Source organism: Mesoplodon densirostris, chromosome 7 (assembly GCF_025265405.1).
Source record: "Mesoplodon densirostris isolate mMesDen1 chromosome 7, mMesDen1 primary haplotype, whole genome shotgun sequence".
Classification (NCBI taxonomy): domain Eukaryota; kingdom Metazoa; phylum Chordata; class Mammalia; order Artiodactyla; family Ziphiidae; genus Mesoplodon; species Mesoplodon densirostris.
Genome location: NC_082667.1, coordinates 45,689,865 through 45,761,953, shown reverse-complemented (window position 1 = coordinate 45,761,953; position 72,089 = coordinate 45,689,865). Strand labels below are relative to the sequence as shown.

The 72,089-nt window shown below is 39.2% G+C and overlaps 1 protein-coding gene across 1 annotated transcript; it reads right to left on the bottom strand.

The window, feature by feature from the left end:
* Nucleotides 1-20,113: 20,113 nt before the first annotated feature.
* Nucleotides 20,114-67,441, bottom strand: CTSC (cathepsin C). The gene is made up of 7 exons (XM_060104587.1): nt 67,270-67,441; nt 64,888-65,033; nt 46,917-47,083; nt 43,479-43,634; nt 40,885-41,000; nt 34,183-34,314; nt 20,114-20,616 (listed from the first exon to the last, which is right to left on the bottom strand). Exons 1-7 carry the CDS (start codon nt 67,439-67,441, stop codon nt 20,114-20,116), a joined length of 1,392 nt encoding a protein of 463 aa, XP_059960570.1.
* Nucleotides 67,442-72,089: the final 4,648 nt, after the last annotated feature.

The window sequence follows — 72,089 nt, the reverse complement described above, 5'->3', positions numbered from 1 at the left end:
ATCCAGAAATGGGCAGAAGACCTGAATAGACATTTCTCCAAAGAAGATATGCAGATTGCCAGCAAACACATGAAAAGCTGCTCAACATCACTAATTATTAGGGAAATGCAAATAAAACTACAATGAGGTATCACCTCACACCATTTAGAATGGGCATGATCAGAAAATCTATAAACAATAAATGCTGAAGAGGGTGTGGAGAAAAGGGAACCCTTTTGCATTGATGATGGGAATGTAAATTGATACAGCCACTATGGAGAACAGTATGGAGGTTCCTTAAAATCTAAGACTAGAACTGTTATACGACCCAGCAATCCCACTACTGGGCATATACCCTGGGAAAACCATAATTCAAAAAGAATCATGTACCACAATGTTCATTGCAGCTCTATTTACAATAGCCAGGACATGGAGGCAACTGAAGTGTCCATCGACAGATGAATGGATAAAGAAGATGTGGCACATATACACAATGGAATATTACTCAGCCATAAAAAGATACAAAATTGAGTTCTTTGTGGTGAGGTGGATGGACTTGGAGTCTGTCATTCAGAGTGAATTAAGTCAGAAAGAGAAAAGCAAATACCGTATGCTAACACATATATCTGGAATCTAAAAAAAAAAATAAGTTATGAAGTACCTAGGGGCAGGACAGGAATAAAGACGCAGATGTAGAGAATGGACCTGAGGACATGGGGAGGGGGAAGGGTAAGCTGGGACAAAGTGAGAGAGTGGAATGGACAAATATACACTACCAAACGTAAAATAGATAGCTAGTGGGAAGTAGCCACATAGCACAGAGAGATCAGCTAGGTGTTTTGTGACCATTAGAGGGGTGGAATAGGGAGGGTGGGAGGGAGGCATCGGAGGGAGGAGCTGTATGTATACGTATAGCTGATTCACTTTGTTATAGAGCAGAAACTAACACACCATTTTAAAGCAGTTATACTCTGATAAAGATTTTAAAAAAGTAATAAATAAATAAAATGACCCAACTATATATTGTTTACAAGTAACACATAAAAACACAAGTTAAATGAAAAATATATAAAATAATATATTCTTCAAACATAATGAAGTTGAATTGACTTGTGATGCAAAATGTTTGCCCACCTGATAACACGTTGCTATAAGAATCAATCAACCTTTCCCTTTTGACATATCTGTATCCCTGAATAAAACATCTTAAACCTCCCTTTCTCTGCTCATGCCATGCTTTATTTGCCACACTTTCTATTTTTCACTGAACAGTACCCATGTATTTTTCTGATTGTTTGTTATAAACGTAATGTTATGAAACATCTAAATTCATCAAATACCTCACAGTTCACAAGCTCATAATACAGAAACAGATAATAAGTGTTAGATGATTTGGTAAGGTACAGATATTTGGAAAAAGAAGTCTGACAAAGATGAAGGTGAGGCAGATCATTATTTGAAGATATCCATGGCCCTCTAATTGGTCTCCTTGTTTCTAGTTTCTCGTTCCTCTCAAACTTTCCTTAACAACAGGTAAAAATATTATCAAAGTAAAGATCTAATTCTATTCTTTCCCTGCTCAAAATCTTTTCCCCCACTGACCCTGTCCTCACCAGCAGGTGGGTCTATTTAGTAGTGTTAAGATCCAGCGTATGTGGAACGAAACCCAGGCCTAATGCTGCAGGCTTTCTTCCTCTCCAGAACCTTGAACACTCTCGTAGATTGTACTCCAGCCCTCCCCTCCACCCACACCTCCCTCCTGGAGCTCTGGCTCCTTTTCCTGTGTCCAGATATCCTGCTTGTCTATTATGTCATTGGGTCCTGACACTATGCCTATCTACTGCATCCAGGCACTAACTGGGAATCTTTTGCCAAAATTTAAACCATGTTACGGCTCCCATTTGTGCCCAGGAGGCTCCTGCCACCATGTTCCATCAACTGTTTAGGATGTCCCCTTAAATATCAATGCTGCCTAGATCACATCACCATGTTTCATTGGAATTTATATATTGGACTCTTGCTTCCCTTTATTTCACACCAACCCACCTCTGAGGTCCTAGATTGCTTTACAAGCATAGGTTTATCACACTGTTCCCTTTGACTCTTCCCACATCAACTTCTAATCTTCCTTCTCCGAGAAAAAGAACAGAGGGTGGTAAGCAATAGGCACAAGATAGAAATAAGCCAGAATTTCAATTATCAAATTGGAAGACAGTGAATTAATGCTATTGGCTTTTTTTTTTTCTTTTCCCAAACTCACTAACTATCCCTTCCTTCCACCCTTCCACATCTGGTAACCATAAGCTCATTCTCTAAGTCTGTGAGTCTGTTTCTGTTTTGTAAATATGCTCATTTGTATCATTTCTTTTTAGATTCCGCATATAAGCGGTATCATGTGATGTATCTCTTTCTCTTCTATTGGCGTTTTTTTTTCTTTTTTTAAATTTTATTTATTTATTTTTGGCTGTGTAGGGCCTTCACTGCTGTGCACAGGCTCTTCTCGTCATTGCAATATGTGGGCTTCTCATTGTGGTGTCTTCTCTCTTTTTTTTTTTTTTTTTTTGCGGTACACGGGCCTCTCACCGCCGTGGCACCTCCCGCTGCGGAGCACAGGCTCAGTGGCCATGGCTCACAGGCCCAGCCACTCCGCGGCATGCACCCCAATGCTCATTGCAGCATTATATTTTTTTTTTAAATAAATTTATCTATTTATTTATTTTTGGCTGTGTTGGGTCTTCGTTTCTTTTTTTAAAAATTTTTTTTACATCTTTATTGGAGTATAATTGCTTAACAATGGTGTGTTAGTTTCTGCTTTATAATGAAATGAATCAGTTATACATATACATATGTTCCTATATCCCCTCCCTCTTGCATCTCCCTCCCAACCTCCCTATCCCACCCCTCCAGGCTGTCACAAAGCACCTAGCTGATCTCCCTGTGCTATGCAGCTGCTTCCCACTAGCTATCTACCTTACGTTTGGTAGTGTATATATGTCCATGCCTCTCATTCGCTTTGTCACAGCTTACCCATCCCCCCCCCATATCCTCAAGTCCATTCTCTAGTAGGTCTGTGTCTTTAATCCTGTCTTACCCCTACGTTCTTCATGACATTTTTTTCCTTAAATTCCATATATATGTGTCAGCATACAGTATTTGTCTATCTCTTTCTGACTTACTTCACTCTGACAGACTCTAGGTCCATCCACCTCATTACAAATAGCTCAATTTCATTTCTTTTTATGGCTGAGTAACATTCCACTGTTTATATGTGCAATATCTTCTTTATCCGTTCATCCGATGAGGACACTTAGGTTGTTTCCATCTCCGGGCTATTGTAAATAGGGCTGCTATGAACATTTTGGTACATGACTCTTTTTGAATTATGGTTTTCTCAGGGTATATGCCCAGTAGTGGGATTGCTGGGTCATATGGTAGTTCTATTTTTAGTTTTTTAAGGAACCTCCATACTGTTCTCCATAGTGGCTGTACCAATTCACATTCCCACCAGCAGTGCAAGAGTGTTCCCTTTTTTCCACACCCTCTCCAGCATTTATTGTTTCTAGATTTTTTGATGATGGCCATTCTGACTGGTGTGAGATGATATCTCATTGTAGTTTTGATTTGCATTTCTCTAATGAGTAAAGATGTTGAGCATCCTTTCATGTGTTTGTTGGCAGTCTGTATATCTTCTGTGGAGAAATGTCTATTTAGGTCTTCTGCCCATTTTTGGATTGGGTTGTTTGTTTTTTTGCTATTGAGCTGCATGAGCTGCTTATAAATTTTGGAGATTAATCCTGTGTCAGTTGCTTCATTTGCAAATATTTTCTCCCTTTCTAAGGGTTGTCTTTTGGTCTTGTTTATGGTTTCCTTTGCTGTGCAAAAGCTTTTAAATTTCATTAGGTCCCATGTGTTTATTTTTGTCTTTATTTCCATTTCTCTAGGAGGTGGGTCAAAAAGGATCTTGCTGTGATTTATGTCATAGAGTTTTCTGCCTATGTTTTCCTCTAAGAGTTTGATAGTGTCTGGCCTTACATTTAGGTCTTTAATCCATTTTGAGCTTATTTTTGTGTATCGTGTTAGGGAGGGATCTAATCTCATAGTTTTACATGTCCCTGTCCAGTTTTCCCAGCACCACTTATTGAAGAGACTGTCCTTTCTCCACTGTATATTCCTGCCTCCTTTATCAAAGATAAGGTGACCATATGTGCGTGGGTTTATCTCTGGGCTTTCTATCCTGTTCCATTGATCTATCTTTCTGTTTTTGTGCCAGTACCATACTGTCTTGATTACTGTAGCTTTGTAGTATAGTCTGAAGTCAGGGAGCCTGATTCCTCCAGCTCCATTTTTCGTTCTCAAGATTGCTTTGGCTATTCGGGGTCTTCTGTGTTTCCATACAAATTTTAAAGGTTTTTGTTCTAATTCTGTGAAAAATGCCAGTGGTAGTTTCATAGGGATTGCATTGAAACTGTAGATTGCTTTGGGTAGTAGAGTCATTTTCACAATGTTGATTTTCTAATCCAAGAACATGGTATATCTCTCCATCTGTTGGTATCATCTTTAATTTCTTTCATCAGTGTCTTACACTTTTGTGCATAGAGGTCTTTTGATCCTTATGTAGGTTTATTCCTAGGTATTTTATTCTTTTTGTTGCAATGGTAAATGGGAATATTTTCTTGATTTCACTTTCAGATTTTTCATCATTAGTATATAGGAATGCCAGAGATTTCTGTGCATTAATTTTGTATCCTGCTACTTTACCAAATTCATTAATTAGCTCTAGTAGTTTTCTGGTAGCATGTTTAGGATTCTCTTTGTATAGTATCATGTCATCTGCAAACAGTGACAGCTTTACTTCTTCTTTTCCAATTTGGATTCCTTTTATTTCCTTTTCTTCTCTGATTGCTGTGGCTAAAACTAGCAAAACTATGTTGAATAGGAGTGGTGAGAGTGGGCAACCTTGTCTTGTTCCTGATCTTAGTGGAAATTGTTTTAGTTTTTCACCATTGAGGATGATGTTGGCTGTGGGTTTGTCATATATGGCCTTTATTATGTTGAGGAAAGTTCCCTCTATGCCTACTTTCTGCAGGGTTTTTATCATAAATGGGTGTTGAATTTTGTCAAAAGCTTTCTCTGCATCTATTGAGATGATCATATTGTTTTTATCCTTGAATTTTTTAATATGGTGTATCACGTTGATTGATTTGTGTATATTGAAGAATCCTTGCATTCCTGGAATAAACCCCACTTGTCATGGTGTATGATCCTTTTAATGTGCTGTTGGATTCTGTTTGCTAGTATTTTGTTGAGGATTTTTGCATCTATGTTCATCAGTGATATTGGCCTGTAGTTTTCTTTCTTTGTGACATCCTTGCCTGGTTTTGGTATCAAGGTGATGGTGGCCTCATAGAATGAATTTGGGAGTGTTCCTCCCTCCGCTATATTTTGGAAGAGTTTCAGAAGGATAGGTGTTAGCTCTTCTCTAAATGCTTGATAGAATGGGCCTGTGAAGCCATCTGGTCCTGAGCTTTTGTTTGTTGGAAGATTTTTTATCACAGTTTCAATTTCAGTGCGTGTGATTGGTCTACTCATATTTTCTATTTCTTCCTGATTCAGTCTTGGCAGGTTGTGCATTTCTAAGAATTTGTCCATTTCTTCCAGGTTGTGCATTTTATTGGCCTAGAGTTGCTTGTAGTAATCTTTCATGATCTTTTGTATTTCTGCAGTGTCAATTGTTACTTCTCCTTTTTCATTTCTAATTCTATTGATTTGAGTCTTCTCCCTTTTTTTCTTGATGAGTCTGGCTAGTGGTTTATCAATTTTGTTTATCTTCTCAAAGAACCAGCTTTTAGTTTTATTGATCTTTGCTATCGTTTCCTTCATTTCTTTTTCATTTATTTCTGATCTGATTTTTATGATTTCTTTCCTTCTGCTAACTTTCGGGTGTTTTTGTTCTTCTTTCTCTAATTGCTTTAGGTGCAAGGTTAGGTTGTTTATTCAAGATGTTTCCTATTTCTTAAGGTGGGATTGTATTGCTATAAACTTCCCTCTTAGAACTGCTTTTGCTGCATCCCATAGGTTTTGGGTCGTCGTGTCTCCATTGTCATTTGTTTCTAGGTATTTTTTAATTTCCTCTTTGATTTCTTCAGTGATCACTTCGTTATTAAGTAGTGTATTGTTTAGCCTCCATGTGTTTGCATTTTTTACAGATCTTTTCCTGTAATTGATATCTAGTCTCAAAGCATTGTGGTCGGAAAAGATATTTGATACAATTTCAATTTTCTTAAGTTTACCAAGGCTTGATTTGTGACCCAAGATATGATCTATCCTGGAGAATGTTCCATGAGCACTTGAGAAAAATGTGTATTCTGTTGTTTTTGGATGGAATGTCCTATAAATATCAACTAAGTCCATCTTGTTTTATGTATCATTTAAAGCTTGTGTTTCCTTATTTATTTTCATTTTGGATGATCTGTCCATTGGTGAAAGTGGGGTGTTAAAGTCCCCTACTATGATTGTGTTACTGTCAATTTCCCCTTTTATGGCTGTTAGTATTTGCCTTATGTATTGAGGTGCTCCTATGTTGGGTGCATAAATATTTACAATTGTTATATCTTCTTCTTGGATCGATCCCGTGATCATTATGTAGTGTCCTTCTTTGTCTCTTCTAGTAGTCTTTATTTTAGAGTCTATTTTGTCTGATATGAGAATTGCTACTCCAGCTTTCTTTTGGTTTCCATTTGCATGGAATATCTTTTTCCATCCCCTTACCTTCAGTCTGTATGTGTCCCTAGGTCTGAAGTGGGTCTCTTGTAGACAGCATATATATGGGTCTTGTTTTTGTATCCATTCAGCCAGTCTGTGTCTTTTGGTGGGAGCATTTAGTCCATTTACATTTAAGGTAATTATCGATATGTATGTTCCTATTCCCATTTTCTTAATTGTTTTGGGTTCGTTATTGTAGGTCTTTTCCTTCTGTTGTGTTTCTTGCCTAGAGAAGTTCCTTTAGCATTTGTTGTAAAGCTGGTTTGGTGGTGCTGAACTCTCTCAGCTTTTGCTTGTCTGTAAACGTTTTAATTTCTCCATCAAATCTGAATGAGATCCTTGCTGGGTAGAGTAATCTTGGTTGCAGGTTTTTCTCCTTCATCACTTTAGATATGTCCTGCCAGTCCCTTCTGGCTTGCAGAGTTTCTGCTGAAAGATCAGCTGTTAACCTTATGGGGATTCTCTTGTGTGTTATTTGTTGTTTTTCCCTTGCTGCTTTTAATATGTTTTCTTTGTATTTAATTTTTGACAGTTTGATTAATATGTGTCTTGGCGTATTTCTCCTTGGATTTATCCTGTATGGGACTCTCTGTGCCTCCTGGACTTGACTGACTATTTCCTTTCCCATATTAGGGAAGTTTTCAACTATAATCTCTTCAAATATTTTCTCAGTCCCTTTCTTTTTCTCTTCTTCTGGAACTCCTATAATTCGAATGTTGGTGCGTTTTATGTTGTCCCAGAGGTCTCTGAGACTGTCCTCAGTTCTTTTCATTCTTTTTTTTTCTTCTGCTCCGCAGTAGTTATTTCCACTATTTTATCTTCCATGTCACTTATCCATTCTTCTGCCTCAGTTATTCTGCTATTGATCCCATCTAGAGAATTTTTCATTTCATTTATTGTGTTTTTAATTGTTGCTTGATGCATCTTTAGTTCTTCTAGGTCCTTGTTAACTGTTTCTTGCATTTTGTCTATTCTATTTCCAAGATTTTGGATCATCTTTACTATCATTATTCTGAATTCTTTTTCAGGTAGACTGCCTATTTCCTCTTCATTTGTTAGGTCTGGTGGGTTTTTATCTTGCTCCTTCTCCTGCTGTGTGTTTTTCTGTCTTCTCATTTTGCTTATGTTACTGTGTTTGGGGTCTCCTTTTTGCAGACTGCAGGTTCTTAGTTCCTGTTGTTTTTGGTGTCTGTCCTCAGTGCCTAAGGTTGGTTCAGTGAGTGGTGTAGGCTTCCTGGTGGAGGGGACTAGTGCCTGTGTTCTGGTGGATGAGGCTGGATCTTGTGTTTCTGGTGGGCAGGTCCACGTCTGGTGGTGTGTTTTGGGATGTCTGTGGACTCTTTATGATTTTAGGCAGCCTCTCTGCTAATGGGTGGCATTGCGTTCCTGTCTTGCTAGTTGTTTGGCATAGGGTGTCCAGCACTGTCACTTGCTTGTCGTTGAATGAAGCTGGGTGCTGGTGTTGTGATGGAGATATCTGGAAGATTTTCGCCGTTTGATATTATGTGGAGCTGGGAGGTCTCTTGTGGACCAGTGTCCTGAAGTTGGCTCTCCCACCTCAGAGGCACAGCACTGACTCCTGGCTCCTCAATTTGGGATGATTCGTTGTCTATTCATGTATTCCACAGATGCAGGGTACATCAAGTTGATTGTGGAGCTTTAATCCGCTGTTTCTGAGGCTGCTGGGAGAGATTTCCCTTTCTGTTCTTTGTTCTCACAGCTCCCGGGCCTCAGCTTTGGATTTGGCCCCGCCTCTGTGTGTAGGTCGCCGGAGGGCATCTTTTCTTCGCTCAGACAGGACAGGGTTAAAGGAGCAGCCGCTTCGGGGACTCTGGCTCAATCAGGCTGGGGGGAGGGAGGGGCACGGTGTGCGGGGCGAGCCTGCAGTGGCAGAGGCCGGTGTGACGTTGCACCAGCCCGAGGCACGCCGTGCATTCTCCTAGGGAAGCCGTCCCTGGATCCCGGGACCCCGGCAGTGACGGGCTGCAGAGCCTCCCCGGAAGGGGGGCATGGACAGTGACCTGCACTCGCACACAGGCCTCGTGGCGGTGGCAGCAGCCCCAGCATCTCACGTTCGTCTCTGGGGTCCGCACTTTTAGCTGCGTCTCACGCCCGTCTCTGGAGCTCCTTTAAGCTGCACTCTTAATCCCCTCTCCTCATGCACCAGGAAACAAAGATGGAAGAAAAAGTCTCTTGCCTCTTCGGAAGGTCCAGACTTTTTCCCGGACTCCCTCCCGGCTAGCTGTGGCGCATTAGCCCCTTCAGGCTGTGTTCACGCCGCCAGCCCCAGTCCTCTCCCTGCGCTCTGACTGAAGCCCGAGCCTCAGCTCTCAGCGCCGCCCGCCCCGGCGGGTGAGCAGACAAGCCTCAGGCTGGTGAGTGCCAGTTGGCACCGATCCTCTGTGCGGGAATTTCTCCGCTTTGCCCTACCCAGGTACGTGGGGAGTTTCTTGCCTTTTGGGAGGTCTGAGGTCTTCTGCCAGCGTTCAGTAGGTGTTCTGTCATAGTTGTTCCACGTGTAGCTGTATTTCTGATGTATCTGTGGGGAGGAAGGTGATCTCTGCGTCTTACTCTTCTGCCATCTTCCCCGGAAGTCTCCTCTTCTATTGGCTTTTAATGTAGGGGAGACAGGCTATGTCCTTGTCTCATAACAAACACCCCATTTGGAGGTCCCAAAGCATTAAATGATATGAGATATGGGTTAGAGGATGGTTAATTTACAGAGGCAGGGAATCCTGGTTAAAATAAATTTTCTAGGAAAAAAGAACATGGGTGATCCTAATTTTGGCAACAGGACATATTTATTTATGGGCACGTTTGTAGACAACCAAGCCCACACTTGCTTTATAATAATACATCAGTCACAGGTAAGATAATTACCTTCAAAAATAGCGTAAAAGTACTAATGCTAAGGAAAGCATAAATAATTCTCTGAGTCATTACTGACTAAGGCTGGTGTATAATTTTCTGTCAGGTACAGTTAAAGGAAGAATTACTAACTTAATGCCCGATACGTTGCATTGCAGAAAATAAACATTGAAAAGAATGTGGCAAGATAGAGAGTAGGCTTAAGTCTAAAGCTATGGGCTCAAGTACTGGTTCTTACAAATACTGTGAGCCAGGCTTTTGGTCTCACAGAACTTCAGTTTTATATCTGTAAAATGGACTGTTAAAACTTTTCCTATCTATCTCAGAGATTATTTGAAGAATAATATAAACAGTATACTTCCATTCAAAAGGTAATTATTGTGTCTATTATTATGGCCACTTGGACAGGCACAGTGACTCATAATTAGGTCAACATAATGTTTCAGTTTTGACATGTAAATGGTCATTAAGTGTTTTAAATCCTTTTTAACACAGGAGAGTTGAAGATCAGCTTTTGAGACCAGAGTTTTGAGCAGAGACCAAGATAATTCAGCTGCCAGCTACAAAGTACTACAGCAAGTGCCAGAAACACTACTCATTTTTGCATGGGAAAATATTTCTGCCAAACCAAGTCTTCGGGGTTTGTATAGTTCTTTCCTATATTTCTCTATGAAAATGTTATTTTTCTTATCTCATTTTTGAATGGGGCTGTCAGGAATACAAGTATCAACTGTTTCCCAGGCCTGGGAAATCGATGCAGTTTAACTGAATTTAAGGTTGAGGAGTATTTTAGGGAATCCTGTGAGTTATGTCTCGAGGATAGGGACAGCACAGATTAAAATAAGCACAGGTGTTTGGCCTCCAGTTTATAGCTGGCACATCAGGTCTGCTTCTGCATAGACAACTCCAAGATAAACATTCCAGAACTGGCATCAGTGTCTCCTGGGGACAACAATTAGGAAAATATTTAACAACCAGTCATGTTATAACTGATCAGGAAATGCCATTTTCACTCTTAGTCATCCCAGCCGCATGGCCAGAGTAGAAAAATAGGGAGGTTTACTAAAAGCAGACAGTAATATTGCTGAATTCCAAGCAACTGTAATCGAATATGGTCTGGGGAGGAATTAGACTTCTGATCTTGTATGTGCAGGTCCTTGCCTTTGCCAAGACTGTACAGGAAAATTTTCCTGTTCTTATATTGTCATCCTGTGAGCTAGCAAAGACTCTGAGAGATTAAAATGTTGGAATAAATAGGTCTGAGTTTCTGAGAACTGTTATGAAACTTTTAATAAATGAAAATACCTGGAAAGTTATATGGTTGAACTTTGTTATTTGATAGAAAATATCTTCAAGGAATTCTGGCTTCCAAAAAGATAATATTTTAAAGAAAAATTCATGGCAGTTACTACAGACAGATACAACTGTTTTGACCTTACATCTCCCATATTTGATATACCACACTAAACCACTTGCATCCTACTTAGGAGTTTCAAATAGAAAATTATTTTCCTCATAATATTTGTCACTCAACTTCTGTGTATCCCTACCAGCTAGAAGATTTTGCTGAGTTTAAATTTCTGTAGTCTGCATTATGAAAACCACAGGTTTATTGAATGTCCATTTTTATGTTACTAGCCTGTCCACCTTGAAATATTCCTGAGCTATGGGAAGCCATTAAAGATTTTAAACAGAGATGTGACTTTGTCAACTTTGCTGTGGTGAGGATTGGAGAAAGCAAGGCTGGAAGTAGAAAGGTATGTTAGGAGGATATACCAGTGACACAATTTACAGATCATGATAGTTTAAGGCAGAATAATTTAAGGAAGATGTGTGGAGAGACAGATTTAACAGGTATTTAGAAATTAGAATTGGTAGGAGGTCACGACTAATTGAACATCGTGGGTGAGGAAGAGGAATAAATCAATGAAATACCTAGGTTTCTGATTTCAGAAACTGGGTGAATGAGGGTGCCAATAACTAAAAGAATGGAAATGAGCTTGCTTCAGGGATGGGACAAAGATGATGTACTCAGATTTGTGCATTTTGCACTGGCTAATGGGACTTGTAAGTCTAGGTACAAGTAGGAAGGGAGATATCTGGTTTAAAGTTATGGTAGGCATCATTATCATGGCCCCAATGATCTCCATCTCTTGGTCTTCAGGCTTTCTGTAATACTCTGTTCTTGAGTAATTTGCTTCTGACCAATAGAATGTGGGAACATTGAGGATATCTCATGGAATGTCTCTTCCATGATTAGGTTACAAAGATTTTGAATCTTGTTAGTACACTCTCTCTATTGCCATCATAGCTTTCACGCTTAGATGAACAAGCTATCATATTGGAGAGGCCCATATGGCAAGGCACTGAGGGTAGCCTCTGGTCAGCAGCCAGCAAGAAACTGAGGGCTTTAATCCAAGAATCTGCAAGGAACTGAATACTGCCTACAATTTCTGGGTGAGCCTTCCCCAGGTGAACCTTCAGATGAGACTGAAGACCATAGGCTGACACCTTGATTGCAGCCTTGTGAGAGGCCCATGAAGCACAGAATCCAGTGAAACTGCACCTGAATTCCAGAGCCACAGCAATTATAACAAATGTGTGTTAGTTTAAACCACTGGGTCTTTGGGTATTGTGTTATGCCACAATTAGATAACTAATACATGAGCTCTGGAGATGGAGGCTAGATTTGGGATTCACCAGTGCATAGATAATATATACTGACTGTGAAAAAGCTCAACTTGAGATAATATATAGTGATGGGAAAAGAGGATTGTATAGAAGCTGGAGGAAGAGTAAAATTAGGGAATAGGTGGAGGACCAGGAGTCTGAAAAGGGAACTGCAAAGAAATAGAGATCTGAAAGCTGAGAGGTGCAAGGTTAAGGAAGGCATGACCAAATATCAAATGCTGAGAACAAGACTGAAAACTGCTGTTAGTAACAAGGTGTTTTTTTGCTTACCTTGATGTGAACAACTTCAGTGAAGTGACCTGGTGGAAGGCAGATTTCATGACATTAAGGAGAAAACACAAAGAGAGAAGGTAAAAAAAAGCTTCCTTAAAGAAGCTTAGCTGTTGAAAGAAGGAAAAGATAATGTGATATTTGCTGTAGGATGAAAAGTTGGTGGCTTTTTATGAGGGGAGAGAGACTTGAGCATATTTATGTGATGAGGGCTTCTTGGCCATGCAAATTTTGATTACATCTTCTGTTATTTATAACATAGCTGTTATAACAAAACCAATAAAGGAAATAACTTTATCCATTCATAATCCTCCTGCCCTTTGAAGGTGCTTACATGTCCATTTGCTTTTTATGTAACAGAACACGGTATCATTTTTCTATGTATTATAACATAAACATTTCTTAATGTTGTTGTATTGGAGGCACAGTTCTTTTTAATACTGTATAATATATTGTCAAGCTTGTGTACTATAAATGACATATTTCCTATTTCTTGGACCACTAGGTTGTTTCCAACTTCTTATAACTGTAAATAATGCTGTCATTAATTGTGCAAAGTTGCTACAAAACAAAAACAGAGAGGCTCCTCCTAAGAGGTGTTTTCTGGATGATTGCCAAAGCCAGCACTCTTCATGCTGAAGGACTCTGAGCTGAATTCAGTAAAAAATTATGCAAAAATTGCAGGAGCCATTTCTTTTTTAATTTCTTTTTTATTATCCCAAACTTTAAAATCCCAACAGGCAGACAGTTCAAATACATAGAAAGAAATCCTTGAGTGCCCAGATTTAACTTGAAACTTTCTGTGAACCCAGATGTGTTCTGTGAACCCATCCTGCATTGATACCTTTTCTACCAACATACCGAGGTACACATGGAATACAGCAGAGAAGACCTCAGTCATCTTTCTTCGTTAATTAATTAATTAATTAATTTTATATTGGAAAGAAGTTACTGTCCTTAATACCTTCCTTGCCATATCACTCCAAGTAAAAGAATCCACTCTCCCTTGGAGGGCTGGATGCACTGCCAGAAAATATCTTCCATTTGAGCTTAGAGTTATTGTTGCAAATCTGCTAAATATTAGGTTTGCCAAATCCTTCCTGAGAATAGCTATCACATTTCTGTTGAGATACTTGTTGAAAGAAAAGCTTTCCCTGCTTTTGCAGTGGTCAGCTGAAATGCAATATGTTTAAGATAGAGTTATGTCATTCCTTTCTCACTGTTCCTCTCCTGACTTAACCTCTATCTCCGAGACCACCCTTCATTTATTCATCATGGTTTAAGATGAAGGCATCTCTCAGGGCTTGAGCAAGTATAATATTTACCTACAAAATGACAAAGAAGAATAAAACGGACCAGGACCTGAAAAATGAACACACCACAAGGAGAAACACAGGAAGGACATCTTGAGGGAGGAAGTATAGAGTAGTTAAGAGCTGTGGTTCTACAACGTAGAGACCTGGGTTCAAATCCCAAGTAAATGCTCTTTGTAAGCAAAAATACTACAACCTCTCTTCTTTTTATCCTATCTTGATCAAATGTTTGGTGGGTTGAGATGGTGTGTTCATCTTCTATGGCAGAATTTTCTCACACATGTGGGCCTCCAATTATGATCCTACCTTCCCATTTGCTGCCCTCCTCCTTTTTTAAAATAAGAATTCATCCAATTTCTGATCCATCAATGAGCCCCATTCTTATTGTAAGTTAAGACTATATATTTAATAAGTTCCTATTGGAACTTACCACTGGGTTCCTGTTGGGTGGGGCTACTACAGAATGGGCTCAGCCTGTTGTCTTGAAACTGAGGGGCAGTGCTCTTATCTTGTCTCACAACCTCAATGTGCCCCCACTCCCTGGGTCTTCCCTGCCTTTTACTACTCCTCTTGATTCTTCAAAGTTCAGCTCAAGTTCTGGAAGCTTCCGAGATACTCTCAGAATGCTCTCCCTCCTCCAAAGTCCATCACATTCATTTGGTGGTGGGGAAGAAGGCATAAAGGAGTTGGCATGTCGTAGTGCAGACTTTCTCCACCTTGGCACTGTTGACATTTGGCACTGGATAATTCTTCATTGTGGAGTGTGTCTCCTCCCCCAGTGTGACAACCCAAATGTCTACAAGCATTGCAGATGTCTGGCAATGTTTGTAGACATTTGGGACAAAAATCACTTCTGGTTCAGACCCACTGCTGAAGCATGGTCTTCATGTATCAGGTAATGTGCTAGACTCTGTGCAGACTTTATTCATGGCCACATCCTATTTTTTACCTTTTTCTTCTTTTTGCTTCAGTTTGCTCACTTATTTCTAAATTATTTTGTACTGCGCCTTTACCATTGTAAACCTTTGTTTTACAAGGCAGGTAATATATAAACACTCATGGCTTCTTTGAAACTTTTTTTTTTTCCTTAAGGGTGAGGGAGCAGCAAGGAATGCTTAAATTCAGAGGTCACCCTCAGATGCTCAAAATCCGTAGACAGACCTCGGCCACCACTCGCCTCCCAACACGGGCACCCCACTCTAGCCGTGTCCGTGTCTCCAGCCCTGGCTTTGGCCATGCTGCCCTTGGCATCACCTTTTAACAAGTGAACCCTGAAGACTAGAGATCTATGTTTAATAACTGGACTAAGGTCTAAATAACAAACACTGGAGGATCAAAAATATCTGAGTTCATGATATCTTCAGCGCTATTTTATTTACTTTCTCTCCATAGACCCATCCTTTTTACTCCACTGAATTTTAGTCTGCAGAACTGGGATTCTGTCTCTTGGGAATACTGTGCATTTCTTATGAGGGCATAGGAATAGTTATCTACAGGGAAAACAGGCTTTTCTTTTAGCTCTCCAGAAACCCCAAAAATGAGAGAATGGGGGGTATAAAAATCTGATACTAAAAGTACTCATTTTCTATCATTTATCTTTTTTTTTTTTTTTTGCGGTATGCGGGCCTCTCACTGTTGTGGCCTCCCCCGTTGCGGAGCACAGGCTCCGGACACGCAGGCTCCGGACGCGCAGGCTCAGCGGCCATGGCTCACGGGCCCAGCCGCTCCGCGGCACATGGGATCCTCCCAGACCGGGGCACGAACCCGTATCCCCTGCATCGGCAGGCGGACTCTCAACCACTTGCGCCACCAGGGAGGCCCTATCATTTATCTTATACTTCACTTGAAACTATTCAATACTTTTGAAGCTGCAGAAAATAATACATTACAAGAAAAAAACAAATCATCTCAATCCTTACTGTAATGCACAGCCTTAGCTTCCTGGCATTTCCCTCATTTCCCCAGGGGAAGGCTATTTCTGCAAGTTATTTCTTTTCAATTGATTTGCTAGGATTTCAGTCTCTTTAGGCCTTTTGAATTAGAGGAAGAAACAAGTCTGCTTTTTTCCCCTCAACTTGGGGGGTTTGCAGTTTATCACAGTCTTTCCTTATTTAACTACCTATAGATTTGAATTTCAATTCTATAAATTGCCTTTTAGGACCAAAAGTTCAAAATCCAAGTGTATCAACCTCACATCCTCAAAATCGGAGAAGGAGAGGTTAAATTTCTTACTTCTGCTAGCTCTTCAAAGGCATGTGGGGAAAAGGGATCTTGATAAATGGACTTCTGAAAGGAGAAATGAAGACACCAACAAAGGCATGTGTTGCATGTTCTGTCCAAGGGCTAGTTTATCTCCTGCAATTTTGGTTTGCTGTCATCAAAAGGACATTGTGCAGGGCAGCCCTAATGTCTGCTGAGGATTCAATTATTTTACAGTCCAGGCGATTTTAGGCAAATCCACTTTCAATCAGAACTACAATTCAATGAAGTCATTATTTTATAGCTAATGAAATTAAGGCCTAGTGGCTAACTAATGCACAACCAACGTACAATTTCCAGTCCATGCACTTCCCATCAGAGCTGAAGAATTTGTTATGTCTAAAGCTCTCCTGTCTTGGCCAGGAAGTCTCTATTAACTTTAGGCCAAAAATAAATCTTTATTACAGTTAAGAAATATAAATATTAACATCACTATATTTAGAGGAAAACTGTTAGATTAAACCTCCGAAACCAGAGCACTTGCCACCAAGAGTTCGGAATAGGATTTCTGAGAACTGGAAAGGATCTTAGATATGATTTTACAGTACGAGGTCAGGTTGTCTCATAACATTTATATTTCTTTCTCCATTTTTCTTAATTGGGAGGCAGCAGGTACAGTAGAAAGTTCTTGACACACTGGGTCTAGATTTATCTTTATTAGCCGGAACCCCACGCATGTTATTTCACCTCGCTGAACCCATTTTTATTTTAATGACAGAGGTGGACTAGATGACCTTCCAGCTCTATTGTTATGTGAATCTGCTATGCTTATCCTGATAGGAAAATCCTGATTAGGAAAATCAAATTGTTACCACCTTAGCTTAACCTTTAGTCTTTTTTTTGCTTCAAAGTTACTTGCTCTCAGCTGGGTCTTGATTTTCATCTCTGCTGTAGCAGTCTAAACCTGATCGCCTCTCACACTTATTCTTTCCACACAGGCAGCAGCAGAGGCAATGATGTGGTGTGGGTTGTAAAAACCTCTGTACCAGAAAATCAAAATCATCTCCCTAATTCATAACGTTATTGAAGATTTTTCTCCGTGGGTTTCTTTGCGCCATGTTCCTCTGTTGGTTTTTTCTCCCTTTAAAAAAAATTTCCAAAGCCCCTCCTGTACCCTCTCACAGTAGAGCTTGTTTATTAATAGAATACATCCGAGCTGCTTCCTCATAGCAAAAGATTACAATTTGAATTGGGAAAAAGATGACTTGAACAGTAACTAATATTTATATACTCCTTACTACGTTCCAAGCACTGGTGTACCTACTTTCCATATATGAAGGCGTTTAACCCTCAGAGCTCTGTGAAATAGATACACATATCCCTTACTATCCAAATCTATTCAGTTCCTGAGGTGTTTAGAAGTCAGAGTTCAGTGAGCAAGTTTGAATGGCCAGGGAAACTTCATTGTCTGAATTTACGTTAGTTTACCCCCTTGGGATGGGGTAAGGCCTGACCTTAAACCAAATAAATGTCATTCAGAAGTGTAAACCCTTTTGGTGCCTTTATTATAATAGCAAGAGCTTAGGGAGAGTTCAGACAGTGGTAGATATTTATCCCCTTATCCCCAGTTTACAGATGAGGAAACGGAAGCACTGGTAGGTTACGTAAACTGCCCAAGTTCTCATGGCTCGTGTGGCGGAGCAAGAAGTCTTACCCAGGCACTAAGGCACGAGGGCCAGGACCATGCTTGTGCTAGACGGCCCAGCTAAACTTACTTTTTGCTTTGTGGCCAGTGGTGTCATCCACACACATCACTACTGTAGCTTTTCTGGGCATGTGTTTGGGGAGGTTAGCCAGAGTTCCCAACCCATTTTTTTCCAGAGCTCATTTGCTCAACCGACCTTGATGATATGTTCTGTTAGCACCCATACAAACAAGTTTCAGATAATGAAACTTGCTTTTTGTATAGCTTAACAGTTTAATTACATGGCTTAAGGAACCATGATGGAACCATGATTCAGTCAACGTCTTGAATGAATTCCACCACTGTGGATGAAATGGTGATCTTTCTCTTGTAGAGCAAAAGGAAAAGCAGACCTCCCACAGCAGAAAATGCAAGTTGAAGGGCAGTGTAACTTGAGCTCTCTGGGCAATCCTGCGTGCACCTCTGAAAACTTAGGGCCCTTTCAAGCCATTGCTTGTCCTCAACTAATCATGCTTGTGAGACCTGCTTCCCATTGCCAGTTAAGTTCACAACAATCATTTAGTCCTTCAACATTTCCTAGATTATTTAAAGAATGATATGAGCAACGATTTTCCTTCAGAGCCCAGCCAGGGCCCCCATGAAGTGGTGCAAAAGCATGGGTGCTCTTCACCTTCAGGACTTGCTCTCACATGTGTCAACTGACTGCTGTCCAAGTAAAAACCAGAGGATGAGCTCACACTTAATGGGTTGAAGAAAATCTTAGCTATTAAGCTGACAGGTAGTATATCTTTATAAATTTTAGTGAAAAATAAATTCCTGCTTGATTTCAAAGTCTATTTACACTTTCATGTAGCAACAAGGCTAAGCATAAATTAGGTTTATAATTATTACATTCCACCAGTAACAGTAACAAGGAAAATATACCTCCTTGGAGGCCTTCCACATAATGACGCTGGCTATGCCTGCCATTCAGAGTGTCTGCTTCTTTGTCATCATGTGGTAAAAAGGTCAAAGGTATGTGGCCATGTACCAGGAGGCCCAAGAAGCCACACTTTAAATACGAGGCAAACCCCTGGAATAACCCTTCAGTTTAAGAAGATTAAAAATGTCATTGTAGTGAACTGCAATACAAAAAGTACATGAGGCTTAAGACAAAACTGAGACTTAACATGTCAATGTGAAATTTCCAACTATGCATCTAGTATCCCTGGTGATTTTGGATACTCTGGTGGAAAGCACAGAGATTCAGTGTCTAAGTCACTCAAGGAGAACCAGATTTAGAAAACCTAGGTTCTAATCTAGACTCATTATTTACCAGCTGTGTGACCTTGGATGAGCCACTTGCCCTCTGTATAAGCCTCAGTGTCTTTTTCTGGTTAAGAGGAAGTTACATTGAACCATCTCCAGGGTCCCTTTCAGCTCTAAAAGCCTTATAGTTCTTGTTTATGGTTTAGAGCTCTAATTTGCCTAATTTTGCCAGATCTATTATTTCTAATGGATCCTATCTGTTTACACAGTGTGGAGATTTCATATCACTGTGAAATATCCCTTGGAGATCCCAAAGATCTGACCAAATATAAACTGCTAATATTCCACTAATTAGGCTATTACTGCTCAGCCAATGAAGGCTAACCAATACTTCCAAATGCAAGATACACCATAAGAAGGTTCAACCAATAACCAGACTCCTGTATCTTTTCTTTATAATCTCTGTCTCATCAAATATCCAGGAGATAATTTCAGGGTTCACTAGACATTAACTGAGTATACTCCTTATTGTAAATGTTCATAATTTTGTTGTTTTTAGTTGAAATACCCTGATTTTCCTTTTTAAAGTATTTACATAAGTGAGAGAAGTAAATACAACTGAAGGAGTCAAGATTAAAAATTCTCTTAAGCACATACATAAATTTCAAAATACATATCACCTGAATATTTACAAAAAATTTTTAAATTTAATAATCATTGCCATATTTTCTCATGATTTATACAAGTTAAAAGTAAGCCTGTGCATTCACATAGACTTTTAAAAATACAGCATCTGTTTGAATCACAAATGATTAGCAAAATCCATTACTTCATAGTTCACCATCATCCGTAAAAACCCCATTTCACTGAATACTTAGGGAAAAGCAGGCTGGTGTTCAATGGGAAAGTATATTACCGTCAAGGGCAGTTTTAATTTTAAAGGCACAAATCTTCATAGGAATCTATTTGTAAGCTTTTGACATTGCAGTAGCAATATGGTAAAAGTCTCTAGTCTGTGAATAAGTCAGTTTCCTTTCGTGACTGATGGTGGTCAGTATGAAACGCTGGGAGGTACACCCTACAATTTAGGAATTGGTGTGGCCGCCAGTGCTATGCTTTCAATTGAACACTCATCGGTTCCTCTGCGGATCCGGAAGTAACCATCCTCACCCCAGCCAGGGCCCCAGCTATTTTTAACAATCCAGTAATCCAGTCCAGAGGCCAAGTCAGTGCCATAGCCCACCAGCAGGATAGCATGATTGGTCAGCTCAAAGGGGTTGAAAGGGTCTCTCAGACCAGTGTGGTGGTAGATCCCCTTGTGGTAGTGGAAGAAGTCATCATAGACTTCAAAGGCAGCTGCCATGGGCCCATGATGGACCAGCTCAAGCCTCATCAGGGCTTCATTGCAGCCCCCATAGAAACCTCCCACATAGTGGTAGTCAGAGGAGTAGTAATGGAAGCAGTCCTCTTTGAGTTTGCATGGAGAATCTGTGCCTGTGTAGGGGAAGCAGGCCTCTTCCACCAGCCCAAAATCTTGGGCATACTTTCCCGCGATAAGATATGGGAAGCCACCTTCACAGCCTGAGGATGAAGAACACACAGAGTTATTATTACCCTCTATTAGAAAGGGGTACAAAAGAAACTGTCCCATTTCATATTTTTTCTTTTCTATGCCATTAATTATTCTTTATGTCACTCCTAGAAGTTGTTTCTTAGCTTAAATACCACTTCATTCATCCATCCATCAGGCATCTATTTGACAGACATTTATTCGGCACCTGATATGGAAGGTAGCTTCGTGGTTAAGTGGGAGGCTCCGAAGCCTGACTATATAGGCTCAGTCCAAAAGTGGGTTAAGAATTGATAATTTCTCTGTACCTCTGTTTACTTATCTGTAAAATATAGATAGCAATAGCACCTTCCTTGTAGGATTAAATAAATTACTTCATGTAAAAGCAATAAAAGTTCGCTATTATTGTCATTATTAAATAGCCAGACACTTCCTCAATGAAGTCTTCTCTGACCACCTCTTGCAGAAAAGTCTAAATTAGGTCCCTATATCCTTCCTCCAGTCCTGGCCCTATTACAAGCATATCTCAGAGACTCTGCAGGTTCAGTTCCAGACTACCAAAATAAAGCAAATATCACAATAAAGTCACACAAATGTTTTGGTTTCCTAGTGCATATGAAAGTTATGTTTACAGTCTACTGTAGTCTATTAAGTGTGCATTTTGTCTAAAAAACAGTACACACACCTTAATTTTAAAATGCTTTATTGCTAAAAAAAACCCTGCTAACCATCACCAGAGCATTCAATGAGTTATAATCTTTTTGCTGGCAGAGGGTTGGAAATATTTCAAGAATTACCAAAATGTGATAAAGAGACATGAAGTGAGCAAATCCTGTTGCAAAAATGGCACTGACAGACTTGCTCGATGCAGGGTTGCCACGAACCTTCAATTTGTAAAACAAACAAACAAACAAACAAACAAAACCCATGCTGTATCTGAGAAGCACAATAAAATGAGCTATGCCTGCATACACATCCAGAACCCTTTTTCTTCATTGTTCTTTTTTTGTTTTCTTTTTTTTCTTTTTTCTTTTTTTCTTTTTTGCTTACCCTTCCCCCTCCCCATATCCTCAAGTCCATGCTCTAGTAGGTCTGTGTCTTTATTCCTGTCTTACCCCTATGTTCTTCATGACATTTTTTTCTTAAATTCCATATATATGTGTCAGCATACAGTATTTGTCTTTCTCTTTCTGACTTACTTCACTCTGTATGACAGACTCTAGGTCCATCCACCTCATTACAAATAGCTCAATTTCATTTCTTTTTATGGCTGAGTAATATTCCATTGTATATATGTGCCACATCTTCTTTATCCATTCATCCGATGATGGACACTTAGGTTGTTTCCATCTCCGGGCTATTGTAAATAGGGCTGCTATGAACATTTTGGTACATGTCTCTTTTTGAATTATGGTTTTCTCAGGGTATATGCCCAGTAGTGGGATTGCTGGGTCATATGGTAGTTCTATTTGTAGTTTTTTAAGGAACCTCCATACCGTTCTCCATAGTGGCTGTACCAATTCACATTCCCACCAGCAGTGCAAGAGTGTTCCCTTTTTTCCACACCCTCTCCAGCATTTATTGTTTCTAGATTTTTTGATGATGGCCATTCTGACTGGTGTGAGATGATATCTCATTGTAGTTTTGATTTGCATTTCTCTAATGAGTAAAGATGTTGAGCATCCTTTCATGTGTTTGTTGGCTGTCTGTATATCTTCTGTGGAGAAATGTCTATTTAGGTCTTCTGCCCATTTTTGGATTGGGTTGTTTGTTTTTTTGCTATTGAGCTGCATGAGCTGCTTATAAATTTTGGAGATTAATCCTTTGTCAGTTGCTTCATTTGCAAATATTTTCTCCCATTCTGAGGGTTGTCTTTTCGTCTTGTTTATGGTTTCCTTTGCTGTGCAAAAGCTTTGAAGTTTCATTAGGTCCCATGTGTTTATTTTTGTCTTTATTTCCATTTCTCTAGGAGGTGGGTCAAAAAGGATCTTGCTGTGATTTATGTCATAGAGTGTTCTGCCTATGTTTTCCTCTAGGAGTTTGATAGTGTCTGGCCTTACATTTAGGTCTTTAATCCATTTTGAGCTAATTTTTGTGTATGGTGTTAGGGAGTGATCTAATCTCATACTTTTACATGTCCCTGTCCAGTTTTCCCAGCACCACTTATTGAAGAGACTGTCCTTTCTCCACTGTACATTCCTGCCTCCTTTATCAAAGATAAGGTGACCATATGTGCGTGGGTTTATCTCTGGGCTTTCTATCCTGTTCCATTGATCTATCTTTCTGTTTTTGTGCCAGTACCATACTGTCTTGATTACTGTAGCTTTGTAGTATAGTCTGAAGTCAGGGAGCCTGATTCCTCCAGCTCCGTTTTTCGTTCTCAAGATTGCTTTGGCTATTCGGGGTCTTTTGTGTTTCCATACAAATTGTGAAATTTTTTGTTCTAGTTCTGTGAAAAATGCCATTGGTAGTTTGATAGGAATTGCATTGAATCTGTAGATTGCTTTGGGTAGTAGAGTCATTTTCACAATGTTGATTCTTCCAATCCAAGAACATGGTACATCTCTCCATCTATCTGTGTCATCTTTAATTTCTTTCATCAGTGTTTTATAATTTTCTGCATACAGGTCTTTTGTCTCCTTATGTAGGTTTATTCCTAGATATTTTATTCTTTTTGTTGCAATGGTAAATGGGAGTATTTCCTTGATTTCACTTTCAGATTTTTCATCATTAGTATATAGGAATGTCAGAGATTTCCGTGCATTAATTTTGTATCCTGCAACTTTACCAAATTCATTGATTAGCTCTAGTAGTTTTCTGGTAGCATCTTTAGGATTCTCTATGTATAGTATCATGTCATCTGTAAACAGTGACAGCTTTACTTCTTCTTTTCCCATTTGGATTCCTTTTATTTCCTTTTCTTCTCTGATTGCTGTGGCTAAAACTTCCAAAACTATGTTGAATAAGAGTGGTGAGAGTGGGCAACCTTGTCTTGTTCCTGATCTTAGTGGAAATGGTTTCAGTTTTTCACCATTGAGAACGATGCTGGCTGTGGGTTTGTCATATATGGCCTTTATTATGTTGAGGAAAGTTCCCTCTATGCCTACTTTCTGCAGGGTTTTTATCATAAATGGGTGTTGAATTTTGTCAAAAGCTTTCTCTGCATCTATTGAGATGATCATATGGTTTTTCTCCTTCAGTTTGTTAATATGGTGTATCACATTGATTGATTTGCGTATATTGAAGAATCCTTGCATTCCTGGAATAAACCCCACTTGATCATGGTGTATGATCCTTTTAATGTGCTGTTGGATTCTGTTTGCTAGTATTTTGTTGAGGATTTTTGCATCTATGTTCATCAGTGATATTGGCCTGTAGTTTTCTTTCTTTGTCACATCCTTGTCTGGTTTTGGTATCAAGGTGATGGTGGCCTCGTAGAATGAGTTTGGGAGTGTTCCTCCCTCTGCTATATTTTGGAAGAGTTTGAGAAGGATAGGTGTTAGCTCTTCTCTAAATGCTTGATAGAATTCGCCTGTGAAGCCATCTGGTCCTGGGCTTTTGTTTGTTGGAAGATTTTTAGTCACAGTTTCAATTTCAGTGCTTGTGATTGGTCTGTTCATATTTTCTATTTCTTCCTGATTCAGTCTTGGCAGGTTGTGCATTTCTAAGAATTTGTCCATTTCTTCCAGGTTGTCCATTTTATTGGCATAGAGTTGCTTATAGTAATCTCTCATGATCTTTTGTATTTCTGCAGTGTCAGTTGTTACTTCTCCTTTTTCATTTCTAATTCTATTGATTTGAGTTTTCTCCCTTTTTTTCTTGATGAGTCTGGCTAATGGTTTATCAATTTTGTTTATCTTCTCAAAGAACCAGCTTTTAGTTTTATTGATCTTTGCTATCGTTTCCTTCATTTCTTTTTCATTTATTTCTGATCTGATTTTTATGATTTCTTTCCTTCTGCTAACTTTGGGATGTTTTTGTTCTTCTTTCTCTAATTGCTTTAGGTGCAAGGTTAGGTTGTTTATTCGAGATATTTCCTGTTTCTTAAGGTGGGATTGTATTGCCATAAACTTCCCTCTTAGAACTGCTTTTGCTGCATCCCATAGGTTTTGGGTCGTCGTGTCTCCATTGTCATTTTTTTCTAGGTATTTTTTAATTTCCTCTTTGATTTCTTCAGTGATCACTTCGTTATTAAGTAGTGTATTGTTTAGCCTCCATGTGTTTGTATGTTTTACAGCTCTTTTCCTGTAATTGATATCTAGTCTCATAGCATTGTGGTCGGAAAAGATACTTGATACAATTTCAATTTTCTTAAATTTACCAAGGCTTGATTTGTGACCCAAGATATGATCTATCCTGGAGAATGTTCCATGAGCACTTGAGAAAAATGTGTATTCTGTTGTTTTTGGATGGAATGTCCTATAAATATCAATTAAGTCCATCTTGTTTAATGTATCATTTAAAGCTTGTGTTTCCTTATTTATTTTCATTTTGGATGACCTGTCCATTGGTGAAAGTGGGGTGTTAAAGTCCCCTACTATCATTGTGTTACTGTCGATTTCTCCTTTTATGGCTGTTAATATTTCCCTTATGTATTGGGGTGCTCCTATGTTTGTTGCATAAATATTTACAATTGTTATATCTTCTTCTTGGATTGATCCCTTGATCATTATGTAGTGTCCTTCTTTGTCTCTTTTAGTAGTCTTTATTTTAGAGTCTATTTTGTCTGATATGAGAATTGCTACTCCAGCTTTCTTTTGGTTTCCATTTGCATGGAATATCTTTTTCCATCCCCTTACTTTCAGTCTGTATGTGTCTCTAGGTCTGAAGTGGGTCTCTTGTAGACAGCATATATATGGGTCTTGTTTTTGTATCCATTCAGCCAGTCTGTGTCTTTTGGTGGGAGCATTTAGTCCATTTACATTTAAGGTAATTATTGATATGTATGTTCCTTTTCCCATTTTCTTAATTGTTTTGGGTTCGTTATTGTAGGTCTTTTCCTTCTGTTGTGTTTCTTGCCTAGAGAAGTTCCTTTAGCATTTGTTGTAAAGCTGGTTTGGTGGTGCTGAACTCTCTCAGCTTTTGCTTGTCTGTAAAGGTTTTAATTTCTCCATCAAATCTGAATGAGATCCTTGCTGGGTAGAGTAATCTTGGTTGCAGGTTTTTCTCCTTCATCACTTTAAGTATGTCCTGCCACTCCCTTCTGGCTTGTAGAGTTTCTGCTGAGAGATCAGCTGTTATCCTGATGGGGATTCCCTTGTGTGTTATTTGTTGTTTTTGCCTTGCTGCTTTTAATATGATTTCTTTGTGTTTAATTTTTGACAGTTTGATTAATATGTGTCTTGGTGTATTTCTCCTTGGATTTATTCTGTATGGGACTCTCTGTGCCTCCTGGACTTGATTAACTATTTCCTTTCCCATATTAGGGAAGTTTTCAACTATAATCTCTTCAAATATTTTCTCAGTCCCTTTCTTTTTCTCTTCTTCTTCTGGAACCCCTATAATTCGAATGTTGGTGCATTTAATGTTGTCCCAGAGGTCTCTGAGACTGTCCTCTGTTCTTTTCATTCTTTTTTCTTTATTTTGCTGTGCAGCAGTTATTTCCACTATTTTATCTTCCACCTCACTTATCCGTTCTTCTGCCTCAGTTATTCTGCTATTGATCCCATCTAGAGTATTTTTTATTTCATTTATTGTGTTTTTAATCGATGCTTGATTCGTCTTTAGTTCTTCTAGGTCCTTGTTTACTGTTTCTTGCATTTTGTCTATTCTATTTCCAAGATTTTGGATCATCTTTACCATCATTATTCTGAATTCTTTTTCAGATAGACTGCCTATTACCTCTTCATTTGTTAGGTCTGGTGGGTTTTTATCTTGCTCCTTCTCCTGCTGTGTGTTTTCCTGTCTTCTCATTTTGCTTATGTTACTGTGTTTGGGGTCTCCTTTTTGCAGGCTGCAGGTTCGTAGTTCCCGTTGTTTTTGGTGTCTGTCCCCAGTGGCTAAGGTTGGTGTAGTGGGTTGTGTAGGCTTCTTGGTGGAGGGGACTACTGCCTGTGTTCTGGTGGATGAGGCTGGATCTTGTCTTTCTGGTGGGCAGGTCCACGTCTGGTGGTGTGTTTTGGGGTGTTTGCGGACTTTTTATGATTTGAGGCAGCCTCTCTGCTAATGGGTGGCGTTGTGTTCCTGTCTTGCTAGTTGTTTGGCAAAGGGTGTCCAGCACTGTAGCTTGCTGGTCGTTGAGTGAAGCTGGGTGCTGGTGTTGAGATGGGGATCTCTGGAAGATTTTCGCCGTTTGATATTATGTGGAGCTGGGAGGTCTCTTGTGGACCAGTGTCCTGAAGTTCGCTCTCCCACCTCAGAGACACAGCACTGACTCCTGGCTACTCAATTTGGGATGATTTGTTGTCTATTCATGTATTCCACAGATGCAGGGTACATGAAGTTGATTGTGGAGATTTAATCCGCTGCTTCTGAGGCTGCTGGGAGAGGTTTCCCTTTCTCTTCTTTGTTCTCACAGCTCCTGGGTCTCAGCTTTGGATTTGGCCCCGCCTCTGCGTGTAGGTCACCGGAGGGCGTCTGTTCTTCGCTCAGACAGGACAGGGTTAAAGGAGCAGCCTCTTCGGGGACTCTGGCTCACTCAGGCCGGGCGGGAGGGAGGGGCACGGAGTGCGGGGCGAGCCTGCAGTGGCAGAGGTCGGCGTGACGTTGCACCAGCCCGAGGCGCGCCGTGCGTTCTCCCAGGGAAGCCGCCCCTGGATCCCGGGACCCCGGCAGTGGCAGGCTGCACAGGCTCCCGGAAGGGCGGTGTGGACAGTGACCTGCGCTCGCACACAGGCTTCTTGGCGGCGGCAGCAGCAGCCCCAGCGTCCCACGCCCGTCTCTGGGCTCCGCGCTTTCAGCCGCGACTCGCGCTCGTCTCTGGAGCTCCTTTACGCGGCGCTCTTAATCCCCTCTCCTCGCGCACCAGGAAACCAAGAGGGAAGAAAAAGTCTCCTGCCTCTTCGGCAGCTCCAGAGTTTTCCCGGACTCCCTCCCGGCTAGCTGTGGCACATCAGCCCCCTTCAGGCTGAGTTCTCGTCGCCAGCCCCAGTCCTCTCCCTGCGCTCTGACCGAAGCCCGAGCCTCAGCTCCAGCGCCGCCCGCCCCGGCGGGGGAGCAGACAAGCCTCTCGGGCTGGTGAGTGCCGCTCGGCACCGCTCCTCTGTGCGGGAATCTCTCTGCTTTGCCCTACCCAGGTATGTGGGGAGTTTCTTGCCTTTTGGGAGGTCTGGGGTCTTCTGCCAGCGTTCAGTAGGTGTTCTGTAGGAGTTGTTCCACGTGTAGCTGTATTTCTGGTGTATCTGTGGGGAGCTTCATTGTTCTTATAATTATTTAATTTCTATTTTCCTCACTTAACTGTAAGCTTCATGAGGGTAAGGACTCTCTTTTATTTATTTATTTATTTATTTTTTTGCGGTACGTGGGCCTTTCACTGTTGTGGGCTCTCCCGTTGCGGAGCACAGGCTCTGGATGTGCAGGCTCAGCGGCCATGGCTCACGGGCCCAGCCACTCTGTGGCATGTGGGATCTTCCCGGACTGGGGCACGAACCCGTGTCCCCTGCATCGGCAGGCAGACTCCCAACCACTGCGTCACCAGGGAAACCTGTAAGGACTCTCTTGATACTTCAGAGTCCCCAGGGCCCAAAAGTCACAATGTCAGAGTTTAATAAGTATTTCAGAAAGAAGGAAAGGCTCACTGACAATCATTCACCAGCAGTTTCACTGGTGAACTGAGAAAGTCTCTAGTAGCCAAACCTGGGGTTGACAGCAGAAAACTTTAAAATGAGAATGTTTCTCCCTGAATCAATGGCAGCCGGGATTTCTACACACTTTACGTATAGCCTGTTCTAGAAGCCTACGTACACAATTTTTAAATCCTTCTGGAGAGAAACCAGTTTCGTATGATTTTAATAAGAATTAGGTTTCAGAATTAGACCTTATTTGGGACTGAAATTCATGCTTAGAAGCTGAGTGGCCTTCAAAATACTATAGAACAACTTCATGTCTGTTCCTTGTCTATAAATAGGATAACAGCTACTCTTTCAGGGTTTGAGCACTGTTGGATAATGCATGTAAGAGGCTCCTAAGACCCAGTGCTTACTCAAAATACAGCAATTATTGACATCTTGCTGGATGGTGCAGTGAATTCCATGAGAAACCACTCGATAATAAGTGATAGGACCAGAACTTGCACCCAGGTTTGTTCTTTTTTTTCTGAATTTTTGAATTTTATTTATTTTTGTATACAGCAGGTTCTTATTAGTCATCAGTTTTATACACATCAGTGTATACATGCCAATCCCAATTGCCCAATTCATCACACCCCCACCCCCACCTCCCCCACCACTTTCCCCCCTTGGTGTCCATACGTTTGTTCTCTACATCTGTGTCTCAATTTCTGCCCTGCAAACCAATTCATCTATACCACTTTTCTAGGTTCCAAATATATGCGTTAATATACAATATTTGTTTTTCTCTTTCTGATTTACTTCATTCTGTATGATAGTCTCTAGATACACCCACGTCTCAACAAATGACCCAATTTCGTTCCTTTTTATGTCTGAGTAATATTCCATTGTATATATGTACCACATCTTCTTTGTCCATTCATGTGTCAGTGGGCATTTTGGTTGCTTCCATGACCTGGCTATTGTAAATACTGCTGCAAAGAACATTGGGGTGCATGTATCTTTTTGAATTATGGTTTTCTCTGGGTATATGCCCAGTAGTGGGACTGCTGGATCATATGGTAGTTCTAATTTTACTTTTTTAAGGAACCTCCATACTGTTCTCCATAGTGGCTGTATCAATTTACATTCCCACCAACAGTGCAAGCGGGTTCCCTTTTCTCCACACCCTCTCCAGCATTTGTTGTTTGTAGATTTTCTGATGATGCCCATTCTAATGGGTGTGAGGTGATAGCTCACTGTAGTTTTGATTTGCATTTCTCTAATAATTAGTGATATTGAGCAGCTTTTCATGTGCCTCTTGGCCATCTGTATGCCTTCTTTGGAGAAATGTCTATTTAGGTCTTCTGCCCATTTTTTGACTGGGTTATTTAGTTTTTTAATATTGAGCTGCATGAGCTGTTTATATATATTGGAGATTAATCCTTTGTCTGTTGATTCATTTGCAAATATCTTCTCCCACTCTGAGGATTATCTTTTCGTCTTGTTTATGGTTTCCTTTGCTGTGCAAAAGCTTTTAAGTTTCATCAGGTCCCATTTGTTTATTTTTGTTTTTATTTCTATTACTCTAGGAGGTGGATCAAAACAGATCCTGCTGTGATTTATGTAAGAGTGTTCTTCCTATGTTTTCCTCTAAGAGTTTTATAGTGTCCAGTCTTACATTTAGGTCTCTAATCCATTTTGAGTTTATTTTTGTGTATGGTGTTAGGGAGTGTTCTAATTTCATTCTTTTACATGTAGCTGTCCACTTTTCCCAGCACCACTTATTGAAGATACTGTATTTTCTCCATTGTATATCCTTGCCTCCTTTGTCATAGGTTAGTTGACCATAAGTGCGTGGGTTTATCTCTGGGCTTTCTATCTTGTTCCATTGATCTATATTTCTGTTTTTGTGGCAGTACCATATTGCCTTGATTACTGTAGCTTTGTAGTATAGTCTGAAGTCAGGGAGCCTGATTCCTCCAGCTCTGCTTTTTTCCCTCAAGACTGCTTTGGGTATTCAGGGTCTTTTGTGTCTCCATACAAATTTAAGGTTTTTTGTTATAGTTCTGTGAAAAATGCCATTGGGAAATTGATAGGGATTGCATTGAATCTGTAGATTGCTTTGGGTAGTATAGTCATTTTTACAATATTGATTCTTCCAATACAAGAACATGGTATCTCTCTCCATCTGTTGGTATCATCTTTAATTTCTTTCATCAGTGTCTTATAGTTTGCTGCTTACAGGTCTTTTCTCTCCCTAGGTAGGTTTATTCCTAGGTATTTTACTCTTTTTGTTGCAATGGTAAATGGGAGTGTTTCCTTAATTTCTCTTTCAGATTTTTCATCATTAGTATACAGGAATGCAAGAGATTTCTGTGCATTAGTTTTGTATCCTGCAACTTTACCAAATTCATTGATAAGCTAGTAGTTTTCTGGTGGCATCTTTAGGATTCTCTATGTATAGTATCATGTCTTCTGCAAACACTAACAGTTTTACTTCTTCTTTCCCGATTTGTATTCCTTTTATTTCTTTTCCTTCTCAGATCTGCTAGGACTTCCAAAACTTTGTTGAATAATAGTGGTGAGAGTGGACATCCTTGTCTTCTTCCTGATCTTAGAGGAAATGCTTTCAGTTTTTCACCATTGAGAATGATGTTTGCTGTGGGTTTGTCATATATGGCCTTTATTATGTTGAGGTAGGTTCCCTCTATGCCCAATTTCTGGAGAGTTTTGATCATAAATCGGTATTGAATTTTTTCAAAAGCTTTTTCTGAATCTTTTGAGATGATCATATGGTTTTTATTCTTCAGTTTGTTAATATAGTGTATCACATTGGTTGGTTTGTGTAGACTGAAGAATTCTTGCATCCCTGGGATAAATCCCAGTTGATCATAGTTTATGATCCTTTTAATGTTGTTGGATTCTGTTTGCTAGTATTTTGTTGAGGATTTTTGCATCTATATTCATCAGTGATATTGCTCTGTAATTTTCTTTCGTTGTAGCATCTGTCTGGTTCTGGTGTCAGAGTGATGGTGGCCTCATAGAATGAGTTTGGGAGTGTTCCTTCCTCTGCAATATTTTGGAAGAGTTTGAGAAGTATAGGTGTTTGCTCTTCTCTAAATGTTTGATAGAATTCACCTGTGAAGCCATCTGGTCCTGGACTTTGTTTGTTGGAAGATTTTTAATCACAGTTTCAATTTCATTACTTGTGATTGGTCTGTTCATATTTTCTATTTCTTCCTGGTTCAGTCTTGGAAGGTTATACCTTTCTAAGAATTAGTCCATTTCTTCCAGGTTGTCCATTTTTTGGCATAGAGTTGCTTGTAGTAGTCTCTTAGGATGCTTTGTATTTATGCGGTGTCTGTTGCAACTTCCCCTTTTTCATTTCTAATTTTATTGATTTGAGTCCTCTCCCTCTTTTTCTTGATGAGCCTGGCTAATGGTTTATCAATATGGTTTATCTTCTCAAAGAACCAGCTTTTAGTTTTATTGAACTTTGCTATTGTTTTCTTTGTTTCTATTTCATTTATTTCTGCTCTGATCTCTATGATTTCTTTCCTTCTGCTAACTTTGGGTTTTGTTCATTCTTCTTTCTCTAGTTCTTTTAGGTGTAAGGTAAGATTGTTTATTTGAGATTTTTCTTGTTTCTTTTTTCTTTTCTTTTTTTTTTGCGGTATGTGGGCCTCTCACTGTTGTGGCCTCTCCCATGGCGGAGCACAGGCTCCGGACACGCAGGCTCAACGGCCATGGCCCACGGGCCCAGCTGCTCCGTGGCATGTGGGATCTTCCCGGACTGGGGCACGAACCCGTGTCCCCTGCATCGGCAGGCAGACTCTCAACCACTGCGCCACCAGGGAAGCCCCTTTTCTTGTTTCTTGAGGTAGGCTTGTATAGCTATAAACTTCCCTCTTAGAACTGCTTTTGCTGCATCCCATAGGTTTTGGATAGTTGCTTCATTGTCATTTGTCTCTAGGTAGGTTTTGATTTCCTCTTTGATTTCTTCAGTGATCACTTTGTTATTTAGTAGTGTATTGTTTAGCCTCCACGTGTTTGCTGTAATTCATTTCTAATCTCATAGCATTGTGATCAGAAAAGATGCATGATACGATTTCAATTTTCTTAAATTTACTGAGGCTTGATTTGTGACCCAAGATGTGATCTATCCTGGAGAATGTTCCATGCGCACTTGAGAAGAAAGTGTAATCTGCTATTTTTGGATGGAATGTCCTATAAATATCAATTAAATCTATCTGGTCTATTGTGTCATTTAAAGCTTCTGTTTCCTTATTAATTTTCTGTTTGGATGATCTGTCCATTGGTGTAAGTGAGGTGTTAAAAGTCCCCCACTATTATTGTGTTACTGTCAATATCCTCTTTTATAGCTGTTAGCAGTTGCCTATGTATTGTGGTGCTCCTATCTTGGGTGCATATATATTTATAATTGTTATATCTTCTTCTTGGATTGTTCCCTTGATCATTATGTAGTGTCCTTCCTTGTCTCTTGTAACATTCTTTATTTTAAAGTCTATTTTATCTGATATGAGTGTTGCTACTCCAGCTTTCTTTTGATTTCCATTTGTATGGAATATCTTTTTCCATCCCCTCACTTTCAGTCTGTATGTGTCCCTAGGTCTGAAGTGGGTCACTTGTAGACAGCATATATATAGGTCTTATTTTTGTATCCATTCAGCAAGCCTGTGTCTTTTGGTTGGAGCATTTAATCCATTCACGTTTAAGGTAATTATCAGTATGTATGTTCCTATGACCATTTTCTTAATTGTTTTGGGTTTGTTTTTGTAGGTCCTTATCTTTGCTTGTGTTTCCTACTTAGAGAAGTTCCTTTAGCATTTGTTGTAGAGCTGGTTTGGTGGTGCTGAATTCTCTTAGCTTCTCTTGTCTGTAAAGCTTTTGATTTCTCCATTGAGTCTGAATGAGATCCTTGCCGGGTAGAGTAATCTTGGTTGTAGGTTCTTCCCTTTCATCACTTTAAGTATATCATGGCACTCCCTTCTGGCTTGTAGAGTTTCTGCTGAGAAATCAGCTGTTAACCTTATGGGAGTTCCCTTGTATGTTATTTGTCATTTTTCCCTTGCTGCTTTCAATAATTTTTCTTTGTGTTTAGTTTTTGCCAGTTTGATTACTGTGGGTCTCAGTGTGTTTCTCCTTGGGTTTCTCCTGTATGGGACTCTCTGTGCTTCCTGGACTTGGGTGGCTGTTTCCTTTCCCATGTTAGGGAAGTTTTCGACTATAATCTCTTCAAATATTTTCTCAGGTCCTTTCTCTCTCTCTTCTTCTTCTGGGACCCCTGTAATGCGAATGTTGTTGCATTTAATGTTGTCCCCACGGTCTCTTAGGCTGTCTTCATTTCTTTTCTTTCTTTTTTCTTTGTTCTGTTCCACAGCAGTGAATTCCACCATTCTGTTTTCCAGGTCACTTATCAGCTCTTCTGCCTCAGTTATTCTGCTATTGATTCCTTCTAGTGTAGTTTTCATTTCAGTTATTGTATTGTTCATCTCTGTTTGTTTGTTCTTTAATTCTTCTACGTGTTTTTTAAACATTTCTTGCATCTTCTCGATCTTTGTCTCTATTCTTTTTCCGAGGTCCTGGATCATCTTCACCCTGATTATTCTGAATCCTTTTCTGGAAGGTTGCCTATCTCCACTTCATTTAGTTGTTTTTCTGGGGTTTTATCTTGTTCCTTCATCTGGTACATAGCCTTCTGCCTTTTCATCTTGTCTATCTTTCTATGAATCACACCCAGGGTTTCTGACAGAAGACATTATGATCTCTGTACTATCCCATCCTTACGGCTTTGCCAACAATGGCAAACTACACACAGGTAAACAGTGCCTGAAATACAACACATACCTTGAGCATACTGGCTGCAAGACACAGCCTCCTGAGGACTCAAGATTGGGGTCTGGGTATTGTTGGTTAGTATACGGATTCTTGCTTCCATCATCCCTATAGAAGCAAATGAGTAGCAGCTTCCACAAGACCCTGGTGATAGAAAAGAAGGATATATAACCCAAGAGACCTTTGATGCACTCAAAAAGAATCATAGAAACCTTAAATGCATGACATACATTAATATATTTATATTGAGTGTTGCGGTTTTTGTTCATAAGGATCAGCACAATATAGAAGATTCAATCAAAGAATGCTACTGAGGTTACAGGCAAACATTAAGATTTTAGTTTTTTCACCAAAAGGCAAACATTACTATACGGGGCTTTTCTTGAAAATACTTTAGGAGAAAAAAACCTCCTAACTTCTGCAAAGCATTTGACAATATTCTTTTTTTTTTCAACATCTTTATTGGCATATAATTGCTTTACAATGGTGTGTTAGTTTCTGCTCTATAACAAAGTGAATCAGCTATACATATACATATATCCCCGTATCTCCTCCCTCTTGTGTCTCCCTCCCACCCTCCCTATCCCACCCCTCTAGGTGGTCACAAAGCACCCAGCTGATCTCCCTGTGCTATGCAGCTGCTTCCCACCGGCTATCTATTTTACATTTGGTAGTGTATATATGTCCATGCCACTCTCTCACTTCGTCCCAGCTTACCCTTCCCCCTCCCTGTGTCCTCAAGTCCATTCTCTACATCTGCATCTTTATTCTTGTCCTGCCCCTGGGTTCTTCAGAACCTATTTTTTTATATTCCATATATATGCGTTAGCATACAGTATTTATTTTTCTCTTTCTGACTTACTTCACTTTGTATGACAGTCTCTAGGTCCATCCACCTCACTACAAATAACTCAATTTCGTTTCTTTTTATGGCTGAGTAATATTCCACTGTATATATGTGCCACATCTTCTTTATCCATTAATCTGTTGATGGACACTTAGGTTGCCTCCATTTGGCAGTATTCTTAATAATGCAGAAATGATTTACATTTGCAACATTCTGAGCCATCAACTTGAGAGAAAATAATGGAGGGATACATATAAGCTAAGCTTTTAAATATCTCCAGAGAGGCATTTTCTAAAGCCCTTGTTGGGTGGAATTAACCCTAATAATGGCTCAGGTATGGGTGTATTATAGTAGAGAGTTGGATTCAACCAGGGTCAAGGAGGCAAAATACAACAAAGTCCAAGGAGGTAAGAGAGTAATTATAATGATGGATATGGTATTTAAGGTGGCCAATAAGGAAGTAAAGATATAAAGCAGTTGGAGGTAGTGAAATGGAAAATAAATTGAAAAGTAGCTGTATGGAGGTAGGGGAGAAGGGAAAAGAAAGCAGCTTTATTTAATATGTAAATGCTCTGGCAAGACAAAATAAATTTACTTAAGAAGCATATGCTAGGAATATAGTTGCTGCTTCAAGAGAAGAAAAAATATTGTATTATGAGGTAATTTATATAAAAATATTTTTATCTGTTTCTTCAATATGTGTGAGTAGAAGAAATAAATACACAGAATAAAATATGGAATGTATGTAACAAAACTGGGATTTCCACTTGTTGCAATTCTAGAAAGAAATGAGCATAACTTAATATCCCCATTATGATACAGCCTCTTTCACCTCTGCCACTGATATAAATTCTACATGGAGATATGCTTGTACCAAACCTGAGACACTGGTATTAAACGAAGTTGACATGTTATTCAAGTTACTAATATTAATTAGTTACCAAATTACTTGAATGGTAAGCACTCCCTTGTGCACGTAAAGTAAGATGAACGAACAGACAATATTACAATTCAAAACATTCATTCTACATAAAGGGAATGCTGCCTTTGTTCTCTTTAATAAGTCTGAATTTAGTTAGTGAATGTCTTCCTCCGAAAAGTATTAAGAAGAACACTGTCCATTAAAAATATGAGGGGCACTGTTTTTCTCTTCTCCAGGTAACCATTCATTCATGTCCCTCCCTGAGTACAAAGGAAAGCCAGGATACTCTATGCTCAGCTTCCAACATTCTTAAGCCTACTTGAATTACTTAATACCATTTTCCTCAAACTAAATTGTGAATTTCTTTGAGTGTTTACAGGAAATCTGTTTTCTTCACCTTGATGCCTGATGCAATGAAGGAACTCAGTGCATCTTTGTAGAAAGAAAAGTCAAATTATGAATAAGTGGATACATATTTATATCCAGGAGAGAAGGTTATTTCAATGGAAACAGTTAATATTTACTTTTAGTCCATTAGAGCCCTATCACCCTGTAACTTCTACCATTCTGATGGTCCCCAAAATTCTCCCCATAAACATCTCAGATTTATCCATACTGCTTTTGCCACTGAGGGATCACCTAAATTATGAAGATTAGAAGAGAAACATTTGGAAAGGGGCCTTGGGATTCATCTAGTGTACAACCTACTCAATAATACATACACTGAGATTCAAAAAGAAGCACTGACCTGTCCAAAGTCACAAAACTAAAGGGTGGCAGGTGCTAGCATCTAAATGTCTCCTAATGCAGAGTACTGTCTTTTTCCATTTATAGATCAGTATCTACTTTAAAGAATTTTCAAATTTCCTTTCCCTGTCTTCTAGTTACTAGATAGAATGAAATTAACTTGCATATTTTGTTTTCAAAACCATCCAAATAATACTATCCTTAGGACTCCTCTTTCAAATGACAGAATGTCAAAGAACTAGATGAGTGACAGTAAATGGCCAAGGCCAGTGTTCTTTTCTTGAGACATCAGGATCTTTTAATAAATAACATCACAAGAGTCTAGAAATGGCCCCGATTTGGCCATTTAGCATTCTTGGCCCAGGGCAGCCACAGAAATAATCTCTCTTGGTATTAACTATTAAACCCTCATCATCTGACCAGCCAGCATCGTGGGAGGGACAGGCCACATGTACATTCAAGGGCTCAGAATGTGCTCTGCTAGCAGAGAAATCACAGGAATGAGGAAAGGAGATAACCTTCCTCAAGCCCTTGATGTTCCCAGAAGGTCAGCTGCCAAGGTAATTAATGCCTCTTCAGAAGTCAGGGCCAGAGTCTAGGTCCTGTAAATCAACTATACTTCAATAAACAAACAAGTAAATAAATAAACAATAAAAATAAATAAAAGGACCATTTTCTCTTAAGAAGACTACAGGGCAATAAAGAAGAAGAAGGGGAGATGATCCAGACAGAGCTCTACAGTAATCATATTTCCACAATCTCAAATAGATACGTGATTGTCAGATGGTTTAACTATATTCAGCTGTAACTTCTAACAGTGGAGAGAACACTGAAATGGGAGTAAAGAGCCAGGATTCTTTTTTTCCCTTCCCTCCCACCCTGTCACTCAGCTGTGTGACTCTGGGCAAGTCACTTGACCTTTCTGGCATTTCTTTTTATTTGTGTGTAAAAGGAATAGGGTGGAGCAGTTTAAGGCCCCTGCCTTCCAGCTTTAATATAAACAGTAGTTAGAACAAGACTTAAATGAACTAGATTTTAAAGTTAGGAAAACCCTCTGCATTTCCTAATTAATGTGACCTGAAAGACACTCCCCTTCTCTCTTGAAGATGCAATAATAAATAAAGACAGCACAGCTGGGAGAAGAACAAAGAAAGTCCATCTCTTGCAACTTCCTAGCTCTCTTCCCTCTCACACATCAAAGTAAATCCTGGCTACATGGCTAGTGCTTGGAGATGTTAACACGTGTAAAGGTAAGAATTTGCACCCCCCCCCCGTGCCATATTTTTTTTCATTAATCTTGATTTGCTCTCCGAATAGAGAAAAGTTGTGAATTCCGTTAACTGTGGGTAATTTGAATTCTAGGTTATATAGAACACTGGTGTATTTAAGTTAGTGGAAATTTCCAAGTAGCCCAGTTAGTAGGAATAGAAAATAATTTTTTCCCAACCTAAAGTACAGAAAACCAAAAAGAAATCAAAAGAGGAACAACTAAGTACATTATTTTCTCAGACACCTAACAAGATACTACAGATGAGGGATCAATTTAAAAGCAATTAATCTGTCAAAGCCCTCTGTTTTTAAATTGCCCATGTCTCTACAAACCATATTTATAACACTCAAAGAATATGGAATATTAGAGATGACAATACCTTTTACCAAGCCACAGGAAAACCATTGTCAAAGGATCTAGCTTTAGAGAGTCTAATTTCCTTCCCCTGAATTATTATCTCATCAGTAGTCAATCATATATTTTGTGAAGTGAGTGGAACTAAATATTTCTTTCAACCTTTTCCTAAAGAATTTTTAAAACGCCCTGTTAAAGCAGTTATCATATTGTATTTTAATGTTTTGCTTGCAGGTCTTGCTAAACTGTAGTTTCTAGGATGAGGACCATGTCATATTGGTCTTTATATCCTCAGCCATTAAACAAAAATTCCTGGACTTCCCTGGTGGCACGGTGGTTAAGAAGCAGGGGATACGGGTTCAATCCCTGGTCCGGGAAGATCCCACATGTGCAGAGCAACTAAGCCCGTGTACCACAACTACTGAGCCCGCACGCTCTAGGGCCTGCGTGCTGCAACTACTGAGCCTGCGTGCTGCAACTACTGAAGCCCACGTGCTGCAACTACTGAAGCAACTACTGAAGTGCCTAGAGCCAGTGCTTCACAACAAGACAAGCCACCGCAATGAAAAGCCTGCACATTGCAACGAAGAGGAGCCCCCGCTCGTCACAACTAAAGAAAGTCCACGCACAGCAGCAAAGACCCAACACAGCCAAAAAAAATTCCTAACATATTACTCTATAAACACTGCAACACAGTGGAAACAACCATGTGCCAAGCCCTCAATAACCAACACTTGACATGCAGTATTTACTTCATCCTCTCCAATAAGGATAGGAAACCTGTTTGATTACAGAATAAATTTTAATCCTCTCTTAATATCAAACCTTTAATCAACTTTCCATTCATTTCTCAATTACCTTCAAATTTCTCTCATTTCCAATCCCTCCTTTCCAAGGAAGCTGTCTCCAGAAAAGGTAGGGATGGATTTCAGGACCCACACTTTCTCTAGAGCCAAAGAGTCCCAGAATAATTGGTACAAAGGAAAGACAAAGAGATGAGACCTCTGGTGTCAGATGAAGGACAGGAACACTGCTGCTGTAAGACCTGCTCAAAGTTCCATATATTCAGAACACTTTGCAAAAATTCAGTGAGGATGAACTGAAGGGTTGGTGGTGAATGTTGAGAAGTAGGAGAGGCTGATTAGCATTGAATTTTAAGAAAGGGGAAGAACAATTTATCTTTGGGTGTTATAAATTTATAATCCTCTCTCAGGAGACACTAATCAGAATGTTTCCAGACAGTAAATACTACACCCATTTTATAGTAACAAAGCAGTCATGTGTACTGTAATTATCTTCAAAATGAGCTTAGAAGTAATAAACCTGAGTATTATATAAATGATTCTCCAATCATTGTTGGTTAAAATTTAGGATAAGATAATTTGCTCTCAAGTGCTATTAGAGGAAAAGTTATTAAACCTACTCATCCTGTATCCAATTTCCAAAACTAACTGATAAAATGCAATTACAGTGATAATTTTGGTAAACCTGGGCTCTGCCTCCAGCCCACCATTCAGGAAGCTGAGTTAATACTTACCATTATATGTCTCAACCTGGGGTAAAGTTAATTGAAAGGTCTTTACACAGCTCAAAAAATCTACTTTACCAGAAAAAAATTTAAGGATACATTTTCTGGGCTCCTATAGTAATTAAAGACTAAATGATGGGGGAGGAAAAAGGGGTAGAGTGGGCAGACAGGTAGTAAAGAAGGATTCCAGCATAAAGAAGATGTGGTATATATACACAATGGAATATTACTCAGCCATAAAAAAGAATGAAATATTGCCATTTGCAGCAACATGATGGTCCTAGAGATTATCATACTAAGTAAAGTAAATCAAAGACAAATATCATATATCACTTACATGTAGAATCTAAAAAATGATACAAATGAACTTATTTACAAAACAGAAACAGACTCACAGACATAGAAAAAAAACTGTGGTTACCAAAGGGGAAAGGGGAGGGATAAATTAGGAGTTTGGGATTAACAGATACACACTACTATATATAAAATAGATAAACAACAAGGACCTACTGTATAGCACAGGGAACTATATTCAATGTCTTTTAATAAACTATAATGGAAAAGAATCTGAAAAGGAATATATATATATAAACTGAATCACTTTGCTGTACACCTGAAACTAATACAACATTGTAAATCTATTATACTTCAATTAAAAAAAAAAAAGGATTCCAGCAAACCACTTGCAGAAGGAAGACCAATTTTGGCTGCATGCAATTCTTTGTTTCTACACAAGTGACTAGGAGGGCAAATGAGTTTGGCTTACGTATCACTCTAATTTCATTAGCTACCTGGAACACACTGAGAAGGATACTGAAGAAATGCTGAGCCCTGCTGTAGAGATTATCTACTACCAAAGCCTGTCATGGACACAAAAAGAAGTGAGTATTCATTAGTTATATATTTTCCATTTCTTTACTAAAGTGGATCATAACCTATTCACCTCTGTATCCCCAAAATCTGAGAGCCTGGCACATAGTAAATGTTCAATAAATATTTCAGAATGAATTAATGGAAAAAAAAATCGGACTTTTTTTTTTTTTTACCTTGGTTTCGAACAGGAGTAACAAAATTGGTACCATGAACATTTCTCCAGTCCCAGGATGTTGGCAAATGCAAAATCTTTTTCTGTATTTCAGCAGTTATTGGTGCAGGTTTGGGCCTAGGATGGAAACAGACATTTGATGTCAATATATATTCTTTCCTTTGAGGATGATTCCATGATTTCAACCACCTGGCTGGCTAGAATGTAGATTCAGATCCAAAGAGCACTTGTCTATCAGTGTTTCAATGTGTCTATTATACAAAAATGTGTCTATTATACAATGTGTCAATTATATAACTAAGTTGTATAAATTACCCATTTCTTTTTCAGGATCTAGTAATTTTCCCCGGTGAAATAATGTTGGTTTCGTATATTGCCATTGCTAATTTTAGTATGCCTAAATAGCTGCATTCTCTTACTTTTAATACATTTTGACCAAGAAAGCAGATGTGAGAAATTGAAGATGGCCTACAAAGGGTTTAGAGAAAACAGAGGAATTAATGATGTTTGACTCTGGAGATGGTGGTGATGGTAGCTGTAAAAGAAGTGAAGGCATGGAAATAAAAGATCTAAGTAGAAGCAGGCAGACTAGCTCCATAAACAGATGAAAGTAAGACACAAAGATGGCCACAAATGGCTTTACCACTTACTAGCTGTGTAATATTCGTCAAAGACCTTAACATCACAAAACTATGATCACCTCTTATTAAGATGGGTATAATAGGGGCTTCCCTGGTGGTGCAGTGGTTGAGAGTCTGCCTGCCGATGCAGGGGACACAGGTTTGTGCCCCAGTCTGGGAGGATCCCACATGCCGCGGAGTGGCTAGGCCCGTGAGACATGGCCGCTGAGCCTGCGCGTCCGGAGTCTGTGCTCCGCAACGGGAGAGGCCACAACAGTGAGAGGCCCGCGTACCGCAAAAACAAACAAAAAAACCCCCAAACAACAACAACAACAACAAAGATGGGTATAATCATGCCTACTGCAAAGGATTGTTATGAAAATTCAATGTAATAATGATTAACAAGTACTTAAAACATGGCCTTGTCTCTGATAAGTCCTTACTAAATTATTAAGCTATTATGATGATCACCACCACCATCATCATCATCTATGTCATTAAGACTAAACATGCTGCTGATACATTTAGGTGACTATCTGGCACAAAACAGGCAATTGTTAACTTCCTTCTTCCTAACATCCTATAAGGCAGAGTGTTTACCCATCAGTGCACACACAGATAAAACAAAAGCAATGTGACAACAAAGCTCAGTGGAGTGAAAATGAAGACAGTGAAAGAGAAATTAGGGAGATGGAGAAGTGAGAATTAAAAACATCACAGGCACACTATACATTATTGGCTCTCAATCATTTAGGTCCAGATTCTTTTAAGAATCTGCAGAGAGCTCTGGACTCAGATGTCCATAAACAATACGTTTTTCTACAAGAGTTCTTCAGAAACATGGCACCTGACACATGGCAAAGCAGTTGGGTCTGAGGCTCAGTCTTCCAGACAGGAGTCCCAGTCTCCCTAGGCTCCAGTGCTGACCCCACCTCCTCCGGGTTCTCCTTTGGCTTGTTACTGAACAGGTCTCAACTTCTCGTCTCACACAGATACAGGATGGCTCTTTCACTTTAGTGAATCTGAGAAGGAATACGATATGCTCCCATTCCCAATTTCGACTAACCAGAGCATCTCACAGACTAGTCATTCCTCAGAATACACTTTGAGAAACACTGTATAAGATTCTTTTCAGATATGGGTAGAACTGTGAGAGAAACTACATAGTCTGCTAAATCCAGCTATAGTTTTGAGGGAATAAATCTACCAAATTCCTCACTGTATAAATTCAAAGAACGATATAATTTTCCATAAGAAATACACCATGGGGTATATAAACTAAAGATGGGAAATGCCACTTCTGGCTGAAGGTAGCAGAGGTATATCGATAAATATGGAATATTTTTTGCTGGACCTAAAAACAGAGAAAGGATTTTGAGATTTTTACAGGTGGCAAATTTGACAGTTTCTATAGGTAAGTTCAGGGGTATCTGAGGCAAAGGGAGTGTCATGAATGGAGGTAGATGAAAGTTTTCAGGAATTTTCTATCATATTATTTGAAAGCAGGTCAAGGTAGTCAATACAGTTATGGGCAAATTTAGATGGCTTTGATTACCAGGCTAAATTTATTCATTAGACAATAGGTAGTAACCCAATCATAGCTGGGTGTAAGAAGATGTAACAGGTGAAATACTTTTCATAGAATGGCTAAGAGTGGGGACAGGGAGGGGTAGAAACCAAAGAGAGAGAAGGCAGGAAGCTGATCCATTATACAGGATAGAGATGACAAAGCCCTAAGCCAAAGTGTAGAAAATGGAAAGAGAGTAAAGGAAATGGAAGATGCTGTGAAAGAAAAACCCATAAATAGGGCTTGGAGAACATCCGAGTATGTATGAATAGGAAAGGGAGATGGTCAGAGAAAAGATAACATAAAAAGTCTAAGTTAGGATGACCAATAAAATGATGAACAGCCCAGGGAGGAGGATATCAATGATACAAATTTCTTTATTAGTGATAAAGACATGTGCTTTATTACCTTGGAATTCTCCGGCTGTGGCCACCACCTCTCCTAATCATCTCTTTCAGTGTAAGAGTCTCATATTCCATGTATGCGGTCGCAGTCCAAGACTTCTGAATGGCATTGATAGCTTTCACAAAGTTGTGGTTATATTTGTAGAGCCTATTAGAATACCTGCCAGCAAAAGTAAGACAGCTTCAGATACACTCTTTACTGATGTAAATAGATCCCGTTAAAATAGGCGCTCTTATACTGTGGGCCTGAGTGGAAAGTGGTATAATCTTTCAGGAAGGCAACTGGATATGTCAATGTCTATATCTCTACATCTATATCTGTATCGATAGCCTAGAATTGGAATGTGTCCTATGAAAATAAAAGTTCAAGTGAACTAAGATGTATGTATAAGGATGTTCAGTGAAACATTTTTATACTAGTGCTAGATTATAGACATAAATATTCTAAGGTAAGGGATGGATTAAATAAATAATGGTACTTCATTTGCTATATAGTTTATTCAGTAAAAATGTCTGGAAGATTATTTAGTGATATGGAAGACTTCACACTATATTAAACAAAAAGCAGAATATCAAAGAAGTTTATACAGAATTAATCAATTTTTGTGAAAGTGTACATTTATATTTATACCATAAGTACATACAACCATGGTTATCTGTGAGTGGTGACATAGGATCATCACCTTTCCCTCACCCTCTACAATTTCTACAATGTACCTTTTAAACTTTGTAATAATAAAAAAAAGGCAGGGGGGAGGACAGCAAAACTGTATACAATATATATATAGCATGGCAAGCATTATAACCACATGATGGGAAAAAAATGGTTCCATAGGGACATTTGGTTTATATCCTTGTTACTCAAATTTGGTTCTTGAGCCAGTATCAGCAGAAGCACCTGGAAGCTTGCTAGAAATGCAGACTCTAAGTATCCAACCCAGGCCACCTGAATCAGAATCTACATTTTTTTTTTTAATAAGATCCCCAGGTGATTCACAGCAACATTAAAATCTGAAAGGCACTGGTTTACCTGATGCCAAATGCTTGGATACAGATGTAAACAAGTCTAACACACAAAGAGCATGTTTACAAAGCAAAAAAACTGAGGGAGTTGATTATTCATTTAACTTAAACATGTAATCACACGTATGTGCCAGGTGCTAGGAATTAACAGAATTCACCATGTTATTTCTACTAAAAAAGATTCTGGCCATGGAGCAGCTAAGCCCATGAGCCACAACTACTGAAGCCCGTGCACCTAGAGCCCTTGCTCTGCAGCAAGAGAAGCCACTGCAATGAGAAGCCCATGCACCGCAACAAAGAGTAGCCCCCGCTCACCACAACTAGAGAAAGCCAGAGCACAGTAACAAAGACCCAACGCAGCCATACATACATACATACATACATACATACATACATACATACATACATACGTAACATTCTGTAACTTAAGTGTGACTCACTACCCAAGACTTTCATTAACATTCAATTATGCAAAGCAAGATATACGTAACCTGAGTAACATGTTAGGCATACTTTGAACTTTTCTTTCTCTTTTAATTTAGATGTTCACAGAGAGTATTTTGATATAGTCAAAAAACCTGGAAGCACTGAAAATAATAAGAAAAATGTGCAACCACATTGATAATGATTTAATGTTTTTATCAAAATCCTTTCCTATTTGTTGAAAAATGTGAAACCAGAGAGGTACCTTTATGAAATAGATTATAAAGCTGCCTGTATTCTATTTCTGACAACACAACAAAAGCCAGTTACAGTTGTTGTTTCTTAAGACACAGGAATATATTTTAAATTGTAAATGTCTATCTTGAAATCAGATCATTAAGAGCTGAAAGAGACCTTGATGGTAATTTAGTCCTAAATGCTTACTTTACAAGTGAGGCAACATAGATTCCGAGCACTCTGGTTAGTAGCTTCTTCACTAAATGAGGCAATGTTTGAAATGTCAGAACAGTACATAGTACACAGTATGTCCTAAGTAGTAGGGTGAAAAGTAAACAGCTTCATAGGAAATGTGTTGCTCAAGGATCAATCCAAACAAAGCAATTAAAAAGCTAAGTCCAAAATGGAGGTGATGAATGAGTCTAAATCTTGGGGAGCACTTCCCCAGACAAGTGCAATGTGTCCTCTTTGAACTCATGTCCCCCCACCTTCTCTGCTGCAGAGCCATTCACTGCCAGTGTGGTCTGGCTTTGGATGATTTGTTCATGTACACTTTCAGTGGATTTCACAACCAAACAAAACAGAAAATTTGCTACTGCTAATATTTATCTTTTCCTTCCAAACTAATAAAAGTCTGAAATCTCTTGTGTGGTTCATAGTTACTTAAACTGGACCCAACTCAACAAAAACTTAAAGTTATACACTGAAGTGTGTCCTCAAATTCATGTGTTCAAGTTCCAACCTCCAGTACATCAGAATGTGACTGTATTCAGAGACAGGGCCTTTAAAGAGGACATTAAGGTTACATGAGGCCGTATGGGTGGGCCCTAATCCAATATGACTGGTGTACTTTTAAGAAATGGAGATTAGGACACAGACAGGATGACCATGTAGGACAACAGTGAGCAGCCATCTGCAAGCCAGGGACAGAGGCCTCAGAAGAAACTAAACCTGCTTACACCTTATCTTGGACTTATAGCCTCCAGAATTGTGAGAAAATAAGTTTCTGTTGCTTAAACCATTCAGTCGGTGGTACTCTGTTATGGCAGCCCCAGGAAACTAATACGCTACATAAATACTAAGAACTTTAATTTCAGTTATTTATTTCCTTGTTTAAAACTTATGTTCATATATACACTACCAAACGTAAGGTAGATAGCTAGTGGGAAGCAGCCGCATAGCACAGGGAGATCAGAAGCACAGGGAGATCAGATCGGTGCTTTGTGACCGCCTGGAGGCGTGGGATAGGGAGGGTGGGAGGGAGGGAGACGCAAGAGGGAAGGGATATGGGAACATATGTATATGTATAACTGATTCACTTTGTTATAAAGCAGAAACTAACACCATTGTGAAGCAATTATACTCCAATAAAGTTGTAAAAAAAACAACAAAAAAAAACTTATGTTCAATTAGCATCACCTATATTTGTTGCAACATAAACATAGGTATCTACAAGTATTATGCAACATATTATTACATGGCAATAATAAAATGACTTTTCTGTATAACTCACTGCAATTCTGTGGTCCTTTATATAAATATTCTTTAAAGCTATCATTGGTCCATTACTTTTGAAGTACTTTGAAAAACTACTTTCTTCTCTATCACTCAATGTATTTTTCCAGGAAAGTTGTACATAACATGGCTTATGTTTTCTAAGTCAAATAAATTTTATATAATCAAATTATATTTTCTAAGAATTAAGACAGACATACATATTATTAAAAACTATATGTATCTTTCATTTACGACAACTCACTTTTCCTGGAGATTCTCAAGGTGTGCTGTGTTCACGTTCACATTCTCAGAGGTATTTCCCTCCTTCTTTCCTGTGAAACAAGCCCAGTTCCTGCCCAGAACATCATGCACCCAGCCAGTCATGGTTTCGTGGCAGTAACTAGTTACCTTGCCACCCTCTTCTTTATACTGCAATCAAATAAGAAAAGGAAAAGCCAAGTGAATCTGTGTTCCTCTCTCAGGTCTGTTTCCTTGTCTCCCATTCACAGTAAAGATGCCCCTTTTTCGTTTCATCCTAGGGACCAGCCACTGCCAACCAAAACAAAAACTGAGAGGTTTCAGTTTGCGAACTATTCTAGAAAAGGAAGAGAAACAAACTTTTCTACGATTAGCATCACTGATTACCAAGCAAAATTTACACAACAAACACTTCTGGGGAACGAAAGGCAGGGAAAGAAACTAACATTTTTAGAGCATCTGCCCCATTCCAGGCATTTTACAAAAGTTACCTCATTAAGCCTATGAGGAGACAGGCACCAATAATCCCATTTTACCAGTGAGTAAGTGGAGGTTCAGCTCAGAGAGGGTAAGCAGCCCCTACCTAAGGTAACAGAGCTGTGAAGTGGCAGAAACAAAATTCTGCTCAGTTTGTCAGACTATACTTTTCCACTCAGAGAAGATATATTCCAGCAAAATACAAGAACATATGGTGAAAATTTTCCAAAAAATTAAAATTTTTTCTTCTGTTAACCTCCCAATTTATTAGCATATTCTAATCATGAGGGAGTTAAAGTAACCTGATTATTAAATATTCTCTCCACTTTATTTCACTAATATGGCCCGTTGTCTTATGTCGATGTTAACACTGAAAAATAACCGCAGTTGACCCTTGAATAGCGCAGGGGCACCGACTCTCCACAGTCAAAAATCCACATATTACTTTACAGTCAGCCATTCCCATCCTGGGCTCTGCTTCCAAGGAATCAACCAGCCTCGGCTCATGTAGTACTGAAGTACGTATTTATGGAAAAAAAATCTGCATAGAAGTGGACCCGCGTAGTTCAAACGCATGTTGTTCAAGGGTCAACTGTATATAGTGATAGATCTAGTATCTGAACTTAGATGCTTTGGCTCCAGAGCCTAAAAACCCTCATGTTATAACATGTCCTCATGGAGGAAGGATATATAATCCAGAATGAGAGCAGAGAGCATGGGAGGAAGAAAGGAAAACAATGCACGCTAAATTTCTTTATGAAGGGACTTGGATACAGACAATTTCAGGCATTGACTTAATTTAATGGAACAGAAGCACAAAAGCAGTCAAAGGCAACACAAACAAATCAGCACGGCAAGCAGCTGTGTTTCAATGCTTTTCTTTACAAAAGTACGCGGCTGGGGGCTACCCTGGTGGCGCAGTGGTTGAGAGTCCGCCTGCCGATGCAGGGGACACGGGTTCGTGCCCCAGTCCAGGAAGATCCCACATGCCGTGGAGCGGCTGGGCCTGTGAGCCATGGCCGCTGAGCCTGCATGTCCGGAGCCTGTGCTCCGCAATGGGAGAGGCCACAACAGTGAGAGGCCCGCGTACCGCAAAAAAAAAAAAAAAAAAAAAAGTACACGGTTGGTTTTGGCCCTCAGGAGGTAGTTTGTGGACTGAATCTAATATAATGGATGCTACTTTACCTATGCTGAGGGGGTGGCAAACTTCTTTTTAAGGGCCAAACAGTAAATGCAGGTTATCAGTCCTCTGTCATCATCACTCAACTCTACCACTGCAGTGTGAAAGGTACACAGGAAATGCATAAGTGAATGAACTACACTGTGTTCCAATAAAACTTCATTTACAAAAACAGACTTATAGTTTGCAAACCGCAAGTTTAAAGGAATGTGTAGGCTAAACTACTCTTAAAGGTAAAACTACCTTACTGCATCTGACTCTGAATTCAAATCATATTGAGGCATAGAGTTAAAAATGTATGGCCTTAGAATTCAAAAGAGCTAGGTCTGAATCCTGGGATTCACTGCCACTAAGCTACACAAGATAAGTTACTTTGGGCTATTCATATGTACATTTTGCTTCTTCCTTGGTGGTTCATAACACTGTGAAGCCAGTCTCCCTACTTCTGGCTAAGAATATCTCCACTAGCATGAGTTTGGCTCACCACTCCTCATTTCCCTGCTAAAGCCGCAACTCAGGATACAGGAACATAGAAATAAAGGCCTAGGACATGACCAGGCTGCAACACTGGAGGGTATGTTGCGTGAAAAGGTTAATAAAGTTTATATTTATTATGCTGAACTATCTGTAACTACTATTTTTATAATCAAAAACTGTTCGAGGGCTTCCCTGGTGGCGCAGTGGTTGACAGTCCACCTGCCGATGCAGGCGACATGGGTTCGTGCCCCAGTCCGGGAGGATCCCATGTGCCGTGGAGCGGCTGGGCCCGTGAGCCACGGCCGCTGAGCCTGTGCGTCCGGAGCCTGTGCTCCGCAACGGGAGAGGCCACAACAGTGAGAGGCCCGCGTACTGCAAAAAAAAAAAAAAAAAAAACTGTTCTATATTGGCAACCTCGTATGATGCAGACAGGCCAGCTGGGTAGGCCACTGCTCCCCCCAACCAGTGATGTTATTAGAAAGCAGTCTGACAAGGCTTTAAGAGTTTTTCAGAGCTAACTTGTAGAAATTGTCAAATACACATAAATGAAAAAAAAAGGCTAAACACAGGAAGATGTTCATCACAGTAGAAGAGGCTAGGGAAGGCTGCTTCCTTTTATAAATATGGTGTTATTGGAACACAGCCAGACCCACTTGTCTATAGTATTGAATATCTTATCTCTGGCTGCTTTGTTGCTACAGCAGCAGGACTGGGGAGCTCCCACAGAGACCATAAGGCTCACAAAGCCTAAAACATTTACTATCTGACCCTGTTAAGAAAAAGTTTGCTGACCTCTCTGTATAGAACAATAAAAAAAAAGAAAACCTGGGAATTCCCTGGTGATCCAGTGGTTAGGACTCCACGCTCTCACAGCCATAGGCCCAGGTTTGATCCCTGTTTGGGGAACTAAAACCCCACAAGCTGTGCAGTGCAGCCAAAAAAAAAAAAAAAAAAAAAAAGAAAGAAAGAAAGAAAGAAAGAAAAATAACCTATGGTGTATTAAGAGGAAAAAACTATAAGATAGTACTTAAGTGGAGTGCAAATAAGTAAAATTTTTATGAAATAGGATTTTTAAAAAATGAAAGGTGAAAATGGTCTTTGGGTGGGATTTTCTTGGTTATTTACAAATGAAGATAGTTATACACATTTCATGAAATTAATCACTTTAAAAAATATTCCTGTTTCCTAAGGATAAGAAACAGCCTACAAAGCCCTAGAAGAGGACACCTATGAAGGATGGTCCAGATGTTGCTAGAGACTAACTCTGACCTGTCTAGGATTATGATTACACTTCCTGAAAAAAATCATGATTTATAGAACCTATTTTGTATTTTTCTAAGTTCTTTCACTTATTTATCAAATGCTTATTGGTCACATAATATTTCCCAGGCATCATGCTAGGTGCTAGGTGCTAGGCACACATGCACATATGTATTGATGCAGCCCCAGACCTTAAGAGGCTGGGAATTCAACAAAATAAACAAACATGTAAATAACGTGGTTATTTATTTGAACCCAAATCATGTGGTCCAGCAAGTTAACCATGCTTGAAAAAGCCTGGGAAATTTCCCCACCTAGGCAGAAAATTTAGATCACAGATGAAATGACTTTCCCAATGTACCAAAAGAGTCAGGGGCATTCAAGTTAGAAGAAATGGGCCCCATGTTTCTCATCAGTGTGGTTTTTGTTCACCTAGTTGGCACAACTTATAAGCATGATGGCTAACACCAAATGAACTTCCCCTGTGAGGGAAAGGCTGATTTGTTATTTTGATTGGAGGGGGAAAAATATCACTGAAACATGATCAATTGTGCTAAAAATCCTTACCATTCATATTTGTTCCACAACTCTATACCCTTCACCATCAATATTACAGAACTATAGGACCTTAACATTTACCTATCACATCATACTTTATAAACATTTTACAGATTACTCAGAAATCTTAGAGGTTCAAGAGAACATAAAGATAATACAGTCTCGGGGGACAAAAAAAGAGACCTAAAAGAGATGGTTGAACTAGAATTTATAACCAAGCATTCTTCCCAAATACCATGCAACATTTCTTCATACACTTTGTCTTCTCACAAAGTGCTAGAGAAATAAACATACAGGTCAATTGCCAAAAACACAGAGAGGAGATACCTAGAAACCATGCAGGAAAGGCTTAAGCAATTTGCAAAGGGTTTTCATCTATATCATGTGAGCCTCACAATGATCTTTTGGGATAATAAGCATTCTGTTTTTCATGGGAAAAAAAAGTGACTTTGCAAAGTTAGAGAAGAGAGAATTAAAATATGAGTTTAAAGGTTACAAGAATCATTGCTTTATTCATTATTTCCTTTAAAAAACAGAGCTAGAAATTAATTGGCTCTCATGAGTCAGATCCAGATTGTTGCCCAAGACCCTTTTTAGGGGTCACCTAAATTCTCCAGTAGCCCTAATGGTGATTTCCCACTATTCAGGTGTTTATGTTGTCCTGGCTAGTCCAGTCTTTTTACCCTTTCTGTCAAGGGCTTTTGATACAGGCCAGAGGTAAAGGATGTGGTCTGCAGGCTCGACTACCTGGACTGGATCCAGCTCTGCCACTTACTGGCTGTGTGATCCTGAACAAGTTACTTACCCTCTCTGTACTTTCAATGTCCTCATCTATAAAATCAGGATGATGATAACAGACTCAACCTCATAGGTTGTATTTTATATATACTAACCCATTTAATTTTCCTAACAGCCTGTGAGGGTTGTTCTTTCCACATAACCACTGTGAGAAGAGGATTTTTTGTTTATTCATTAACTAGGACACTGGCACTAGAAAGCAATTAGTTATTGAATGAGTGAATAAATAAATGAATAATAGAACAACAAATGCCAAGTCCTATTTAAACAATAACACAAGAAACTTAGAAAAATTTATAATTAAAAGAAGAGTGACACTTTTATAATTAAAAGAAATTTATAATTAAAAGAAGTGGGTCACAGAGACCCAAGTTCTGACTTCTTGTATTACTTCAGAAATGTTAGTTTTCCTCCCCAAACCTCAGCTTCCCTACTTGTAAATTTAAGTTGACCTGAAAGTTCCAAAATATTGTTTCAAGTTTCCTAACTACACAGTCCTTACATCTGTGGATTTCTTATTTATTATTCACAAAGCCAGGTAAATAATTTAGACATACTCCTTACTTACATAGAATATTTATACATTCTAAGTAACCCTAAATAATCCTAAAACACTACAACTGTTTTTACTTAAGCAAATTACTAAGAGATGCTATCCATTTATGTACCACTTCTTATACATTAAATTGATGGAATTATTTTCCATTTAAAATTTTTATTTTATTTTATTCTGTAGTTTTCCCAGTCTAAAATAATTTGGTCTTCTTTTAGAATCTGAAATTACTGTATGAAAGGTAGGACAGGACTGTGATATCACTGTGCAGGACAGCTACAATTTAGTAGAAAAGAGATATTTAACCCCTCCAGAAGCCAAGTACTGAGTACCTTAATTTGAGAGGACCACACACTGTGCCCCCGTTATTTTCTTGATTTGAATGTTCTCAATGTTTGTCATTTTCCCTGCTATTGTAAAATACATCTTTTGTGATTTCTGACATTATTACCAATTAAGAAGTTGAAGTTTTGGCCACACTATCCAGCTTGAAATGTAGCTTAATTTTTTTTCTAAGGGTTTTCATTTATTTTATTTATATAAACATCAGTCTCTGAATACTGCCTTGCAGAGATGGCATAATTTAAATTTCTATTCATTTATGCCAATTTCTATTGCAACAAATAGATAATTGCATAAAATTTGAAGAAATTCCAAACCTTAGCACTTGAGTTTAGAAAACTACTAGGATTCAATAACTCTCCATTTGCTTCTTCAAGATTAACACTGGGTTGCCAAACATTCTTGAAACCACCTTTCTTCAATTTCCCATTCACTTTATCAATTCTCCAATTCCATCCAATTACCTACTAATGTTAACCAATTGAAAAAGAAAAGGTTGGGATATTTTAGAACTTAAGTTATTTATCCTGGATCTCTTTCTCAACTGCTTTTTGACACTAAGAGGGGGAAGATCACTTATACCTTTTGTTCCACTGTTTTCCTGATTACACTTAGCAAATATTTGAATACTTCCTTTATGTAATGCACTAGCTATGAGAAAAAATGTACTTTAGTGAAAAAGGACTTTGCCCTTTAAATCCCTGTTCTGCCACTTATCATTTATGTAACCTTGAGCAAGTCACAACTAAGGAGCCTCAGTTTCTCCAGCTGATAATGGGAATGATATCTACTTCACTGGATTCCTATTGAGGATAAGGATGACACTGAAGTTTGAAGAGTTTAAAAAATTATAAAACACTAAACAAGTAACAATATAAATACTACCAACTGTTACCACATGGGACACAAAGCCATTTAAGACTTTACTCATGCTGTCAAAGAACTTATACTCTAGTCCAAACTGTCAACTGAGCAGTTGATACAGGTTTTATCCTGTCAACCAGTGATTTTCCAAAATGAGAAGACAATCCATTAAAATATTAGAAAGAAAAATCTTATAATTTCTATTTCTATTTGTAGCATAGAAATAAAATTGAAAACCAACCTCCACTATTATTTAATATACAAAGCAACACTGATAACCCCACTCAGTTCCAGTGTCAGATGTTCACCTGTTATATGCAGTATGCTGCCTAAAGATGGTTAGGACACAGCACATTCCCTTTTACACGTGCCTGCTTAAACTCACTTATGTACATCTGATGTAATTAAGCTAACTTGCACAAAATGAACAAGTGGCTTAAAATAATACTTGCAAAGAAACCAGGATTTGCAAATACTAATGATGTAAATATAAGAAAACATAAGAAAATAACAAAGCTTCATTTGCCCTATTCCTGGTATGAGTTTTTGAAAACATGTTTTGAAATGGTTCCAGCATTGCGGTATTCACTTTTTAATATTTTATCAATAAAGCAAATGTCTCCGTTTTAAAATTTGCCCATTAAATTGTCATCATTTAACACCAAACATCATTTAAATACCAAACAGTAATTCTTCTAAACTCTACCAGTGACACTTTCATACTTTTAACAAAATGTGTCAAAATTAAAATTCTTTACTTAAAACATTTTAACTAGAAAATTGTTTCCAAATGTTGAAAATTGGCAGTAATAAAAATGATCGGTAACAGAAATCCTTACATTGCTTTTTTCGGCAACAAAATCATGATAATGAAACATAGTTTTACATTGTTTCCAGAGAATATCATAATGAGATATATTTTGGCAGGACAATAAATAAATCAAATATTTAATCATTTAATATTATTTCATGTTTGATAGCAAACATGTTAGTATAGTAGTGCATGTATATAATTTTTTAAATGTATGTATACATACTGTGGAATACCTATTAAAAATTTGGACATCTAGGTCTAATCCATCAATATCATTCACCATTTCAGAAAAGAACACCTTGCATGAAGTTAAATGGTTTGATGATACACCATACATATAGATTACATTCCAGCAATACTGAAGAACAAAGAGTGTTTATTCAGTTTTTTGCCATCTGTTTACTGTACATGTCTACGTAAGTGCAAATTAACTGCTTCCATCTGCTGTCAGGTCTGGAGTGTGAATGAAGCCATTAGATGACAACAAAGGAGAACAAGGCATATTTTCCTAAATTGATATTTTTCCAACCCAACCAAGAGTGTCACATCTTACCTCAGAAATAAACTTCCCTGTCAGTTTCAAGGATTAGCTTTCCTTTTCTGCCCACTAACCAGACTTAACCATTTATTTAAAAAGTTGAATTTTAATGAGTTGTGAAACTGCCAGGAAATTGCTGCAGTGGTTGCAACCAAATAACCTCCAGCATTTTACTGAAGGAAGTGGCAATAAGATTTACATACGAAAATGGAGGACCATAAATTTATTTCCAGGGCTGAAAAGATGTTCCATTTAAACCAAAACATACGTTCCAGAACTAGTTAAGAAAACAGCAATTTGACACCCAGCAAGGTAGACAAAGTCCCTTGGCTCATTCCTCATTTACTTGCTCATAATCTCTTAAACTGTAAGGTTGGAAGAAATCTTAGAGTTCATCGACTCTAACCTTTAGCTGGTGCTTCTTAAGCGGGGGAGGGGGGCACAGCCCACAGCACCCTAGGCTAGTTTCAGTCCTTGGTTATCCAGGCTTTGGGGAACCACTGCAGTCACAGATAAAGCTCACTATTTCCCCAGACAGCTAATTTACTTTTTAGTAATTCTGAAAGTTAGAACTTTACTATTTTTAACTCTGAGGTTTATCTTAGCCTCTACAGTCTCACACAAAAATTAAAATATAATATATAAGCAGAATAAAATGTTAAAGTCTCATCTGTTTTCTACAGTCATTCAACAACTATGGCCTGAGGGTCCACCATAGCCTCTAAGGACACAAAGGTAAAAATACTTTCAGAAACGCAACAATAAAACAACAGAACACAATGGTATATTATTCAATTTTCTTTCTCTTACAAATATTTATTGAAGGACTATTATTTATCACATATTGAACTACACATAAGGAATAAAATGGCCATTAATACAGCATTGATCATTGCCCTCAAGGAGTTTAAAGGCCAGAGGAAAGGACAAACAGGCAATTACAACAGAGAATGCTAAACAGTAATCTATTATGGGGCCTACTAACACAAATACCTGCAATTTTGTACCCAAGTTTTCTCTTCCATAATCAAAACAAACATTTAGATGCAAAGATACTCAAAGAAACAGGGGGGAAGAAAACACTTTAGTAGGGGTGATTTTAGATGCCTTGCTAAATATATTCTTATACACATTGGTTGCTTTGTCAGTATTTACATCCGGACAATCAGTTTGAAAATACACAACTCTTACAGAACCCTGTAAGTATGTAACCTAATATTTTTTTGAGAACAGAGGACCAAAAATATAAACATAGCACCGTTCCTGATTTGAGCTTCTAGAACCCTATAGAATTAATTCTTTGTAAGCTGGCATTACTTCTGAAGTCTTTGAAAAGACAAGAGAAATGTGGATAATTTTCCAAACTAAAGTTCCAAGATAAAGTTCTACATGCATTAGGTGCTGAAGATACACAGATCTTCAGTCTGGAAGAAGATGACACGCTATCAAGTCATTCCATTTACAGCAGAGTTAGTACTACCAGGGCAGAGACACCTGCAAAGTACAATTGGAACCAAAATAATGACATTCCTCCCAGTAAGGGAGAAAGCTGGGGAATTTCACAGAGGTGGAATCAAGATCCTGAGTGATAAAGAATCATCAGGATAGAAGAAAGTATCCAGGTGGCAGTCGGATGTACTCTTATTTAGTTTTTATAAGATATAACCTTCCCAGAACAGCAGACCAGTGCCTCTCAAGTGATATAAGTAATTATCTGATCCAATAAAGTAATGATGACAACCTACTATCTAGAGAAAGACTCTTCCACTCAAGAAGCAATTCAAGGGATGCAGAAAAGTCCTCCCAGACAATAAGAATTAGGTGTAGCCCCACATTTTTGGTTTGCCAAGGCTGATGTTTAATCAGCTCTAAATAAATGAGGAGGAGACTAGTCCATTGTTTATTAGCAGGAAAGACCTAAAAGACAGCAATCAGTTTGAACAACAGTGTAATTAAGAGAAGTAAACTTAGCAAGCATACTTAACTTGAAGTTTACAAAACTCTCCTTCAATTTGGAGAACCATAAAGAGAAGGAGAAGGTAAATTTTTGTCTTGAATAAGGGATCTGGGCTTAGGAAGGAAAGTCAGTAGCCTCATTTGGTAAGGAAATCTAAGGTTCAAGCCAATTCTTCTCCTAAAATTTCAACAAGAGCCAATACAGCGCACTGAACTAACATTTGTGATGCTTACAGACTAGGATTCACCAGAAAACCTGCCCAAAATGTGACTTCAAGTACCAATACTTCTTTGTGAAACAAACTTGACAAACAGCCCATATCATTTTACAATTAGAAGCTGTGTGAGTTTAAACACTGTATGAGACTAATTTCCCCTATCTGAAAATTGAAGCTAGTAATATCTACTTCATGGGATTTTTGTAACGTAAAGCATGTCAAGTTCTTAGCACAAGGCTGGCACCTAATTTTAAAAAACACCAAAAAAAAAGTATTAATCATACCATCTTTCTGGACAGGGGTACTGCAGATCTATGATCTATAAAAGGGACCCTTCAGCGGTTTGGTTTATCTCAGAAAGCCTCCTTCCCCAAACATGTCCCCCTGGGACCATCTTCCCACCCATAATGTATCTGTGCATCTCAAGATATTCTGAAGCCTAATTTTATTCTTATAATAGGTGTTGGGGCTCCTCAAGGTAATTAGAGAAAGAGAAGGCACTTGGGAAGTTCATTTAACTGTGAGTAAAATTTGCACTGTTAACAAAATAAAACAAATAAGTCAAGTCCTAAAAGCAGTCCGAAAAAATCATTTCAACAGAAGAGTTTTCAAAAGAGAAAATAAGCAAGAAATGTATGTTGCATATTGTTCCTTTTATTCAAAGGCTGAATGGTGAAGCCACCTAAGACTTCCAGATTTTGTTTCTTTTTCCTGCTTGGTCTTTGGCTGTTCACATTCCAAAATGGCAGTTGCTGCTTTCCAAGGAAGTGTTCAGGAGGGCAGCTGCCTTGGAGGTAGTTTACCAGGACTCCTTTGTATGTTACATGCACATAAAGACTCCAGAAGGGACTGTAGCTGCTAGAGGCCTCTGCTAGCTGTTAGAGGTAGGTAGGTCCACTGCCGCATGCTGCTCTGCCTCTTGCCTCTTAGCCCCAAAGTCTGTTTTTGGCTGTGGTTTTAAAAGAGCCCCTCAACAGATGCTCTATTTAATAACTAAAAGACAATAAAAACTAGAGTTACAAGCCAACAAGGATCATACTGTCTCTTAAAAATTTAAACATATTAATTTCTTTAAGTGAAAAAAAATACTAGTATTTAGTATTTCAGATGCTGGTATTTTTAAATGCTATTTAAGACATTCACAAAAAGCCGCCATTCTCAAAAGCTGAATGCTTAAGCAATACATATTGTGCATGCAGCCAACATGCTCAAGAAGCACATGCAGATGCATTTTAAATTAAATGCTACCAAATAAGCCTAACATAGTTTTGAAATGTAGTTAAGAAAGAGGCTAATCTAGCAACCAAGACATAATAACATATACACCTTACAAATTCTAAATGTAGGCTTAATGCTACTTTGATCAATATTTTTAGGTACAAGGCTATTTATCCCATTTACAGAGCAAATACTAGGGTCAATCTCTTCTGCTGGGAGAAGCATCTCCCTAATAAGGAGAAAGAATGAAGGTTTTAAGACAGAATTTTGTAAACTGCATTCTGAGAATACCTTAAATTTTTGTGAGGAAATAATGGTAAACTTATTTTAGAAAACCTTCCTATTATATCTCCCTCCTCAGCTACCACCATACAGTATATTAAAGATTCTGAGAAGTTCTGAAAAGAAACTATTTAAGGCAGTCTACACTTATGCAACTATCAGAAATAAATTCAGAAGAAAGTGCTTATTGGTTTCAGCTCTAATTTTCACTTTGATGTGTTATTAGTGGCTGCCTAGAACAACCTTTAAAGCTTAACAAGATGAAGTGATACAACTTATGAGCAATTCCTTCCTGGCACATGTGTGGGCCACCGCTGGCCCATTAAACAGTTTGAAAAACGCTGATACAGGATAAGGCTACGGTGCTTTCAACACTTGCCCCAGTTCCCTTTTTCATATCTCACTTCCTTACCTAAGAGCTAAGTAAAAGAGGAAGGGAAGGGGGAAAATCTGTTATATGAAATGTAAGGGAGGGTAAGTCCCTATCAACTTTTTCTCTCTAACCACCCATTTTTCCATTAAAATTTTAGACATCTAAATTTATGGATCCAGAGAGAGCAATGATTAAAACATCTATTCTGAAAGTGTGAAGAGAATGTACAGAGTGAAAAAGATCCTCTTCTCCCTAGTCAATAGTCTGTTCTGAGAAGGAACCAGTTTAAAAGAAGATAGGTGATGTCTCAAAGGGATGACTGACAGGTACGTCAGTTCCTCTGGAAGAGCCACCTTCTCTACTGGAAGACAACTAAAATGCCATGGTTCACATGGGTCCCTCTTGAGTCTTTTTAGAAAAGAATGAGCAACCTCAGGCAGCATAGCTACTTCAAGGATGTGAACTGAATTTGAACCAACCTTTCCTTAACTGGGTCTTTATCTTTTTGGTTTCATGTCCACTTACGTTATGAGCATCATGCTTGAGAAAGCTAATTTGATGTGTGCAAACAGAACATACTAACACGAAAATAAATAGTGCAGGCAGATAAGAAGTAGCAAATAAGAAGGCTCAAGCAAGAAATCTATAAGAAAACCATAATCTCTCTGTTCTCCATCTTCCTCTCCCTGATGAGTAAATAAACATTAATTTTCATAAGCCATCAAGGAGGAGGGAAGCTTGCTTTTAGTAAGAAAGTTCAAAATATTTCAACGGAGCTCACCCAGTTTGTTCCTCAGATGTGGCATATCATATATCCCCACAGTTCCCAGTTGCATGAAAAACTGACTGATAAAATCAGTGACATCCTACGAAGGGTTTACAATGGAAAACTGAGTCATTATGTTGAGATTAAGCAATATCATGAAAGAAAACAAAGAGCTAGACATGTGTTAAGTGCTTAACTTCTGATTCTTTTCCTCAATTTAAACACTTTTAAAAGTAAACATCAAGTTATTTTTTTTAAAAAAGACAAACTCATCTTGGTGTGTTGAATCTGCATTAAAACAGGTAAATCTATCCCAATAACAAATATTCTGAAAGTTTGTTATATCTTAAAAATGAACCCAGAAGGCACAACAGAAAAATCGCACGAGACTCCCAAATCCTTTACTGTAGAAACACATAATTCACATTTCTAACTGCTGTGACAAGCTTGAAATTTGTAAGTCACTAGCACACAAAATGGGTAAATAAATCCTCTGGTATGGATTTCCCAACATACTGTTCTTGATTTGAGTACCAACCTGCTTTAGAAATACTCACGGTAGTGTTTTTAGCTTATAGTTCTACGAAGACTGATAGGTCCCAAACAAAAACTCAATTAGAAATCAGTGAAGTCTGCTTAACTATCCCCAAATTCAGTTTTCAGCCTAATGAGTCTAGTTTCCCTTCTATGCATCTTCTTCAGCCCTTGAGTAGCTTAATGTTCAAAATAAAATCTGAGTTCATTCGCTACTGCCCCCTTTTACAGCCTCAGAGAAAGTAAAGTGAGAGACAGTAAAAGGTTAGAAAGCTTATTCAACTTGAGGGTATTCTTTGAAACTGAGTTTGTGTCATACCACTTCCTTCCTTGGCAATTCGGTAGAGGATGGTGTAGAAGAGCTTTATACATGCTCATGGTAAAAAATGAACAAATTCTACAGAAATGTAAAGAAGAAAAAAACAATCGCTTACCCACCCACCACAAAATCAGCCATAATCAAACATCCTTTACATTGTTTTGTTACATTGCGTGTTTCTATATAAGAGGTTGGTTGTTTTTCATCTGCAGGTACTTTTAAAGGGTGCACATTTATTGGAGTGTGCCAATTATAATCAAATGGTAATGCTATTAAAATTTGATAGTCTTAGAAACTGGCTTGTGCAGATGGTCTTTTATTTTGGCAAGCGCATTATTTTAAAGGAAAACTGAATCTGAATGTCTCTAGGCAAATTTCCATTTTGCCATAGGTTGAATAACTCCTTATTGTTTTACAAAAGTTGTTTTAAACGCTTAGGTATTTGCCTGGGTGAGCCCTAAATTCATGTGAGTTTGTAACCCCGCCTAAGTTTTCTGATAACTGAATCTATGCTGGAAGTTGAGTAGAAAAAAAAATGTCTTTGAAAAATATAAACCTAGTGCTTCCTGCCTAACTCAAACTATGTATAAATTTCTAGTGTCAAGATTTCCTTCCAAGCTTTTATCTAGCTTGAAGTCCTATGTAAAAAAAAAAAAAAATCATCCCCACTCCACTCCCAATTTCTTAAGCAGTTAAAACCAAGGAAAAAAAGGTCGAAGAACCTCAACTCATGAAAAATTCTGCTTATTTTCCAGGTGAGGCCTGAATAAGTAGAACTTAATAAAAGCAAGTTCCTAGCAATAAAAGTGGTGTCACAACTGCTCCGAAGTTGGCATGCAGGGAGAATGATGTGGAAGCTGTCTGTTCTGTTGAGCTGCAGGCTGATCTGGGGGAACAGAAGGCGGAGCAGGAACCTAACAGAATGAATACCTTGCATGTAACACCCGCTCAGCAAACTAGCAGGAACAACTCTAAGAAACAACCTCATGAAAGCCTATCTGAAAAGGGCAAAAGGAAACAAGTGGTAGGGTCTGCTATGAGTTAAGAGAGACTCCTGGAAATCCAACTGATTTGTAGAATAACAGTGGAGGATATAAATGGCAAAAATTTATCGGATATTTCTGCAAAGCAGTAGGTTGAGTGGATTATGGTGTAGTTTACATAAGGCACCTAAACTTGAATAGTAAAACACTGCTTATATTTTGATAATTTTTCTTTTTTAAAAATAAATTATTTTTCATTTAAAAGATACTTCTAAAATCTGTAGAAAAAAATTCTCACATGCTTTATTCATTAAATAGGCGAGCTTTCTTGAGTTACACACCCAGCATGGATTTCCCAGCACCACTGTAGGAAATACCCCGAGGCTTATGGTAAAATCCAGCAAGCCTTTTATGTTAACAAGTATCACTCCAAAAGTGTTTGACTGCCCTATTATGTAAAGTCAACTCCACTTTATCATTTTTCTTAAATTTGTTGAACTCTGCTACTCCCCATTACTTTTTCAGTTGGATTTGCTAAAAGAACATGGCATTTTATCACTCTGCAAAATATGTTTATCTGGAACTACTTGATTGTGTTAAGAGAAATTTTAAAATCAAGTATCTTGTGTATGTTCTGCTCTGCTTATTGAAATTATGATCCTTATCACATGATCTAACTACTGACCAGAATGGCTGATTTTTTTAGGAGGAGAAGAAAACATGGACCTGATAATGGTTCTGGTCAAATGGACACTTTAAAAAATACACTGAAATCAGTACCAGAAAAACACTCTTCTACTTTTATTCCTAATAAGAGAATGCTGTCCAGAAGCATATGACCAGGTAGGGTTCTACCCTACAACAGTGTATACACTGACTCTTCCCACATATGGTTGAGAACACTTACAACTTCATTTGGCTTTAAAAAGCCTTTATTGATCTGCAACTAATGTTCTGAGGCTACAGAAAAATACCAAATTTGCTTATACTGTGACTTAAAGAGAAATAGAGTTGACTCTTGAACAAAGGAACAACGCAGCGTTTGGGGCACCAACCCTCCAAGTAGTTGAAAACCCACCTATAACTTATAGTCAGCCCTCAATATACGGGTTTCCACATCTAAGGAATCAACCAACCTTGGATCCCCATTTGCAGATTCAACTAACCTCAGATTGTGTATATATTTACTATAGTATTTACTATTGAAAAAAAAATCTCTGTATAAGTGGACCTACGCAGTTCAAACCTGTGTTGTTCAAGGGTCAACGGTACAAAGAAGTGTTCCGAGGGCTTCCCTGGTGGCGCAGAGGGCTTCCCTGGTGGCGCAGTGGTTGGGAGTCCGCCTGCCGATGCAGGGGACACGGGTTCGTGCCCCGGTCCAGGAGGATCCCACGTGCCGCGGAGCGGCTGGTCCCGTGAGCCATGGCCGCTGGGCCTGGGGCCTGTGCGTCCGGAGCCTGCGCTCCGCGGCAGGAGAGGCCACAGCGGTGAGAGGCCCGCGTACCGCAAAAAAAAAAAAAAAAAAAAAGAAGTGTTCCGATTCCTCATTCAGCTACCAGCCATTCCCTCTGTCCCCACCATCTCCGGACTCCTATTCAAGCTGAGAGCAGACAGACTGATGGGAAAATATTACCACAGGGAAACTGCCCTTGCCTGTTTCTGATTATGTCTCAGGTAAGTAATGGTGTCATTAGAAGTTCCATCACCAGTTCCTCCAATTCTACAGAAGTGAAGAATGAAAAGTCTTCTAAGCCAATGGGTAAAACTATTCACTCATCTATTTATATACTACACCCTATCTTGTACTTAAGTAATTTATGCAACCTATTTCTCAACTGAATTCTACTTCATTTTCATGTTTTAAATAAATATCGATTACCTATTTTGTATCAACAAAAGGAGAAGGGGAAGGGAGAGTTGGGAAAAAGGAGGGGCAAGAGGAAGAAGTGGAGGAAGGAATAAGGTACATGGTAACAACTGTCTTGAATATTTCTTTCCTTGTGCCTCAATTCTATAGGCAATTCACTCTCCACCTGAAGGCAAAGAACTTTTGAAGGACTGTAACAGAGTACCTACAAGAGGTCTACAAAGCCCTAGGCTCATCAATATGCAGACCAAGAATTATATTCAGATGGAATCACATTTATTGCATACACACTACAATTTTTAAAACTCATACAGATACTGCTATGATTTTTAAAAATACATAGTATCTAGGCGTGATATTTAAAAATATTTAATAACTGTTCAAGCATGGGCTTCAACTAATAATACAGACTGCTGGCCCTCAATGGCCAGCATGGATGGACTGGTTCCCACCAGCTGAATATCAGACAACCAATCCAGGTGAGGGGAGACAACTTTTCCCGTCTCTCTTTTCTTTTTTCAATTAAGAAGGGGTCCTCATAGTTTAAAAAAAAAAAAAAATTGGGCATTACTATTCTTAGAAATTTGGTTGGCTCAGATGTTAACAACATATCCTAGTTAGTGATTAAGCCACAACCCACATGAGTAAACACAATAAATTTAGATATTAGTCTTTTGCTGGTGCTTTGTCTTTCATCATCTTTAACAGAATCATTCCCTCACCTTCCCACAAATTCCTGTAGTTGGTCAACTCTTACCAGATATTTTAAAGGCTACCGACACTAACCCATGAAAAACTGTCTTTACTTATACTTTATTTAGAATAAGAAATAGCTAGTCTCAGGTTTGCGTGTTCCATTTAGTTAAACCATTTAATACCCTGCTAATAGGAAACGTTCCAACTTCAGAAGGATATCTGGGATGGACTGCAATTTGTGCTCAACTATTTTACCTTAGAGTGTGTCTGCAATTAGAAGCAATGTGTAAGAGCATTAGAATGGACAACAATTCTTCCCTAGTGAGAGAAGAAAACAAGCTGGGCTGGCTAGGCTACCTTCTGCTTTAATTAGCCCAAGGAGTAACTCCAAGGCTCTCCATCTCTGTCCCACTTTAGTCAAATAAATTATTCACATTAATATATTTAGTACATTATACTACTTCAATGAGTCATTTAGGTCAGTTTCTCAAAGCTAACAAATGATGATAAGAGGGACAGTATAATAACCTCAAGATAATAATAAAAACCCTATCTTTCCAACAGATTCAGTACAAAGCCAAGTGACGAAGGCAACAATTAGAAATAAAGGTGTAGTAATAAAGAAAATAAAGAATTTAGTCATACTTACCAAAATGTAAATTTAAATAGAGAGGGATCATACATACTCAAATATAGATCATGTGTGTGTTTTTTTAAACCTACTGAAGTTATAATTTTAAATAAAGTGGCAAAATTATACCATCTAATTTCTCTTCAGAAAATTGCTATCAATTCTGGTTATCTTCTTAATCTAAAATTAAAATACTGAGGGTCTCCTCATTAGAAGAAGCTTCAGTTATCAAATCATTGAAAATATGAATGTATATTCCAACAAAACTAACCTTAAAAAAGGCAAACCACTTGTAGTCATTCAACACAATCTCAAAGCCTTGATTGTAAATGATGGTGAAATGGCCAGAATTGCCCAAGTTATCATATGCCGTATCCAACTTCTTAAGGTGCACCACTACTTTTTTTTCTGGTAGTCCTAAAGAAAAGAAAATGCACAACAAAGGAAAATTATGTGGGCTTCAATGGGAGGTAAAAGCTCCTTTATAATTTCCATTATTTTTAAGCTCCTTTCCTTTCGTGCTACTGAATGTGGGTGGATCTGGCTTGTGAATATATCAGAGTCCCCGTTTTGCTGCCTCCCTCTGTATAATCCCAGAGGGGTCTCAGGCAAGAATGTGAAGCAAAGGCTCAAAAGATATGTCAAGTATCCCAGCAGGCAGAGAGACCCCAAAAAGTACAGTCACTACCTTCCCAGAGCATCCAAACACTGAAGAAATTTTTCCACTGAAGAAAAGGAGAAATGGGGTATGTTGAAAATGACCAGCAGAAATGAGAAGACAAAATGGTAATCAAAAAGTGGAAATATAAAAAGACTTGCTACCAGATCATAAGAACAAAGGAAATGATCTCTTCAGAGAAGAAATGGGATGGATATCTTTCTTCTAAATGGCTGTACAGTTCAGAACCTCGGAATCTGAATCCTTTCAAAGTATTCAGCAAACTCAAGGTTTTTATCCTATACAGCTAATTTGTGCCGAATGGAACTAAACTTTTAACCTTCAGAAAATGGGGACTCAGATCTGTGGGTGTCTTTAATTGATTAGATTAAGGTCAAAGGTATGGAATATAGGCAGAGAGGCTGCCTGAAAAGGGTTCTGCTGTGTCCATTCTGGAGGCTTCCACACTTTGGACAATTTTTCCATGTTTCAGATTAATGCTCAGAAATAGGAGATTCCACGTGACAGAACACTGCAAATCCTGATCGCCCTTCTGCTTTGGCTCTCCAAGTTCAACTTTTAAAGAGAAAATGGTTATAATGCCCAGTACTATGAAATGCCACACAGTCATTTGGAGTTGGACAGTTGAGTAATTGAGTAAGTCTGCTTAGTGACAGATGACCTGGCAATCTCTGTTCTGTTAACAAGGAAATTGCAGTTGAGAGCTTCACTCATTCTGCACAAGCCACAGTGTGGTAAAGGTTTGGGCAGAACGAAAGTGCCTCTCCTGACCCAAGACTGTGTGTTTTTTCTTCTCCCTTCACTAAATTCTTTGTCCTTGGGATAGAGCCATGTTATGTGAGGGCATATGGAATGTTCCAGGGTGTTCAAACACTAGATATTTATTGAGAGCCTTCCATGAGCCCTGGCACTGTGTCTGGCTCTGGGCATTTCAAAATATAATTATTGGCCAAAGAGGTATTAAAAAAAAACAACTTTTATATACTACTGAGGCAGGCTGGGACCTGGGACCCTTTGCTGAAGTGCTGCAATGCTTGCACCTGGACAAACCTCCTCCAGCAACAAAATACAAAGAAACTATGTGGGACTCAAAATAACTGCGTGCATGCACAGTTGGGCCCCATTATGGACAAAAAGATACAAAAAAGCAAAAAACTTAACTGCCACTTCTGAAGAGCCCTGAGCAAAAACTGGGTGTCCGGAGCAAACACTGGGTGTTGCGCATGCCCCCTGCACTCAAACCCCCAGAGGGGTGGGCAAACCAGCCAAGCCAGCCCTCCCTGCCACCACTGGACACACCCCTACCCTCACCCCATATAAGGAACAAGCTTGTTACTTGTTCTCACTAGCCCTGCTGCAGCAAGGGCCCAATAAAGCCTTGCCTGAATTTCTTGTCTAGCCTGTAGTCAATTTCTGATTAGCGAAGGCCAAGAACCCTGGTGGGTATCACTACCCCACCCCCCCCGCCGCAGTACATGAAACTGTGTAGTGGTACCAAAAGCTTTCTCAGGTCCACATCAAAATCTCTGGGCTTAAGGGCTCTTTCCCACAACCTAATAAAAGGAAACTTAAAGCTATATTCTCAAGAGTCTTTGAGCTCATTTGTCACTGGCACAATAAAATACTGCAGATGGGATGGGGAGATAAGATTGCACGGTCTCAACTCTCTTACAAGCCAAACAAACCCAAAAACAAGAAACGGAAATCAAGGTGGGAAAAAAAAGTTCTTGCAAAAAGTGTTGGGGGCCCGGGAATAACCAAGACCGAGCGAAGTGAGACGTTCTCAGCAGCTCCACGTTGACGTCGCTGCCCTGGAGCGGTAGAGGGCACGCCCCCCATGGACCCCAAGTCCAGCCAGGACCTCCCGGCTTCCCCCTAGCGGGGCCGCTGCGGGAAAAAGGGCTCAGGGACCGAAGGGAAGGAGCCCCGGGTAGGCACAGGAAGAAAGCGGGTCCAAGGGCGCCGGCGGCTTACCCATAACCGAGCAGTTGACCTCGCGCTGAGAACCGCTGCGGCCCACGTGGAAGACCCAGGTGCCCAGCAGGTCCGGGTAGGTGCAGTTGGCAGGAGTGTCGCAGTGCACGTTTCCAGCGCGGAAGAGGAGCAGCAGGAGGGCGGCGAGCGGCGAGCCGGGCCAGGGACCCATGCTGGCAAGGCCCTTAGAAGTGGGGAAGGGACGCGAGCCAAAGCGCTGCAGGCGGGCACTGAGGCCACCGCTGCTGTGCTCTTGCCTTAAAATAGAGGTGCTGGAAACCGGCAACCCGGCGGGGGGCGGGGTCTCGGGGCCGCGGGGGCTGGGCGCCTGCCAGTGGCACCGCCCCTTAGGTGGGGGCCTCTGGAAAGCGCGCCCGTCACCTGGCGGCCGTCGGACCTCAGGCCCAGAGAGCCCAGCACCAGGTTCAGTTTCCAACGGACACCTCCAAAGAGGACTGCAGAGCCACAGCTGGTCTGTGCGCGCCCCAGACGGCGCTCCTTCGCTCCTTGAGAAGTAACAGAGAGAGAGACTAAGAGAAAAAGAGAGAGGAAGAGAGAGAGACAGAGAGGTGAGGGGGAGGGGAGGCTAAATGTCAGAGAGAGACCGAGAGAAGCGCGGTGAGGGAGGCGGGGAGGACTGAAGGTGGGGAAAAGGCCCAGAGAGGGCGACCTAACTAGTGGAGCTTTCTTTTACTTGCTTGTCTTTCCCACTTCGTCCTCACTCGGTTAACTTTTATCCTCAGAACTATTTTACGTGCGACCCCGAGCCAGCCCAGCTGTTTGAGAACTGCTCTTCCTTCCGTTTTCCAAAACTTTAAGTTCCTTTTGTTTGCTGGGTTTTGTCGGTTTCCTTTAATGTTGTTTGCCTGTTATCCACAGGGGAATTCAGTTGTAGTGCAAACTTGCAGTTTTTGTGTATTAGGATTTTTTTCCGCCCGCTAACGTTATAGGATTTAGTTGCGCGCACGCGCGCACACAAACACGCACAGGCACTAAAGCCCATGTTTTGCAGCTGAAAAGCAGGCGGCCCAGAGAGAGGAAGCAAGTCGCCCAGGGTGAGGAAGGGAGCTGGTGGGAGAATGCTGGTCTTATGAGCAGGTTCCAGGGTGCCAGTCTGATCGCCAGTAATTATAAGGTAGCACTATTTCCAGGTGCCTCCTCGTTCAGTTTAATTATCATCCTTTTCTGTGAGAGCTCCTCTGTCTTTCCTGGCTGTTGTTGGAAGTTGGGGCTCCTTTTGTGCACAGAGCCTTTTAGGTGTCAGGCCCTGTGCAACATCAAGGACAAGTGATGAACAAGACAGACTTTTCTGTGCCCCTGCTCTCTAGGGCACGTGCATTTTGCCCTCAAAACACTGGTTACAAATAAATACTTGGATGTCCACCTTCTCCACCAGATTGTAAGCATTCGAAGGGAGCAAGTCGACATTATTCACCTTTGTCTTCCAAATTATGGCTTGAAAATACTTAGGAAGTGTCCTGGGGTGTTAAAATAAATGTACTTAATAGCCTTATCTTGGTTTCTAGGCCCGAAAGCCAATTTTGATTTGGCAAAAGGAGTTTCCCTTGAAAGCTCATAAATGAAAATACTCTCTAATGTAGTCACAAACTGCAAAGGCAAGGGTGGAGCCAACACCCTACGTCTAGGTTTTATTCCCCGTTACTTAGGATGGAAAGCTGAAGCATATCATTACACTAGCACATTTACTGTTTAGAGATAAACTGACAGAGTAACATTGCCTTCCTAATCTCTGGGAAAATGTGTCATTGGTTGTTAAAACGTTAAAACTTTCACTAGATCATCAATTTTGAAGAGCTGAACAGTCAAGTTGGAAGTTTCTTTGACGGCACGATCAAAGTAGCACAGACAATTGTGAAGAAAGTTGAAAACATCTCTATTCAGTGAATAAATATAATCGAAAAGGATCTTGGAGGCCTCTTAATCTAATAGATTCATTTTACTGTTCGGAAATGAAGATCCAGAGATAATGTAATAACTTGATGAACGTCACATTGCCAGTTACTGAGATTTAGGAATAAACCTCAGGTACTTTGAATTTCATTTTAGTTTATTTCCACTAATCTAATAATTCCCAAACTATTACTAGCCCTCTCTCCATTAGCAGGGAGAAGAATTAGTGATTCTCAAATTGATCAGACTGAAAGTTTTATTTTTATAACAAATATTTTACAGAGACCTTTTGGTATTTTGAAATGAAGTTCATATACAAGTTACTTGCTTAAAAATAGAAAGAAAATACCAAATAATACAAAAGACAAATAAAAAGATATTCAAAAAAAATAAAAACAAAAAAACCTCACTGATAAGATCATGAAAAGTAAGAAAAAAAAGGTATTTTAGATAAAGTTCTAATACAAACGCATGTATTTCATTATCTAAAATGCTCATGTATGAATGTACTGGAAAACAGAATGAGACATTCAGATACTTGCACTTTATGTCTCTATGTAAAATTGTAGAATCAATAAAATTGACAGGTACCATTTTTCTGAGAACAGAAATTCTTTCACTGAGTTATAACTCAAATATCCCTTAATATAATGGATTCATTTTACTATTGAGAAATGAAGATCCAGAGATAATAATAATTTGATGAATGTCACAGTTTCCTTATCAAATGGTCATTCAAGTATCATACCTCCATTATTCATGCTAGAAAACTCTTGGTCAAGTTTCCAGCAGAACAAATTACCTTCCTGTTGATTTATCTAGAAGTTGCATTCCTAAAAATTTGATATATTTAAAATGATATAAAAGTCAGTTTATATGCGAACCAGATTTTGGTACTAGTCTCAGATCATTATAAGTAGGTTTATAGAGAAGCAGCATTGCTTAGCAGTCGTTCTCAAACTGTGGTCCCAGGACCAAAAGGACCAGCAGCATATGCCTCTCCTTGGAATTTGCTAGAAATGCAAATTCCTGACCCCCACCCCATACCTACTGAATCAGGTCCCTGCAATCTATGTTTTAACAATCCCCTTTCAGAGGATCCTGACACAGCTACAGCTTGAGAATCACTGGCTTGGAGATGAACAGCAAGGACTTGTATCACACTGCCTAAGTTTGAAGCGTGGCTTTGCTACTCAGCAGCTATTTGATCTGGAGGAAGTTATTTTACTTCTTTTTGTGCCTTGGTTTTCTCATCTGTAACGTGTATAATTGTTATAGACCTATGACTACCTCCTCCAGTTTTGAGAAGACTAAATAAGTTCATACAGATTCTACAGAGAACTGACTGACTACATTTATTATTGTGTATCTTTCTACTAGAAAACTATCCTTATTAGTTAGACAGTAGATTCCAAATCCTGTTCTCCTTTGTAATCCTAGCACCCTGAATAATTTCTGGCACACAGTAAGTTCTCATATATCCGTTGAATGAATGAATAGTATCATGGACATAAATACTTCTGTATTTCATGGTGTTTGGCAAAGAGCATCATGATTCCCATATTCCCTGCCTTGTGAATAAGTTTGAAAGCCACTGTTCAGGAATGTATATCAAAACAAAGAAGGATCAAAGAAATAGAAAAAAAATTTGGCATATCAGTGTAGAATGCCATTTGGTATTGTATACACCTCTGTCATTGGTAGTCAAAATAACAACCATAATAATTTCATTTATTTAGGGCTTTACATTTTACCAAGGTAATTCACATATATCATCTCATTTAATTATTACACAATTGTGTGAGAAAGAGAGCACCACTTGTTCAGGTCTTGTGATGCCCCAAGTACTGTACTTTGTTTCTGTCCTTCTGATCTCCTAGGCAGATGTCAAAACTCTCTCTCCTGTGACCTCATGTTCCTGAGTTCACAATTCACTGTAATTATTGATTGATTGCCTTTTCCACTAGAGTCCATGCTTCTCGACAGCAGGACTATATTATTTTTGTACCTCAAGGTTTTTGTCAGAGTTGGACAATAGCCAATATTTACTCATTCATCCTCTGAATAAAATTTATGAAAGAAAGGAAGGAAGGTGGGAAGATAAGTGGGAAGGAAGCTCATGGTCATTTGCACAGTACATTCACATATTGTGTCCATTTGATAGTAATCTCCCAGATAGTATTACTCCCATTTTACAGATAAGAAAACTGGAGCTCAGAAAGGATAAGTGATTTTTCCATGGTCAAACTGCTAGTAAGTATAGATCGGATAACCAAAAAAGGCTTCTGTTTTTAAGTTAGATTGTTTGAATGGAATTAAGCAAGTGAAGCTTTGTCTGCTTCTTGACCGAGTCAGATATAAAATTAAGAGAAAGAAAAGTTCTACAGAAGATACATGTTGAGGCAGCTGTGAAACTAGGAATTACTGAGATAATCTCTACTCTTTGATCCCTTTCTCATTTCATTATTTCCTTCTGTTAAATGAACCATGAGGACTTCTCTGGTGGCACAGCGGTTAAGAATCTGCCTGCTAATGCAGGGGACACGGGTTTGATCCCTGGTCCGGGAAGATCCCACATGCCACGGAACAACTAAGCCCTTACACCGCAACTACTGAGCCTGTGCTCTGGAGCCCGTGCACCACAACTACTGAGCCCGCGCGCCTCAACTACTGAAGCCTGCATGCCCTAGAGCCCGCACACTGCAACTACTGAACCCACATGCCGCAACTACTGAAGCTCACGTGCTCTAGGACCCACGTGCTGCAACTACTGAGCCCGTGTGCTGCAACTACTGAAGCCCACGCACCTAGAGCCTGTGCTCCACAACGAGAAGCCCACGCACTGCAATGAAGAGTAACCCCCACTCTCCGCAACTAGAGAAAGCCTGCACGCAGCAACGAAGACCCAG

Bases quoted from the DNA above. Each gene is read 5' to 3' on its own strand.
- CTSC (XM_060104587.1), bottom strand. From the start codon at position 67,441: ATGGGTCCCTGGCCCGGCTCGCCGCTCGCCGCCCTCCTGCTGCTCCTC. The intron at 65,034-67,269 runs GTAAGCCGCCGG...TCTTTTCTTTAG, and splicing joins GGTCAACTGCTCGGTTATGG to GACTACCAGAAAAAAAAGTA. The intron at 20,617-34,182 runs GTATGTGTTGTA...CTTCATCCTCAG, and splicing joins TTGCAGCCAGTATGCTCAAG to GCTGTGAAGGTGGCTTCCCA.